Consider the following 72,089-nt stretch of genomic DNA (forward strand, 5'->3'; position numbering starts at 1 on the left):
CCAAGAAGCAGAAAAGAAAAAGACGAAGCAGAAGGTGATAACCATCTAAATCATTATCACTTCTACCAGATCATGTACGTGGGCCCTACGAAGGGAGCCAAATCAGTTGGCAAGTAGAAAAAAATTACCAAGGCAGTCCAGCTGTTTGTAAAAGTCAGCACTGCTGGTTCAGCAGGACGGAAGTTCAAGCTGTTAAGTCAAGGGAAAGACTATTGGATGAGTCACGCTAGCAATGTGAACCGGCTACACCACAGAGATGTTGTTCGGACCGAGTCAAGACCAGAGACTGAATCTGTGAACTGTTCCCGCAGAGACTGAATCTGTAAACTGTTTCCCGCATAGATTATACCTGTGAATTGTTTTACATGAAGTTGAATATATGTTATGTTTAATGGGGGACTAAGTATGTTGTAAGCTAAAAAGGGAGGATTGTAGTGTATGTATCCGTCTACCTTTAAGAAAACCATTGTATTTAACCGTTCACCTTTAAGAGAACTATTTTAGGTGTGGCACTACTTTGTTGGCTTCTGTATACTGTAATACCGACGGTGACCACACCGGTATATAAGTGCTGTGTCAGGATTTATTTGGCAGATTCGCCCTGACCTTCGAATAGTAAAGTCCTGTTTTAAGTTACTCTGGTAGTCTGTGTATTAATTAACTAAACAACTCACAGACTTTACACATACCATTTGCCTTCTGTAGGATTCGCAAAATTTCTACATTCTCCCAAGGTTATTAATAAAAGGGACCCTATGGACAATTTAAAAAGGGTACCCAAAAGATGGTATCCGCACCTCGTGACCAAAAGCCTGTAAGATTTTAAAAGCCTGAACTCTGCAGCTCAGAACAAGCAGCTTTGGGAAATCGAAACTTAAAATGCATTTCTGCGAAAAGGACTTTTGTGTTTGGAGGGCCAGACAGCTAAGCAAACAATTGAATATGCATTTTCATTAAATTGGAACAGATCAACCCAGTTAGGCCTAAACAGGAGGCCATTAGTTTGTCTGCATAAATAATCGGAAACAGCTTAAGGAAGCCATCGAGGCTGGACAGGCCGATTAAAATGCATTAATGACAATACAGCCCAGACATCAGGCCATTAGGTGCGATAAATGGCCATCTAAAAACAGTTATTTTAGATTGGTACAATCATATAAAACAGCCCGCCAAAATTGAAACAATGGACTAACCTGATTTGGCGCGCAGATAAGGGGCCATTGAAAAGAGTATAACTGTAGGCCCTTAGTAGCAATCTCGCTCTGCTGGCTCTCTCCTCCTGACTCTGACCTCTTGTCTGGTCTTGGGCTACCGCCGCTCGCACTCGAGCCCCAGCCTCGTGGCGGGTTCTCTTCTCACTCCCCGCATTAAGTTACAACCAAGGACACACATACCAATAGCAGGGGAGGGGAACGAAACCCGAGTCCAAAGTCACCCAGGACACCCGGGCCACGAGAGAGGGCAGAGGAACAGAGGTGAGGCGAACTAAGACGAAGAGTAAGGTAGACCCGACAAGAGCAGAGAAGGGCAGCAGAAGACGTATTAATTAAAAAACCCGAGCGCCGAGTTATAAGCTGACGCTCGGGGAAGAAAATATCTGAGGACAGTGGGACTAAGTTGGTTGGGCAAACCCTGCAATTAAGCTGGCAAGCCCCTTGTTGAACACTGTAACGCAGGTATCCATGCCACAATGAATATACTGGCGTTTGACGCTTGGGTAGTAAAATCTAAACAATAAAGACTGTTAATCATCTCATTGACGCAACGTTACCACCGACGACCGCCCAAGGGAGAAGAAGAAGAGAACCCATCGTGACGAGATGACGACGGCAGCTGAGGAGAAGAAAGGTGTGTCACAGCAGCAACTCCAGCACCGCGCCCTGAGACCACGTGGCAACGGATTACCCCAAAGGACAGCAGCCCAAAATCGCGATTGCTAAAACAACAAGTTTTGCTTTGGATTGGTGAGCATGAATCCCTGGCCCCTCATAGCTTAATCTAGTTAGGTATAGGGGTGGGATAAGGATAAGGGGATTGTTAAAGTAATTGTTTTTCCCTCGATGTGCCGTGTGTTCCCCATTCCCTGTACAGTCAGGGGCATGTAGGGGGTGGCGTGTGGTGGTTGTTGGCGCGTACACCCAGTCAGTTATGCCTCTGACTGTTTTGTGAGCAGTTCAAATCGCTCCCACACCCCTGGGTTCTAGACACCAGACTTGGGTACAGGCGGCGATACAGAAAAGACTTGAGTAGACAGGTAGTTTGGATGTAAGCAAAACCAAGATTTTATTAAACAGAAAAATAACACAGTCTTACGAGAAGTTACTAGTATAAAATTACAGGCAAATACAAATAACTATACTTATACAGGGAATGGGGAACACACGGCACATCGAGGCAAAACAACTATCTTAACAGTCCCCTTATCCTTATCCCACCCCTATACCTAACTAGATTAAGCTATGAGGGGCCAGAATTTATGCTCACCAATCAAAGATCTGCTGAATTTAAAACAGCGGTGGGGCTTGGGGTTCGCTCTTTGTGCTCTCTGGAGCCTGCCATCATCACGTGGTCTCCGGGTGCTGCAAGGGTGTTGTCCAGATACGAGTACCCCAAAGTTAAAGTATCTGCTTGGGTACTTCACCTCGCAGGGATGATGGTTCCTCTTCCTCGGTCGGCAGTTGGAGTTTGCATGAAGATAGTCACAGGTCAGCTGGATTGAAGGCCCGATTATTCGAAGCTTGTCTTCAATTGTCTTCCCAATTCGGCTTCCCACTTTGTCTTGCCTCCTCGCCTCGTCGCGTCCCGCCTCACCTGGCCTGGTTTGTCCGTGTCCGCCCGGTGCAATGCCAGGCATTACTGATGGAATGGGGAAAGGCACGGGCAGAGGCCAGGGGGTAAGTGCGGGACGGGGGAAGAGCAGCAGCCACGAGGGCAAGGAGCAAGAAGAAGAAGAGAGGCCAGAGAGAGAAATTGCTACCCAGGGCCTTCAGTTATACTCCTTCGGATGGCCCTTATCTGCGCGCCAAATCAGGTTAGTTCTTTGTCCCAATCTTGGCGGGCTATTTTAAATAATGGTAGCAATCTACACTAACTGTTTTTAGATGGCGGTAATCGCGCCTACTGGCCTGATAATTGACTTGTTTTGTTATTAATACATCTTAATGGGCCTGTCCAGCCTCGATGGCTTCCTTAAGCAGTTCCCGATTATTTATGTATACTGCTTGATGGCCTTAACTATAGGCCTAACTGGGTTTAAGATCTGTCTCCGATTTGGCCTAATACATAATTCAAAGTCCTGTCGGGTTTTCAAAATGCAAAGTCTCTCTTCACAGAAACTGCAGCTTTGGTTTCGATCTCTCCACAAGCTGCCTGTGCCGCAGAGTCCAAGTTTTAAAATCTCACAGGCTTTCTGCCACGAGGCGCGGATGCCATCTTGGGTACCCTTTTTGTTAAAATGTCCACGCAGGGCCCCTTTTATTAATAATAACCTTTGGGGAAATGTAGAAATTTTGCAAATCTTACACTCCCCCCTGTGATACTAAAACTTGCTTAAAGTATCATTCTTACCAGATGAGCAAAACTTTTCTGACCCTCCATAGTCAACCTTCCCCTGTAATTACCCATCTAATACACCCACGACACATGCACTTCCCATTCCGCGAAAATGAAGTGTACATAAGCATACCTAGGATAAAATTACAGACTTTACACACACCCAAGCATGGAGGGGATCCAACACCCCTGCACCACTTGGTACACACACATCATTATTAAACGCGTCGCAAAAAAACAACAGAAAAACCTTTATTAAAAATAACAAACACGAAAAAAACAACAATCCTTTAATCAAAATACAGGGAAAAAGACTTAAACAGGCATATCTCCCTCCACCTTTACATAATGTTCCTTCCAGATCCTCTGGTTTCGGAATTCTGACCACTGACCTTTTCCCTTACATTGAATGCAAACTAAATACAACACTATCCCTAACTGACAAACCACGAGAATTTGGGAAGCCAGTCTGATCCACAAAGGGACCTACCTCTATGTTATTGAAAATGTCCCACCAGGGTGGAATCACAATATCCAATATCTTAGTCCCTATCTCTACTGTTTTCTGCTCTAGAGTGTAAAAATGTTTCTGCCACGTGGGCGAAATCGAACTCGTATAACTTCTTGAACATGTCCTTTAATAGGGCCTGGTACAGCTGCTCTGTTTCTTTGGGGCACCACTCCAGTAAATGTACCTCGGTGAGATTTAAAATCAGGGAGGCTACCGCGTAGTGTACCCCCTGGTACAACATCTGATCAGTGGGGACTAGTACCAACCCATTCCCTGGTCCCTTGGTGGTGGTGGGGCAACCTTCCCTGGATAACCTCACCGCCTGCGCCGTGGGCAGGGGCTTACGGGGGCGGGTTACCAGCTCAGTGGCGTTGACTGGGATCGGGGAGAATGGGACTGCGCACACCTTCCGGCTGGCATCCCACCTCACCCCCTTCCCGGTGCCATGCCACTGCTGGTGGAAAACGATGGATATGCCTGCGGGGCAGACCTTCTCTGACCCCCACATACAGATATAAATCCCTTGGTCCGGTTCTCACCACATGTCCCAACACACACTCAATCCTCCATGAGTCCCTGTAATCGTCCGGTGGGTGTTGTTCCCCAACCGTTCCCACTCGACTTCAGGGTTCCTCATGTCCTTGCTCAGCTTTCTGATCCACCACCACCTATCCAGTGGAATGTGTCCTTTACACGTTAAACATATTCGCTTTCCAACGGTGACGCTGACCCTCGTGGTAACGACCCGTACCCTGGGGCACAGGAGGGAGGCCTCCCCGTACGTGAATCCGGTTTGGCTGGAGTACTTAGACGAATTGCACCCCAGCCATCCTGGCCACCTTCCCTCGTGGACGTAGACAGCGGTCTCCCGAGCACCCGTAGATGTGGGAGTCCTGGACGTCGCCCCGTCTTCCGACACTCATCCCAATCAGGGCAAATAGGATCACGATCCCCTCCATCCTGAAAGTCTTTCTGCAAAAAGATGTAAAAACATGCAGCCAGGTCCCCAAGAGATTCTCTGGCTTGGTGAAGCATGGTCGGGTCCCGCGACCTCAACCCAAATATACACACTCTTAACAGACTACTTACTTAAAACTACCCATCACCTTATTTAACTTAAACTAAAACACCCAAACTTAAGCTAAATACTTAAACTTTCCTTAAACTAAAACTTAAACTAAAACTATATACATCCGCCGCCCACCTCCGGGCAGCCAGGCTAATCCCTGGTCAGACTGCGGCTCGCCGCTACCCCTGGCATGACCGCACCATCCTTCACTGTTGGTTCCTCGCAGCCCATGGCTGCTGGCTGAGGACCTTTGTCCTTGGACCTCTCCCTGACTCGAGGGGCAGCCCTTGGTAACTGGAGGGCTGGTGACCATGGCGTACTCGGCTGGGGCGTCCGTGGGGACCCTCTGGGGACATTGGTGGGTGGGGCTTTCTTGGCAGATGGGCCTTTAACCCAAACCACTGCTCCCCCAGGCTTGACCTCTCCCGAACCCGGGCTAGGGGCAGGTAACTCTTTGCAGCCTGCTGCTGCGAGCTGAGAGTCTCCGCCCCCAGGTCCCATGGCTGGGTCTGGGACGGGGTTTTTGACCTCAGGTCCCTCCCTCTCTACACCTGGGTTAGGGGCGGTGTTTTCGCCCTCAGGTCCCTCCCCCTCGCCTGGATCCCAGAAGAGTGGGGGAGTGTCCCAATCGATGGGCGGGATGGCCCCTCCCTTCAAGCAAGCCACAGCAACACAATTACACTTAGCGGGGGAGGAGAAACGGACACATCGAGGGAAAATGACTAAAATGACAATTTTAGCAATCCCCTTAACTCCTACCTTTTACACCTATCTAAGTTGTCTTGCGATGGGCCAGAAAGTTTATGCTCACCAGTCTCGGATGTTAGAATGCCTGCTCCGTGCCCCGTTGCCTGCCGATGTCTTTAGGGTTTTCGCCACCCAGAGCAGAGATACCCCAGTGATTCAAAGGTAACTGTCAGTATCTTGCTTCCCTGGACGGGCTCTTCGTCATCGATCTTCTTGATGGTAAGGCAGGGCACCGGAGTCCAGGCGAGAGAGAGAGAGAGATGGCTTCCCGAGGGACTACTTATACCCCTTTCTGGAAGCCCTTATCACTCGCCAGATCAGCTTGTTTCTTTGTCTGACCTGGACGTGTTGAAGTCTATACAAAGGAAACCGTTCTGGGCCCATCCACCTGGATGGCCGGTTAATCGGTTTTTAAACGTCCCATAAGTGTTTTCCTTTGTGTAACTGGTCTTGTGATGGGGCCATTCCAGTTTTAATGCCCCGTTGATCATTTCCAAACAGTGTTGAAGTCAGCTAACGAAGGTCTGAATGCAGCTATTACACGTTGATTGTCTGTGCAAACGGCCTTGATGGGTTTTAATCAGAGGCCCGAATGCCACTGTTTGCTTCTCATACATAAATGCAGAAGGCCTGTCTGCCTTCTAATTTCTGGAACATTCCTTCTTTGTCAGTTCAAACCTGAACTTTGCAGGCCTTGGCCATGAGGTTGACCGTAGCCATCTTGTTGGGCCCTGGAGCCCTGGATTTTAAACTCAGTCCAGCCAGCGTTTCTCCAATAAGCCAGAAATAAATCTTCAGTGGAGACATGAAATTTGCGAATCCTTTCAGTCCCCCCTAGGATACTGAAACTTGCTTGAAGCATTCAATCAAGGTGAGCAAATTTCTGACCCCCCACAAACAACCTTCCCCTATATTTATCTATCCACGATCCCTCGACACATACATTGCCCTTACTTAGAGAAAACTACAATGCACGACAGGCATCTATCGATAGAAACAAATTACTATCTGTTAGAATAATCCAAGCACGGAGGGGGTCCAACACCCCTGCACTACTTGGGACATCATAGAACTTCATTTCAACACACAACCTTTAATAAAAATAAACATCAGGCCAAAAACATATTTATTAAAAATAACGAGCGGAAGGAACGAGCTTTATTAAAAATAACAAACGGATCTGTCATCACTCGGCAGTGATATGACACAAAGCTCACACAGGTGTTTCTTCTTCCACCCGGGCATACTGGTCCTTCCACAACCCTTTTACTTTAAATTCTACCCCGGGACCCTTTCTCCTACACTGGACACAGACCAGGTAGAGGACGATCCCTAGCTGACAGACTACTAAGATGTGGGATGCCATACGAATCCAGGAGGGAACCTCTATACTCTCAAAAACGTCCCACCAGGGCGGGGTCGTAATATCTAAAATGTCGGCCCCTATCTGTACAGTCTTCTGTTCCAAAGTGTAGAAGTGCTTTTGCGATACTAGAACAGCTTTTAATAATTTGGTAAGGTGCTCTGGGAGAGGAGGAATCGGGTAACCGAAGTGGGCGACATATTTGTGGAGGTAGGTAAAACTCTCCTCCACAGTGAGGTGAACAGTGGATGGTTCAGGAATGGGGACAATTCGTGTCTGTGCCACTTGAACTTCTGCCTCGGGTTTGAAACAGAAGCTGCTGTCACTCACCGCGCACCAGCTGTGCTGTCCATGCTGGTAGTGAGATGCTCCTGTGGTGACGCAATATGTCCCACCTCCTATATATGCTACCTGTGGGGGAATATGGCCTTGTGCCATGGCTTCCATTGTACAATTTATACGTTTTGCGTCAGCAGCTCTGAACCCGCATTGTGGTTTCGAATAGGCATTCAAGTGCTGGGGACACAGGATGATATGTGCTCCCCGGCTACAGCACCCCGAGAGATCAGTACCCGTCATAGCGTGCTCCCACTTTATGACATAGGGCGGGACCGCTGCAAAACGAATGTGTGCACCCCCTTGAATGATTCCAATGTTCTCCACCCTGTATACCAGTGCGGGTCGAGCCGTCCCGCCCATGACCGGCATTCTTACAACTATCCCCATAATTGGTCAAATTCTCCTCTGCATCCCGTTCGCCGCTCCCATTGATCGCTATCGGTGCTGTGTCTCCAGAGCACCCATAGAGGTGGGAATCCTCCACGTCACCTCTCCTTCCGAAGCTCAGTCCTATCAGGGCGAGTCGAATTACGCCCCCCTTCATTCCGTAAATTTTCCTGTAACAGATATAGAAGCACACAGCCAGGTTCCCTAGAGATTCGCTGGCTTGGGTGAAACATGGTCGGGTCTTGCGACCTCGACTCAAATGTACACACTCTGAGCAGGTTACTTAAAACTAACCATCACCTTAATTAGAATTAAATTAAACACCCTAAACTTAACACTATATAAACTTAAAAATTAAACTACCTAAACTATATACAACCGCCGCCCGTCTCCGGGCGGCCAACCTAATCCCTGTTTGGGCTGCTGCAGGCTGCTCCCTGCGGCGTGGCTGCACTGACCTGCACTTCTACTCCCTCGCAGCTTATAGCTGCTGGCTGGGGACCTCTGTCTCTCGGCTTCTCCCTGACACGGGAGACCGCTCTTTTTAACTGAAGAGCCGGTGACCATACTTTTCTGGGCTGGGGTGGCCGAGGAGACCTCCTAGGGAGTGCTACCGGTGGGGCTACCCTGGCGAGCGGACCCTTGGCTCGGGTCACAGTCCTTGCTGGCTGGGGTCCTTCTCCCTCTGGTCCCTCCCCTCCCAAACCTGGGCTGAGGGCAGGTAACCTTTCGCCGCCTGTTGCAGCAGGCTGTGAGTCTCCACCCCCAGGTTCCAAACCTGACTCGGGGGCGGGATTCTCGCGCTCGGACTCCTCCCCATCTGAATCCCAGAGGATTAGGGGAGTGTCCTGAACGGTGGGTGGAATGGCTCCTCCCCTGACACAAGCCACAGCGCCTGCCTGTGCAGCCTGTAAGCTTGTACCCGCTGCGGGCTGAGGATCTCTAACCTCAGACCTTGTCCCAACTGGCTGCTTCCCTGCCTCCAGCTTAAACAACTTACACTGGTCATGAACCATTTTAAAAACCATTAGCTGACCCTCTAAACTGCCAGCCCTCGCTGTTAACCTAGCGTTCTCCTCCCTTAAAGCCTGCTCAACTAACTTAGCCTCCGCAACCTGTCACCGCAGATATTCCTCCATTTTACAGGAGGTTTCTTCCTGTGCGTGTCTTTCTGGGGTACACAGGTCGACAGGCTGCACTGGCTCTAGTCATTGCTGTGGTTGTATGGGGCTGATGGGATTACAACACCGGTGGTGGCTGCTATTCTCCCCTGGCTGGTCAGGAAGAAAGATCGTATCAACTCCAAGAGTGGCTCGATCGCAGCGGGAGGGATACCTGGCTCTGCCTTTTGGGCTGGGGCTGATTAATTCTTTCCCTTATTCTCCTTCCAGGGATTCTTACAATCCTTGCACCAGTGGCCGTCCTTCCCGCACCCATAACAGTTTAACTTAGTCTGGGAGGGACGGTTCCCCTCCTGGTGCCATTCTTTCTTACTCTGGCTCCCAGGTTTAACCTCATGGAATTTTCCCTTGGGTTGGGGCGCCTCGATACCCCTCATATTTTTAAATGCTATGTTGAGCTGGCGGATCACCATTTCCTCGGTGGTCTGGGGGCTACTAGGGTCAAACCAGGCCGCAGCCTGGGCTCGGATTTGGGGCAGGCAGTTTGTCATTAGACAACGGAGCCAGTGGGTCAATTGAACTTGGTTCAGTGATGCCCGTGCTGGCATTCCCGGGCATGCGCTCCGGTAGACTGGCCACAGCCTGTCTGCGAACGCCTGCGGGGACTCCCCTGGGAGCTGTACCGTTTTTTCCACCCGGGCGAACGGACTACCGTTATTGAGTCCCATGGCCTCCAATATCTCATTCCTCAAATCCTCATAATCCTTCTGCCCCTTTTTACATTCATCAGATAGGGTCTGGAGGAGATTACTCCCCAGAGAAAACAGCAGCATCTTAGCTTGCTCTGCGTCATCGCAGTCATTGACGCACGCTGCCTGTTCTATCTCCCTGAAGTGCAGAGAGGGGTCTCCCTTTTCGGTGAGCTTGGGGATGTGGCTAACCATGGCCCTGAGCTGTTGGGTGCCATGCGGCACCACAAACTGATTTTGGATGGCCCCTGGGTCCTCGTCATCAACGGGCGGGCCGTACCTCCATTGTCGGAGGGGGTACACCGGTCCTGGTCCTGGCCTATCTAGCGGGGCCTGCTGTGCTTCCCCTACCACTTCATCCTCCACCGCCTCTTGCTGCCAGAACTCCTGAAAACTCGGAGCTATGGGTGGCGGCCGTGGGGCCTCTGATTCCCTAGCCAACTTTGTCCTGGGTGCTGCCTGTGGGACGGTTCGGTTTGGGTTGCCGGTAAAGTCCGACTGGCCCGCCTTCGGGCTGATGAGGCATATCACCCCCTTCGCCCTCGACAAGGCCATGCCCAAGCTTTCTATCTCCTCCCTACAGGGCCCGTGATTTGCCTCCTCGAACCCCCAGTCGCAGGCTAGCTTATATGATGCCTTTACCTCCTGTAGTGTCCGAGGATCAATAATACTCAGACTGCAGGAGAACAATAAAACAGGTATTTACTGAACAGAGAGTAATTCAAGACTGAAATACAGAAGCCTGCTATGGCTTTATATACAGGGGTGGTCACTGCCGGTACTGCAGTATAGAATCAGTTCTTCTCTTAAAGGTACATACACAACAATTCCTCCCCTTTTAGATAAACAGTACATAACATTCATTTAACAACTAAATAATAACTAATTACAATTACAATTTTCTCTGTACTATATACATCAACTGAAATAATCATTTATAAGTTCAGTCTTTGAGGAGGCTTCCTGATCCTGACTGGATAGCGCCTTTCTCGAGTATCCTGTTCTTGCGGTGGAGTTGATTCTGGCTCATTGTCATTGGTTGGTTCATCAGCTTCCAATACCACTGCTTCTGAGGTAGACGCAATCTGTACTTCGGGTTGATTACCAGGTGCACCTGCTCGTGGTATGGGTTTGGCTTGTTCCTGTGACTCCAGAATCTGGTCAGCATGGCGTCTCACGATGCTCTCTCCAACGTCCACTGTGTACATTAGTGGTCCTTGCTGTGTGCATATCGTTCCTGGCTGCCATTTTTCTGTTCGGTAGTCGCGGGCCAAGACTGGTTGCCCTATCTTGAAGCTCCTGGTTGGCTTCTCATTTATGTGCTGGAATTGCTTATCCTCAACATCTCGTCTTATGTTTGGTTTGAGCAAATCCAGGCGACATCTTAGCCTTCGGTTGAAGAACATTATGGCTGGAGCTTGGTTGGTGACTGCATGTGTCGCATTCCGATAAGCAAATAAGAAATTATCCACCTTGTGTTGTAGTGGTATGTCGTCATTATCCATTGCCTTTATTGCCTTTTTAAAGGTCTGAACAAACCTCTCAGCCAATCCATTTGTGGCTGGATGATATGGGGCAGATGTGTAATGTTTCACCCCATTATTCCTCAGAAACCTCCGGAAATCCTCTGACACAAACTGTGGCCCATTGTCGGAGCAAATCTGTTCTGGCAAGCCATTCCTGGTGAAGATGGTCCGTAGGACTGCAATAGTTTTCTCCGTGGTGGTGGAGGACATTTTGATGACCTCTGGCCATTTCGAATGGGCGTCCACAGCGATTAGGAACATTGAGTCCATAAATGGACCAGCAAAATCAATGTGTACCCATTGCCATGGAGATGAGCGCCACTCCCATGGATGTAGCAGGGCCTGTGGTGGAGCGTTTTGGACCTTCTGGCATCCTGTATATCTCTTGGTCATATCTTCGATTTCTTTATCGATTCCCGGCCACCACACAAACGCCCTGGCTAGGCTCTTCATTTACACCCCTCCCAGATGACCCTCATGAAGCTCATTGAGCACTCTATCCCTTAACTTGGGTGGAATTACCACTCGGGATCCACACATCAAGGTCCCCCGGCACACTGACAGCTGTTCTCTCCTTGGCGAGAATGCTGGCAACAGTGAGTCGCCATGTGCTGGCCATCCCTTCACCGTCAAATCATAGACCCGAGAGAGTGTCGGGTCATTTCGGGTTTCCTTCTCTATACTTGAGTTTGTAACAGGTAGACATTTGACTATGGTCGCATGGAATATCTCAACAGGGTCCACTGCAGGTGCTTCCTCTACTGTAGGCAACGGTAGGCGCGACAGCCCATCAGCGTTTCCATGCTGTTTCGTACCCTTGTACTCTATGTCGTACTGATGTGCCCCTAGAAAAAGTGACCATCTTTGCAGCCGTTGCGCCATCATCACCGGAACGCCCTTCTTTGGGTTGAAAATGGAGGCCAGGGGCTGATGATCAGTCAGTAGTGTGAATTTCTGCCCGTGCAGATAGTGATTGAACTTCTTCACCCCCCACACCAGGCTGAGGGCCTCCCTGTCAATCTGGGCGTAGTTACGCTTGGCTGAGGTTAACGAGCGTGACGCAAAGGCTATTGGCCTCTCTGAACCGTCAGGGAATTTGTGTGACAGCACCGCTCCGATGCCGTAGGGAGACGCATCACATGCTAACCGAATCGGTAGTGTTGGATTGTAGTGGGCCAATACTTCTTTTGAAGTGATTAGGCATTTACATTTCTGAAAGGCACGCTTACACTCATCACTCCATCTCCATGTTACTCCAGTTTGCAGTAGGGCGTTCAGTGGGTGCAGAATTGTAGATAGATTCGTCAAGAACTTATGGTAGTAGTTCACCAACCCGAGGAACGACCTCAGTTGCGACACGTTTTCTGGTGCTGGAGCCTTAACTACAGCCTCAATCTTGTCCGGCGACTTATGCAACCCTTCCTCATCAATCATGTGGCCACAATACGAGATTTGTCTACTGAAGAACTCGCATTTGGGGCGGTTGGCTCGTAGCCCATATTCCTGTAAACTCGTGAGCACCTGCTCCAGGTTGGCAAGGTGTTCACTGTCATTTTCGCCCGTAACCAGGATGTCGTCCAAATAACACTGGGTCCCCGGGATCCCTTGCAGGACTTGTTCCATCGCCCTCTGCCAAATAGCCGGGGCTGATGCTACCCCGAATACCAGTCGATTGTACTGGTAAAGGCCTTTGTGAATGTTTATCGTGAGGTATTTCCTAGATGCTTCATCCACCTCCATTTGTAGATACGCTTGGGCCAGATCAATCTTTGTAAAGCGTTTCCCTCCAGATAGTGAGGCAAAAATATCTTCTATCCGTGGAAGTGGATATTGTACTGTGTGCAGGACTGGGTTCACAGTTACCTTGAAGTCCCCACAGATGCGAACCTTTTTCGGTTCCCCAGGCGTGCTGCTCAATGATTTCTTCATTACAGGAACAATGGGTGTGGCCCACTCGCTCCAGTCCATCTTGGACAGCACACCCGAACGCTCCAGACTCTCCAGCTCTGCTTCAACGGCTGGGCGGATCGTGTAAGGTACCGGTCTGGCCTTAAAAAAAATTTGGGTTTGCGTTATCTTCGATTTTTATCATTGCCTTTACTCCTTTTAGAGTCCCAAGTCCTTGTTGGAACACCTCTTTCGCGTCAGTTAGAATTTTTTGACAGTCGTCCAGGTGTGACGTCATCATCCTTTTTATCAGTCACAGTTAGCGCCTGAATGGAATGCCAATCCAATTGTATTTTTCGGATCCATTCACGTCCCAATAATGGTTGTCCTCCATCTGGTAGTATATATAGATACAGTTTCTGTGTTTCCTTGCCGTTGTATTCAACTGGCACCCTTATTTTTCCTCTGGGGTAGATTTTTGCCCCGTGTATGTCTTAAATACAATGGACTTGTCCTTCAAGGGTATGTGTGAGAATAGCCGCTCATATTCTCATCGATTCATGACAGTTAGGGCTGATCCTGTGTCCAATTCCATCTTTACTGGGGACCCTGCTATCATGAGGATGACCCAAATGGTTCGGTGATCCTCCTTTGCGATCACGTTGTGTAACTTTAGACAACTTAGTCTCCTGCTCCCGGAGTCCTTATCACTCTTCTCATCTTCCGAACTACTGTCTGTCAATTTCTTTACTTTCTTGTACTTTTCCTTAGTAGTTCTTGTAGTGTTGGTTTTCTTTCCCGACCTGCAGACTCTTGCTATGTGTCCCATTTTCCCACATTGCCTGCATACTTTGTCCTTAACCCAGCAGTCCTTCTGATCATGGGTTGTTCTGCCGCAGCGATAGCACTTTTCTGCTCCATACGCCATTTTGTTAGCGCTGTATTCCTGTGGTTTCTGTTGTATTTCCGCAGCTCCCCGTGCTGCTGCTTTGTAGGATACTGCCACGCTGAAAGCCTGTTCTAGCATCAGGTCCTTTTCTGAAAGTAGTCGTTTCTGGGTTCCTTCACTCTGGAGCCCGCAGACAAACTTATCCCGCAAGGTGTCTGCCAATCCTGCTCCGAACTGGCAGTGCTTCGATAACTTGCGTGGTTCCGTAAGATAGTCAGCATTGTTCTCATCTTTGTGCTGGTTTCTTTTATGGAACTTGAATCTTTCTGCTATCAGCAGTGGTGTAGGGTTTAGGTGTTCCTGTAAGATATTAACAATCTCTTCAAAACTTTTCTCCATTGGTTTAGCTGGGGTAATTAAATTCCTCAATAGGCTGTACGTTCTCGCACCCATCAAATTTAATAATACCGACGCCTTCTTTCCATTGGCCACCTCATTGTCATTGCAGTACACTTCAATTCTTTCCAAATACGTGGTCCAGTCTTCTACCTCGTTGTCGAAAGCAGTGATACTGCCACTCTTCGGCATCTTGAGTGATTTAAAATGGCGCCTCCCGCGCTTTTTCTTCTTCCCCAATGTAATAAAATGGCGCCTCCCGCGCATTTCTTTCTTCCCCAATGGAATAAAATGGCGCCTCCCGTGCTTTTCCTTCTTCCCCTTGCTGCCACGCTGCTCCCAGCGTTCTACAGGGTAATGGCGGCGACCCGCGGCTTCGGCGCGTCTCACTTTTCCTTCCCCACGTTCTATCCTCTCCACGCTGCCCTTTTCTTGAGCACCGACCGCGCCTTGTGCGCTCCACCCTCTCTCTCTCTCTTCCTCCCGACGACGCTGCACGGCCCCTTTGCAGAGCCGCTCGATCGAGCCCGAGCCCGCCGCAGTCCGGAAGGGTCAGCGCACTACCTGCTACCAGCACGACTTGCTGGAACACCTCAACTGGGGAGCCAGGCCCAGCTCTCCACAGCCTCCCCTGCAACTCTCCGATGGATCCCTGGGCGGTTGCCCGCGGTCGACGCCCGCCGTTCTGACTTCGACCTCCAAGAAGCTTCTCTTCAGGGAAAAGATCCCCGTGAGGTGATGCAGTACTGCAGGTGAGTTCAAACCTGCCCGTCGCCAGTGTAGTGTCCAGATATCAATAATACTCGGACTGCAGGAGAACAATAAAACAGGTATTTACTGAACAGAGGGGAACTCAAGACTGAAATACAGAAGCCTGCTATGGCTTTATATACAGGGGTGGTCACTGCCGGTACTGCGGTATAGAATCAGTTCTTCTCTTAAAGGTACATACACAACACCTCCCTTACTTTCTCCGCCTGCTCTTTTAATTTTTGGGTAAGGTCGCAAATTGTGTCCTGCAGCCTTATCTCACTGCCCCTCACCTCTCTAACCTGGTATTCTAAGTGCTCCATCTTGCGCCTAGCGCTGGCTTTACTTTCAGCGGTCTGGTACTCCAGGCGCTCTACCCTTGCCTGATGTTCCCGTTGCACCTCGACGGCCCAGGCCTCCAGACACTTTACTTTTGCCTGGTGTTCCTTGGCCATCTTCACTCTTTCTTGGCTTAAAGCCTGAAGCGCCACTAGCACCTTCTCTTCCGCTGCAACCTTATCCTGCATTTCTAGGGCCAATTTCTTGAGCTTGGCAGCCTGTGCTGCTACAACCCTGTCCAGCACTAGGATCTGTTTCTTATAGCACATTAACCAGACTGCCTTTTCAATTGCCCTCTTATGCTGCTTACTCGGCGTCCACTGGGCGGCAGCGTCTATGGGATGCTCAGCCTTTAACATAGCGCCCACCCATCTCTTGGCGATATTGACCGTTCTACACACATAAGTGGACAACCACTCTTCCATTGCGGTTTCTCCCTCCGCACCACTGTCTGTTATATCACATACTGTCGCCGATGTCCTGCTGCGGTCGCCATTTCTGTAGGGGGTTTTGGTTTGGCGTTTGTGTCTGGTCAGTCAGGCATATCTGAGCTGCTCCAGCCCCGTGTGGTTTGAATCACTTCCCCTCTGGTTCTGACCACCGGACTTATTACGAGCAGCGATATAAACAAAACGAGACCAGCGATTTGGTGCAAAGAAAACCAATGTTTATTAAAAATAGAGAAAAATAAACACTATGCAGAGAAAATCACTATGTATGTAACACAATTACACTTAGTGGGGGAGGAGAAACGGACACGTCGAGGGAAAATGACTAAAATGACAATTTTAGCAATCCCCTTAACTCCCACCCTTTACACCTATCTAAGTTGTCTTGCGATGGGTCAGAAAGTTTATGCTCACCAGTCTCGGGTGTTAGAATGCCTGCTCCGTGCCCCGTTGCCTGCCGATGTCTTTAGGGTTTTCGCCACCCAGAGCAGAGATACCCCAGTGATTCAAAGGTAACTGTCGGTATCTTGCTTCCCTGGACGGGCTCTTCGTCGTCAATCTTCTTGATGGTAAGGCAGGGCACCGGAGTCCAGGCGAGAGAGAGAGAGAGATGGCTTCCCGAGGGACTACTTATACCCCTTTCTGGAAGCCCTTATCACTCGCCAGATCAGCTTGTTTCTTTGTCTGACCTGGACGTGTTGAAGTCTATACAAAGGAAACCGTTCTGGGCCCATCCACCTGGATGGCCGGTTAATCGGTTTTTAAACGTCCCATAAGTGTTTTCCTTTGTGTAACTGGTCTTGTGATGGGGCCATTCCAGTTTTAATGCCCCGTTGATCATTTCCAAACAGTGTTGAAGTCAGCTAACGAAGGTCTGAATGCAGCTATTACACGTTGATTGTCTGTGCAAACGGCCTTGATGGGTTTTAATCAGAGGCCCGAATGCCACTGTTTGCTTCTCATACATAAATGCAGAAGGCCTGTCTGCCTTCTAATTTCTGGAACATTCCTTCTTTGTCAGTTCAAACCTGAACTTTGCAGGCCTTGGCCATGAGGTTGACCGTAGCCATCTTGTTGGGCCCTGGAGCCTTGGATTTTAAACTCAGTCCAGCCAGGGTTTCTCCAATAAGCCAGAAATAAATCTTCAGGGGAGACATGAAATTTACGAATCCTTTCGGTTGTGGGACATGTGCCATTTCCCTTCAATGCCTAGCAGCATCAGGGTGTTCTGCATCACCTGTCTGGTGAAGTGACTCCCTTGGGGTCGGATTCCACACACTATGGTAGTCCCCACCTCAAGAACACTTCCCGGACCAGGATCCTGGCAGTACCCAGAGCTGTGGCAGTTCTGCAGGGAAAGGCCTCTACCCACTTGGTAAACACGTCCACCAGGACTAGGCAGTACTTATAGCCTCCCTGGGCGGTGGGCAGGGGCCCGATGTAGTCGACTTGTATCGACTGCCATGGTCCCTCTACCCTCCTGATGTGTCCCATAGGTACCTTCCTTTTGTGGGGGTCGGGGTTATTTGCAGCACACACAAGAGAGCCTGCACAGAACTCGCGGACATCGTCCCTGAGTCCCGGCCACCATCCCGCCTGTTCCACCCATTGCCAGGTGGCCCCAGGCCCGGGGTGTCCCGCTCCTGGACCCTCATGGGCCAGTTGAAGGAATTCCCTCCGGTGCTGCTGCAGCACAACCCACTGTTTCCCCCGGAACAGCATACCCTCTTTAACGTAGAGGGTCGCTGTGCCGTGCGGACCTTCTACTCCCTTTCCCTCAGCGATTGCACTGAGGACTGCTTTGAGGACGGGGTCTTGGGCTTGGACCGTCTTAAGGTCCGGGGCTAACGCTACCCCTATACTCACTTGGGTCCCGTCCCTAACTCTGACCGCCGCCATGGGTCTGGACCCAAATGGGTCCCAGAAAGTGCCTGTGCGGGCATCCTCTTTGGTGAGCAAGTCAGCCTGCTGGTGGCCTTGGCCGCGGGGTTCTGTGGAGGAGTGGGCCTTCACCTTGTGGATGAAAACCTCCCCTTCCTCCCCCACTGCTGCCAGGATCTTTTCCAGCAGGGGCTTTCCCGTGAGGGGTCTCCCGTCGGCGGAGGTGTATCCGCGGCGGGACCAGATGGCCTAGTACTCTGTACACGAATTGCACGTGAACATACTGTCCGAGCAAATCGTGTATGGGGTGGGGAAGATTTCAGGGTGTGTAACAACGTACACCACCGCGGACAGTTCAGCCTGCTGGGCGCTCATGGTGCTGGGGAGCTTAATCGCCAGGGCAATGTTTGCCGCTGGGTCATAAACTCCACACCCCGTGAGACGCTCACCAGCGGATACCGTGCTGGAGCGTCTACATAGATTTCGCGGCCTGTGGGATGTATCCTGGCCCGTAAACCTATGTTTACTTCCCAAACCCCTTCAATGGAACACCGGTGGGCTGTTCCAGGATATACCATGTTGGCTGCGAGCTTTGGCTCACAGAGACCCTTCACCTTCAGATCCATCTGTGAGAGGAGCAAGGTCCAGCGGGCAATGCGGGCACTGCTCACCGTTCCATCCTTGATCCTCCCATCCAAAAGCATCTGGGTGGGTGGGTGATGGGTGAGGAGGGTGATGGGAGAGGTGCCTGTGAAGATCAGTGATCTTTTCACAGCCCAATGTGTGGCCAAAAGATGCCGCTCACAATTGGAATAGCTCCTTTCCACATCGATGAGTATCCTGGAGGAGTAGACCACCGGCAGCAGCCGGCCGTGCCGCTCTTGGAGCAGCACAGCACTCAGGCTGTCCCCGCTGGCTGCTACCTCCAGGAAAAACTCTTTCCCACCATCTATGGCCCCTAAAGCTGGCGCGGTCTGCAAGTCTCTCTTGAGCCTGACAAATGCTGCCTGGCAACCCTCAACCCAAAGCCACTCCACTCCCTTGTGTAGGAGTCGGAGCAGAGGGGCTGCGGTTGCTGCATAGTCCTCAATAAAGTCTCTACTGTACCCAGTTAGCCCTAGAAATGAACTCACACCCGTTACTGTGTTAGGGACCAGTAGTTCTTGTGCCGCCTCCCTCCTAGCCTTATCTATGGCCCATTCTCCAGCGCGCATGGTCAGACCGAGGAATTTCACCTCCTGCTGACCGATCTGCACCTTCTTGGGATTTACCTTGAAACCCTTCTGCCCTAACAGCTCCAGCGGTTCAGCCAATAGCGGGCCATGCTCCTCTTTCGAATCAGTGAACAGGAGCAGGTCATCCACATATTGAACCAACTGTCTGGGCTGGCTGAAATCCTTCAAACTGTTGGCCATGCACTGATGAAAAATGCTGGGGCTGTTGTGGAAGCCTTGCGGCAAACAGTTCCACGTGTACTGTTGCCCGTTAAACGTAAAGGCAAACTTGTACTGATCCTCCCTCCTTACAGGGATGGACCAAAACCCATTGGAAATAGCCAGCACCGTGAAAGTGGTCGCGGATGCTGGAATACTCCCTATGAGGTCGGCAACTGCTGCTACTGTGGGAGCACAGGCCGGGATGTTACTATTGAGCACCCGATAGTCCACCGTGGCCCTCCAGGAATTGTCCGGCTTTCTGACCGGCCATAACGGAGAATTCACGTGGGTAGCTATCGGTCTCAGCACTCCCTGCTGCACTAACAAGGACATGGCTGCTTCCATGTCCGGTTCTGCTTCCCTGGGGAAGTTATACTGTTTCTGTGGTCGGGCCATGGGGTCCCCGTCTACGCTGACCTCAAACCCTGTGACCCTCCCGCAGTCGTGTTTGTGGGTGGCAAATGTGGCCAGGTGGGCCTGCACAAATGCCTGGAACTCCTGTGGGGTGTTGCTAACCATGACCCCGAGGTTATAATCCTCTTTGGGCTTCATGGTGCAGAGGGTCCCCTTCCCTTCCTTTCCTGGGATTATTACAACCTCTCCGTTCTTTACTCTACCTGCCCCCCAAAGGCAGTGATTCCTCAAATCCACTAGGATCCCGTGGCCTATGATAAAGTCGACTCCCAGGACCCCTCTTCCACCTTCCACATCCCATTTCATCAGGACACAGGTCCACTTGGAGCGGAGCGGTCCTAACCGAATGGCGAGCGGGATGGCAAACAAGCCAGCCTGTTCCCTACCCGTGAACTCCGATAGACTGTATGGGACCCCGCTGGAGAGAGATGAGGTGGTGGGGTTAGCTGAGTAGACCATGGTGCATGATGCCCCCGTGTCTAAAAGATAGGTCCTCGTCACCTTCTCCACCTCCATCTCCAAAAGGGGTCTTTTCCACTCATCATACCGGAGAGAACACAGGTAAACAGGCTGCGCTGGCTCTAGTCACGGCTGTGGGTTGGATGGGGCTGACGGGGTGAGAGCACCGGTGGCGGCTGCTACTCTCCCCTGGCCAGTCAGTAAGGACCTCATTGCGTCCAAAATGACTCGACCTCTGCGGAAGGGGTCCCTGCCCCCGTCTTATGGGCTGGGGCTGTGGGATGCTTTCCCTTGTTATCTTTCCAAGGGTTTTTGCACTCCTTCCGCCAGTGACCATCCTTCCCACACCCATAACAATTGGTCTTTGTGTTGGGAGGGTTACTCCCTTCCTGGTGCCACTCTTTCCTACCTGGTCCGGGTTTTACCTCATGCACCTTTCCCTTGGGTGGGTGTGCATCGGCTCCCCTACCGTTTTTGTAGGTCAGAGTGAGCTGCCTAATTACCATAAGTTCGGTGGTCTGGGGATCTTTGGGGTCGAACCAGGCTTCTGCCTTGGCCCGGACCTGTGGCAAGCTGTTCGCCACCAGGCAACGGAGCCAATGGGCCAGGGAATCCCTGTTCAGGAACGCTCGGTCCGGTGTCCCCAGGCAGGCCTTGCGGTATACCGGCCACAGCCGGTCCGCAAAAGCCTGCGGTGTTTCCCCTGGGAGCTGGTTTGTCTTCTCCACGTGGGAGAAAGGACTTCCCTCATCCATCCCCATGGCCTCCAGAACCACATCTCTAAGCTCTTCGTACCCGCTCTGCCCCCTTTTACACTCGTCAGAGAGGGATTGGAGGAGACTACTCTCCAGGGAGAATAGCAGCATCTTGGCCTTCTCAGCGTCATCACAGACGTTGACGCTGGCTGTCTGCTCTATTTCCCTGAAGTGGATCGAGGGGTCTCCCTTTTTGGAGAGCCTCGGGATATGGTTGACCATAACCCTAAGCTGTTGGGTGTTAAAGGGTAATACGAACTGGTTTTGGAGGGGTCCCTCATTGTCGCCATTGGCGGGTGGGCCGAACCTCCGATGCCGTGCTGGGCACATCGGTCCATGCTCCGACCACTCGGGCGGGGTTTGCTCTACCTCCGCCTCCACCTCTGGCTCCCCTCTTGGTTCCACCCCCCCCCTTGCTGCCAAACCTTGCTGAAACTTGGCGCTACGGGTGGTGGTCATGAGGTCTCCTCTCTCTCAACCGTGTCGTCCCTAAGCATTACCGAAGATGATGGAACTGTCCTCCCGTCGTTCCCCATAAAATCTACCTGACCTGCCTTTGGGCTTATGAGGCATACCATGCCTTTTGCCTCCCGGAGGGCCCGGCTCAGATTTTCTATCCTCTCTTTACAGGGGCTGTGGTCTGCCTCCTCAAACCCCTGTTCGCTCGCTAGCTTGTAAGCGGCCTTTACCTCCTGTACCTTTTCTTCCTGTTCCCTAATCTGCCTTGCCAAGCGAGCATTTTTCTCCCGCAACCTTAACTCATTTCCCTTGGCCTCGGTGACTTGGCACCGTAGGTATTCCAACTGGGCCTTGTGTTCTCCCACTAAATGCACTCTCTCCTGATTCAAAGCCTACAAAGCTACTAATAACTTCTCCCCTGCGAGAGCCTTATCCTGGATCTCCAGGGCTGACACCCTTAACTCGACTGCCTGTGCTGCAACGAGCCTGTCCAAAAGCTGGACCTGCTTTTTAAAACTCATCAGCCAAACTGTCTTCGCTAAGGAATTCTTGTGTTCCTTTCCCTCTGTCCACTAAGTTGCTGCATCTACCGGACGCCCAGCCTTTAACAGAGTGGTGATCCACTTCTTAGTGATATTCACCTTGCTAAACACATAATCAGAAATCCTTTCCTCCATCATGGTTTGCTCATCCGAACCATTGTCTACTGTATCGCAACCCTGTTGCCGGTGTCCTGCTGTGGTCGCCATTTCTGTAAGGGGTGGCGTGTGGTGGTTGTTGGTGCGTACGCCCAGTCAGTTATGCCTCTGACTGTTTGTGAGCAGTTCGAATCGCTCCCACACCCCTGGGTTCTAGACACCGGACTTGGGTACAGGTGGCGATACAGAAAAGACTAGAGTAGACAGGTGGTTTGGATGTAAGCAAAACCAAGATTTTATTAAACAGAAAAATAACACAGTCTTACGAGAAGTTACTAGTATAAAATTACAGGCAAATACAAATAACTATATACTTATACAGGGAATGGGGAACACACGGCACATCGAGGGAAAACAACTATCTTAACAGTCCCCTTATCCTTAGCCCACCCCCTATACCTAACTAGATTAAGCTATGAGCAGAATTTATGCTCACCAATCAAAGATCTGCTGAATTCAAAACAGCGGTGGGGTTTGGGGTTCACTCTGTGCTCTCTGGAGCCTGCCGCCGTCACGTGGTCTCTGGGTGCTGCAAGGGCATTATCCAGGTATGAGTACCCCAAAGTTAAAGTCTCTGCTTGGGTACTTCTCCTCGCAGAGATGATGGTTCCTCTTCCTCGGTCGGCAGTTGGAGTTTGAATGAAGATAGTCACAGGTCAGCTGGATTGAAGGCCCAATTATTCGAAGCTTGTCTTCAATCGTCTTCCCAATTCATCTTCCCACTTCGTCTCACCACCTCGCCTCATCGTGTCCCGCCTCGCTTGGCCTGGTTTGTCCGTGTCCACCCGGTGCAATGCCGGGCATTCCTGATGGAATTGGGAAAGGCACAGGCAGAGGTCAGGGGGTAAGTGCGGGACGGGGGAAGAGCAGCAGCCACGAGGGCAAGGAGCAAGAAGAAGAAGAGAGGCCAGAGAGAGAAATTGCTACCCAGGGCCTTCAGTTATACTCCTTCGGATGGCCCTTATCTGTTCGCCAAATCAGGTTAGTTCTTTGTCCCAATCTTGGCGGGCTATTTTAAATAATGGTAGCAATCTACACTAACTGTTTTTAGATGGCCGGTAATCGCATCTACTGGCCTGATAATTGACTTGTTTTGTTATTAATACATCTTAATGGGCCTGTCCAGCCTCGATGGCTTCCTTAAGCTGTTCCCGATTATTTATGTAAACTGCTTGATGGCCTTAACTATAGGCCTAACTGGGTTTTGATCTGTCTCCGATTTGGCCTAATACATAATTCAAAGTCCTGTCGGGTTTTCAAAATGCAAAGTCTCTCTTCACAGAAACTACAGCTTTGGTTTCGATTTCTCCACAAGCTGCCTGAGCCACAGAGTCCAAGTTTTAAAATCTCACAGGCTTTCTGCCACGAGGCACGGACACCATCTTGGGTACCCTTTTTGTTAAAACGTCCACACAGGGTCCCTTTTATTAATAATAACCTTTGGGGAAATGTAGAAATTTTGCAAATCTTACATGCATAACTGACTGGGCGCACGCACCACCCGCCACCCCCTACACTTCTTAACCACCTGCTGCACCTGCATGCTTACCTTCAGTGATTGGTGCACAAGTACACCCAGGTCTCGTTGCATAAGAAGATAAGAACATAAGAACATAAGAAATAGGAGCAGGAGTAGGCCAATCGGCCCCTCGAGCCTGCTCCGCCATTCAATAAGATCATGGCTGATCTGATCCTAACCGCCAATCCACTATCACAGAACCATCTCCTGAATCTAACAGAATTAGACACACGAAATAGGAGCAGGATCAGGCTACACGGCCCCTGGGCCCGCTCCGCTACCCACAGGGCCATGACCGATCCGAACCTAGACTCATGTCCAAATTCCTGCCCGCTCCCCGTAACCTTTAATTCCCTTTACTTCTAGGAAACTGTCTATTTCTGTTTTAAATTTATGTAATGATGTAGCTTCTACAGCTTTTTGGGGCAGCATATTCCATGGACCTACCACCCTCTGGGTGAAGTAGTTCCTCCTCATCTCAGTTTTGAAAGAGCAGCCCCTTATTCTAAGACTATGCCCCCTAGTTCTAGTTTCACCCATCATCGGGAACATCTTCCCCGCATCCACCCGATCCAACCCCTTCACAATCTTATATGTTTCAATAAGATCGCCTCTCATTCTTCTGAACTCCAATGAGTAGAGTCCCAATCTACTCAACCTCTCCTCATATGTCCATCCCCTCATCCCCGGGATTAACCGAGTGAACCTTCTTTGTACTGACTCGAGAGCAAGTATGTCCTTTCTTAAGTATGGACACCAAAACTGTACGCAGTATTCCAGGTGCGGTCTCACCAATACCTTGTACAACTGAAGGAATACCTCCCTATTTTTATATTCTATCCCCCTAGCAATGAAAGCCAACATTCCATTGGCCTTCTTAATCACTTGCTGCACCTGCATACTAACCTTTTGAGTTTCGTGCACCAGGACCCCCAGATCCCTTTGTACTTCAGTACTTTCCAGTTTCTTGCCATTAAGATAATAACTTGCTCTATGATTTTTCCTGCCAAAGTGCATAACCTAACACTTTCCAGTATTGTATTCCATCTGCCAAATCTCTGCCCACTTACTTAGCCTGTCTATGTCCCCTTGCAGGTTTTTTATGTCCTCCTCACTCACTACTTTCCCTCCCATCTTAGTATCATCTGCAAACTTTGATATGTTACACTCGGTCCCCTCCTCCAAATCGTTAATATAGATTGTAAAGAGTTGGGGACCCAGCACTGACCCCTGCGGAACACCACTAGTTACTGATTGCCAGTCTGAGAATGAACCATTTATCCCAACTCTCTGCCTTCTGTTAGATAGCCAATCCTCTATCCATGCCAGAATATTACCCCAATCCCGTAATTTTTTATCTTGAGCAATAATCTTTTGTGTGGCATCTTGTCAAATGCCTTTTGGAAGTCTAAATACACTACGTCCACTGGTTCCCCTTTATCCACCCTATACGTTACTTCTGTTGAGTCTGTGCTTTTCCAAATGTAGTTATGCTGAATAACTGTACACAGACAACAGAATACTTAAACAGGTCTTTAGTAATTGAGGGTCAGGGCTGAACTGAAATACAAACTGCTCCACAGGGTTTATATACCGGTGTGGTCACCACCGGTACTACAATATACAGGAGCCATCAGAAAGTAGTTCATCACCTTAAGGTAGTCTCTTAAGGTGGTACAGGTTACATACACTACAATTCCTCCCCTTTTAGCTTAACAGTGTACACCCCAATTTAAACATAACATGGATAACATATATACAACTTTCATACAAAACTGTTCAAAGATTCAGTCTCTGAGGAGGCCTCCTGATCCGGGCCGGATAACGCCTTTCAGGGGTCTCTGGTTCTCGTTGCTGGGGTGACTCATCCATTTGATCTCTTATGGATTGAACATCATCATGTACGTTCGAATCTGAGGTAGATGCTACAGGCTCAATAACTTCTTCGACTGGTGTCTCTGCCGTAGACATGGGGTCGACCCTTGTTCTCGATTCCACAAGTTGGTCAGCATGACGTTGTATTACGTTCTCACCAACGTCTACCGTGTACATCAAGGGTCCTTGTCGGGCACGAATTGTTCCGGATTGCCATTTATCATGCCTATAGTCCCTGGCCAACACTGGTTGTCCTATTTCGAAACTCCGAGTGCCCTTGTTATTTACGTGCTGGAATTGTTTGTTTTTGACTTCCCTACGCACATTGGGTTTTAACATATCCAACCGGGACCGCAACCTCCTGTTATAGAACATTATGGCAGGGCTTTGATTTGTCACTGCATGCGTGGCGTTTCGATATGCCATCAGGAAATTGTCCACCTTGTGTTGTAGTGGAATATGGTCTTCGCTCATTGCCTTTATCGCCTTTTTGAACGTTTGGTCAAATCTCTCGGCCAACCCATTTGTAGCCGGATGATATGGGGCAGATGTATAGTGTTTCACCCCATTCTTCTTCATGAATTTCTGGAATTCTTCTGACACGAACTGTGGTCCGTTGTCTGAACATATTTGTTCCGGTAACCCATTCCTTGCAAATATGGTTCTTAGAACTGCGATTGTCTTTTCAGAGGTAGTGGTTGACATCTTAATCACTTCTGGCCATTTAGAATGTGCGTCTACCGCTATCAAAAACATGGAATCCATGAATGGACCTGCAAAGTCGATATGCACACGTTGCCATGGGGTTGAAGGCCATTCCCACGGATGCAGCGGTGCAATTGGAGGTGCATTTTGAACTTTTTGGCACCCTGAGCAGCTTTTAGTCAGATCCTCTATTTGTTTGTCGATACCTGGCCACCACACATAAGCCCTAGCAAGGCCTTTCATCTTGACTCCTCCCAGGTGACCTTCATGCAGTTCTTTCAGAACTCTCTCCCTTAATTTAGGAGGAATAATCACCCTTGTTCCATACATCAATGCTCCTTGACAGACGGACAGCTGCTCTCGTCTGGCTGAGAATGCCGGTAACAGTGGTTCGCCATGTGTTGGCCATCCCTTCACTGTCAAATCGTAGACCCGAGACAGTGTCGGGTCATTTCTGGTCTCTCTCTCAATACTCGCATTGGTGACTGGTAAGCATTCGATGATGGTCGAGTGAAATATCTCGACAGGGTCAACTGCCGGTGCCTCTTCCGCTGTAGGTAGTGGCAGGCGCGACAGCCCATCAGCATTACCACGTTGCTTTGTACCTTTGAATTCGATATCATATTGATGTGCCCCTAGGGAAAGGGACCATCTCTGAAGCCTCTGCGCCGTCATAACCGGAACACCCTTCTTAGGGTTAAAAATGGAAACCAACGGCTGATGATCTGTCAGCAGCGTAAACCTTTGGCCTTGCAGGTAATGGTTAAATTTCTTAACTCCCCACACGAGGCTGAGAGCCTCCCTATCTATCTGAGCATAGTTGCGCTCAGCGGAGGTCAATGACCTGGATGCGAACGCGACTGGCCTTTCCAAGCCATTTGGCAACTTATGTGAGAGCACTGCCCCGATACCATATGGAGAAGCATCACAAGCTAAACGAATAGGCAGCGTTGGGTTAAAGTGAGCCAACACTTCCTTAAAGATGATCAGTGCCTTGCTTTTTTGAAAAGCCCGCTTACAGTCCTCGCTCCACTTCCATGGTACTCCTATTTGCAAAAGAGTGTTCAGCGGGTGTAACACCGTGGATAAATTTGGGAGAAACCTGTGGTAATAGTTAATCAACCCAAGGAACGACCTCAACTGGGATACATTTTCCGGAGCGGGAGCTTTCACAACAGCTTCGATCTTGTCAGGTGACTTATGAAGCCCCTCCTGGTCAATGACGTGACCGCAGTACGAGATTCGCTTCTGAAAGAACTCACATTTCTGGCGATTAACTCTGAGTCCATATTCTTTCAATCTGGTGAGCACGTGCTCCAAATTCGCGAGGTGTTCCTTATCATCATCTCCTGTAATCAGAATGTCGTCCAGGTAGCATTGCGTGCCTGGAATTCCCTGTAATACCTGCTCCATGGCCCTTTGCCAAATCGCTGGAGCTGATGCCACTCCAAAAACCAGTCTATTATACCGATATGAGCCCTTATGTGTGTTGATCGTGAGATACTGGCGTGACGCTTCATCCACTTCCATCTGTAAGTACGCCTGCGCCAGGTCTATCTTGGTGAAGTGTTTCCCGCCAGACAGCGAAGCGAAGATATCCTCAATCCGCGGAAGCGGATATTGCACTGTGTGAAGAACCGGATTAACAGTGATCTTGAAATCGCCACAGATGCGAACCTTCCCAGGTTCCCCCGGCTTTTTGCTCAACGAGCGCTTCATGACGGGAACAATGGGCATGGCCCATTCGCTCCAGTCCACCTTTGACAGTACTCCTGAACGTTCTAGCCCTTCCAGCTCTGCTTCCACAGCAGGTCGTATCGCATAAGGTACCGGTCTGGCTTTGAAAAATTTTGGGTTTGCATGTTCTTCAACCTTGATGTTTGCCGTAATTCCTGTCAGTGTTCCCAGTCCCTGTTGGAACACCTCCTTAGCATCGTCCAATATTTTGGACAGTCGTTTAGGTTTGATGTCGTCCTCTTTACAGGAATCTACAGTTAGTGCTTGTAAGGAATGCCAGTCCATATTTATTCTCCGGATCCATTCCCGTCCCAGTAGTGGTGGACCTCCCTCAGGTAACACATACAAGTCCATTCCCTGACTTTCTTTACCATTGTAGACCACCTTTACCTTTACCTTTCCGATGGGGTATACTCTTTGTCCCGTGTATGTTTTCAATACAATCTCCGTATCCCTCAGGGGAATGTGTGAGAATAACCTTTTGTACTCTTGCTTATTCATGACCGTCAGTGCCGATCCAGTGTCCAATTCCATCTTCACTTGGACTCCTGCTATCCGAAGCATGACCCAGATAGTTTGGTGGTCTGCTGTGTTGCCCACATTATGTATTTTTAGACAACCCAGTTCCTTACTGCTGGAGTCTGAATCTGTCTTTTGTTCATCCGAACTGTTCTCTGTCACCTTGTGTACTTTCTTGTACTTCTCCTGCGGCGACTTTTTGTTGCTGGTCTTCTTTCCTGACCGGCATACTTTCGCTATGTGACCAAGTCTGCCACATTTCCTGCATTCTTTATCTTTGAACCAGCACTGGTTCTGATCATGCGTTGTCCTTCCGCAACGATAACACTTTACTGCACCCAATGCCATTTCATTGGTGCTGAATTCCGATGGCCTTTGCTGCATTTCCGCAGTGCCTCGTGCTGCTGCCTCGTGCGATGCTGCAATGCTGAAAGCTTTGTCCAGCGTAAGATCCTTTTCCTCTAGCAGTCGCTTCTGGGTTCCTTCCTTTAGTAGCCCACACACGAACTTATCTCTCAGAGCGTCTGCTAGTCCTGTACCGAACTGACAGTACTTTGATAACTTGCGCAGTTCGATTAAGAATTCAGCGTTGCTTTCCTCTTTAAGCTGAATTCTTTTGTAAAATTTAAATCGTTCCGCTATCAGCAGCGGCGTGGGGTTTAAATGCTCCTGCAGGATAGTAACAATCTCCGCGAAACTCTTTCCTACCAGTTTATCTGGTGTTACAAGGTGCCTTAATAACCCGTATGTCTTCGCACCCATCGAGTTTAATATGGTTAGTGCTTTCTTATCCGTCGGTACCTCATTCGCTGTACAGTAAACTTCAACGCGTTCCACATAAGTGGCCCAATCTTCTACATTGCTATCAAAAGCAGTGATGTTACCCGTTTTTGGCATCTTGTTGAGTTTCCTTTAATTTATTTATTTTCCAAAATGGCGGCTTCCCGCGCTTGGCGGCTTTTCCCGCGCTTGTCTTCTTCCCCCGCCGACTAAAATGGCGATTACCGCGCTGTTGCCGATCTCGCCTCCCAGCGGTCCTTTATTTCCCCCGACGCTGCTGCTCTTGTTCCCCGCCGCTCCCGCGGTCCTCGTGGACATTAACACTTCTCTGGCTGCTGCGCGTCTCTGCCCGATTGCAGTCCGGCCCCTTTCACCGGCTGCGGTCGTGTTCTCCGCCCTTTTCTTCGGTTTCCCTCCCCTTCTCCCACTGACAACTTGGCCGACTTTCTCTCCGTGTCACTAGATCGGGCTTACCCGCCACTGTCGTAGAAGGGATGATCACTGCCTGTTGCTGATGGTGGACTTCGTGGCCAGCAAATCCAAACCGGGTTCTCGATGCCTCCCGTGCGATGCGGTGCTCAGCAGGATGATGAGGGCGGATGCCCCTTTTCGACGCCCGTTCTGAGGATGAAGCTTCCTTGGATGCACAACTGCCATTAGGTACGATCAGACTCGTCGCCACTGTTGAGCCTGTGCTTTTCCAAATGTAGTTATGCTGAATAACTGTACACAGACAACAGAATACTTAAACAGGTCTTTAGTAATTGAGGGTCAGGGCTGAACTGAAATACAAACTGCTCCACAGGGTTTATATACCGGTGTGGTCACCACCGGTACTACAATATACAGGAGCCATCAGAAAGTAGTTCATCACCTTAAGGTAGTCTCTTAAGGTGGTACAGGTTACATACACTACAACTTCCTCAAAGAACTCCAGCAAATTTGTCAAACATGACTTCCCCTTCATAAAACCATGCTGACTTTGTCCTATTAAATTATGATTATCCAAATGTCCTGTTACTGTCTCCTTAATAATGGACTCCAAAATTTTACCTACCACAGATGTTAGACTAACCGGTCTATAGTTTCCAGCCTTCTGTCTACTGCCCTTTTTAAATAAGGGTGTTACATTAGCAGTTTTCCAGTCTGCCGGGACCTTTGCCGAGTCCAGGGAGTTTTGGAAAATTATTACCAATGCATCCACAATCCCTACCGCCACTTCCCTCAAGACCCTAGGATGTAAGCCATCAGGTCCAGGTGATTTGTCCGCCTTGAGTCCCATTATTTTACCGAGTACCACTTCCTTAGTGATTTTGATCGTGTTTAGCTCCTCCCCCCCTTTAGCCCCCTGTTTGTCCAGTGTTGGGATATTCTTAGTGTCTTCTACTGTAAAGACTGATGTAAAATATTCATTCAGTGTTTTTGCCATCTCCATATTTCCCACCATTAATTTCCCGGTCTCATCCTCTAAGGGACCAACATTTACTTTAGCCACCCTTTTTCTTCTTATATAACTGTAAAAACTCTTACTATCTGTTTTTATATTTTTTGCTAATTTACTTTCATAATCTATCTTCCCTTTCTTAATCAATCTTTTTGTTATTTTTTGCTGTCTTTTAAAGTTTTCCCAATCCTCTATCCTCCCACGAGATTTGGCTACCTTATATGCCCTTGTTTTTAGTCGAATACTATCCTTAATTTCTTTACTTAGCCACGGATGGCTGTCTTTTCTTTTACACCCTTTTCTTCTCAGTGGAATATATATTTTTTGGAAGTTGTAAAATAACTCCTTACATGTACACCACTAATCATGTATCGTCTTACCCTTTAATCTATTTTCCCAATCCACTCTACTCAATTCCGCACTCATACCTTCATAGTCTCCTTTATTCAAGCTTGACACGCTTGTTTGAGATCCAACCTTCTCACCCTCTAATTGAATATGGAATTCAACCATGTTATGGTCACTCATTCCAAGGGGATCCTTTACTAGGACATTTTTAATTAATCCCATCTCGTTACACAGGACCAGATCTAAGGTTGCTTGCCTCCTGGTCAGTTCAGTTACATACTGCTCAAGAAACCCATCCCTAATACACTCAATGAACTCATCCTCAAGGCAGCCCTGCCCAATTTGATTTGTCCAATTAATATGATAGTTAAAATCCCCCATAATTATAGATGTTCCCTTATTACAAGCCTCAACTATTTCCTGATTGATACTCCGTCCAACAGAGTTGCCACTGTTCGGAGGCCTATAAACTACGCCCACTAGTGTTTTTTTCCCCTTATTATTCCTTCCCTCCACCCAAACTGTTTCATTATCCTGATCTTTTGACCCAATATCATTTCTCTGTATTACAGTGATTCCTTACTTTATTAACATAGCCACCCCACCTCCCCTTCCTTCCTGCCTGTCCTTCCTGATCGTTAAATAACCTGGTATGTTTAATTCCCAGGCATTGTCACCCTGCAGCCATGTTTCTGTAATGGCCACAAGATCATACCCATATGTACTGATTTGTGCCATTAACTCGTCTATTTTGTTACGAAAGCTACGTGCATTCAGATAGAGAACTTTCAAAGATGTTTTGTGACACTTAGTTCCTGCTTTTGCCCTTTTTATTACTTTACCTTTTACTCCATACCTTCTGCCCCTTCCTGACATGCTCTGGTTTTTAATTTCCCCACTGCTACCTAAGTCTATGGCCTTCTCTGTTGTCATTTTTATTATTTGCTCTCTAGGAACCTCCCCCCCCACTAGTTAGTTTAAAGCCCTCTCTACAGCCCTAGTTATATGATCCGCCCGGACTCTAGTCCCAGCACTGGCCAAGTGAAGCCCATCCCAACGGAACAGCTCCCTCCTGCCCCAGTACTGGTGCCAGTGTCCCAGGAAGCAAAACCCATTTCTCCCACACCAGTCTTTGAGCCACGCATTTAACTCTCTAATTTTATTTGTCCTAGCCAAATTCGCTCGTGGCTCAGGTAATAATCCAGAGATTATTACCCTTGTGGTCCTGCTTTTTAATTTGGCCCCTAGCTGCTCAAACTCCCTCAGCAGAACCTCCTTCCTTGTCCTATCTATGTCGTTGGTACCAACATGGACCACGACAACTGGATCCTCCCCCTCCCACTCCAAGTTTCTCTCCAGTCCAGAGGAGATGTCCTTAACCCTGGCACCGGGCAGGCAACACAGCCTTCGGGACTCTCGCTCTCGGCTGCAAAGAACTCTATCTATCCCCCTAACGATACTATCCCCTACCACTACAACATTTCTTTTAACTCCCCCCACTTGAATGGCCCCCTTCTCCCAATCTATTGCCATTCAGATAATAATCTGCCTTCCTGTTTTTGCCACCAAAGTGGATAACCTCGCATTTATCCACATTATACTGCATCTGCCATGCTTCTGCCCAATCACACTGGAGTTTCTCAGCATCCTCCTCACAGCACACACGCCCACCCAGCTTTGTGTCATCTGCAAACTTGGAGATACTACATCGAGTTCCCTCGTCTAGATCATTTATATATATTGTGAATAGCTGGGGTCCTAGGACCGATACCTGCGGTACCCCACTAGTCACTGCCTGCCACTCGGAAAAAGAGCCGTTTATTCCAACTCTTTGCTTCCTGTCTGTCGTGGCGCTTCGTAATTTCCAAACATGCAACCACTGAGCTTTGAGGCTTTTAACAACGAGTAGACGCGTGTCGAAATAAAACGTTCCAAAACGTAACTTTGTCTTTAAACTGTTTACTGTAACACCTTACAAACAGAATTACAAAGCAAAACACGTTTAAATGAACATGGTCAAAAACTGTATTGCTCCAGCCAGCAAAGCCTTTACCTTCTCTCTAGCCTCGTGGAGCTTGAACTGTAAAATGGCTGGATACCATGTGACAAGCTTAAGGACTGTACCATTGTAGCAAGAATAAAGGGGGTATCTCAGACTATACTACTGGAACAAGAAAATAGGGGGTTTCTCAATACAATAAGTCAGTCAGGTAAATTAACTGTATTATACTATTTAACCAATATTTTTAAGTATTTTCTTTCTTAAACTTTCATGACTCTTACACTGTCTGCCAACCAGTTCTTTATGCAAGTCAATACCTTGCCTCCAATCCCATGTGCCTTAACTTTACACACTAATCTCTTATGCAGGACCTTATCGAAAGCCTTCTGAAAGTCCAAATACACCACATTCACTGGTTCTCCCGTATCTATTTTAACAGTTACATCCTCAATAAATTCCAGTAGATTAGTCAAGCACGATTTACCTTTTGTAAATCCATGTTGACTTTGTCCGATCCTGTCACTGTTATCCAAGTGCTCTGCTATTACATCTTTTATAATGAACTCTAGCATTTTCCCCACTACCAATGTCAGGCTTACCGGTCCATAATTCCCCGTTTTCTCTGTACCACCTTTTTGAATAGTTGGGTAACATTAGCTACCCGCCAATCCATGGAAATTGTTCCAGAGTCTATCGAATTTTGGAAGATGACCAGCAATGCATCTACTATTTCTAGGGCCACTTCCTTAAGTACCCTAGGATGTAGATTATCAGGCCCTGGGGATTTATCGGCCTTCAATCCCATCAACTTCCCTAACACCATTTCCCTACAAATACTGATTTCTTTCAGTTCCTCCCTCTCATTAGACCCTATGTCCCCCGACATCTCTGGGAGGTTATTTGTGTCCTCCTTTGTGAAGACAGAACCAAAGTATGTATTTAATTGGTCTGCCATTTCTTTGTTCCCCATTATAAATTCCCCTGATTCTGACTGCAAGGGACCTATGCTTGACTTCACCAATCTTTTTCTCTTCACATATCTCTAAAAGCTTTTACAGTCAGTTTTTATGTTCTCTGCAAGCTTACTCTCATACTTTATTTTCCCCCTCTTAATTAATCCCTTTGTCCTCCTTTGCTGAATCCTAAACTGCTCACAATCCTCAGGTTTACTGCTTTTTCTGGCCAATTTATATGTCCTCTCCTTGGATCTTATGCGATGCCTTCCCAGATGCTTCTCCTCCACTTTGTGCGGTCTTGGGCCAGGGATCCCCAGGTGTCGGTGGGGATGTTGCACTTTTTCAATGAGGCTTTGAGGGTGTCCTTGAAGCGTTTCCTCTGCCCACCTGGGGCTCTCTTGCCATGTCGGAGGTCCGAGTAGAGCGCTTGTTTTGGGAGTCTCGTATCGGGCATGTGGACGATGTGACTCGTCCATCGGAGCTGATCGAGCGTGGTCAAAGCTTCGATGCTGGGGATGTTGGCCTGAGCGAGAACACCGATGTTGGTGTGCCTATCCTGCCAATGGATTTGCAGGATCTTGCGCAGGCAGCATTGGTGGTACCTCTCCAGTGCTTTGAGGTGCCTGCTGTATGTGGTCCATGTCTCTGAGGCATACAGGAGGGTGGGTATTACTACTGCTCTATAGACCAAGAGCTTGGTGCCGGGTTTGAGGTCCTGGTCTTCAAACACTCTCTTCCTCAGGTGACCGAAGGCTGCACTGGCACACTGAAGGTGGTGTTGGACTTCGTCATCGACGTCTGCCCTTGTTGACAGTAGGCTCCCGAGGTATGGAAAGTGGTCCATGTTGTCCAAGGCCTTGTCATGGATTTTGATAATCGTGGGGGGCAGTACTGTGTGGCAGGAGCAGGTTGGTAGAGGACCTTTGTCTTACGGATGTTTAGTGTAAGGCCTATGCTCTCGTACGCTTCAGTGAAGGTGTTAACGATGGTTTGGAGTTCGACCTCCGAGTGTGCGCAGACGCAAGCGTTGTCTGCATTCTGTAATTCGACGACAGAGGAAGGGACGACCTTGGATCTGGACTGGAGGCGACAGAGGTTGAACAGTTTCCCGTTTGTTCTGTAAATTAGCTCCACTCCAGCGAGGAGCTTACTGAGGGTGAGATGGAGCATTGCCGCAAGGAAGATCGAGAAGAGCGTTGGTGCGATGACACAGCCTTGCTTGACACCGGTCCGTACATGAATTGGGTCTGTGGTGGAACCATTGGTCAGGATCACGGCTTGCATGTCGTCGTGAAGCAGGCGGAGGATGGTGGCAAACTTTTGAGGGCAGCCGAATTTGAGGAGGACACTCCATAATCTCTCACAGTTGACAGTGTCAAAGGCCTTTGTGAGGTCAAAGAAGGCCATGTACAGCGGTTGGCGCTGTTCCCTGCATTTCTCTTGTAATTGGTGCGCGGTGAAGATCATGTCCATTGTGCCCCTTAGTGGGCGGAATCCGCATTGCGACTCTGGGAGGAGCTCTTCAGCCACTGGGAGAAGGCGATTGAGGAGGATTCTTGCGATTACTTTCCCTGTGGCAGACAGCAGGGAAACTCCTCTGTAATTACCACAATGGGACGTGTCATCTTTCTTGATGATGGTCACAATTATGGCGTCTGAGATCCCCTGGCATCCTCTTCTCCTTCCAGAATTAGAATTATGGTTGCAACAGGAAATAATGTATCTGTACATACGTCACCAAAGTTTCGAATGAGAACAAAATATGATTATGTTCTGACTTTCAAATGTATTAATAGTTCACATTCACAGTCTGCCGCATCAGTAGCTTTTCACAGCTAGACTAAAACATAAATTGACCATGACATTATGAGGCCTTTAGGCTCACAAGTGATAATAACAAAGGCTGATGTTGCCGTAACAACAAATATGCTAGTTACTACAAGATGGTCAGAGGGAGTCACACTGCAGTGACAGTTAAAATTATGTCATGAGCTGTGCTTTATGTAAGTGGCTTGAATGCAGAAATTGTGTTCCTGCTTTTAACTTCTTCCCAGCTATAATATTATTTTATCATGAAAGCCTGTAAGTTACGAGTAGAGCTACTCATAGTTGGGCCGAGTGCATTTGTAAGACGTTGCTTTGTCCTTTATTTTAACACATTAACCCATTTATTTTATTTTACATGGGTTAACACCTCTAATGAAATAGTGGACAAAGGAATGTCATAAAAACACTCATCACCAATGTTCCCTTTAAGCTGCGTGGCCGCGCAGCACTCGAGCTCTCGCGCAGCAAGCTCACAGGCTTTTAAATGGGAAAAGTCGTGCGCTTGCACGGTATTTTGAATGGGCCACGCAGCTCCTTAAAGGGGCCACGCACCCAAAAATAAATTAAAGGGAACTTTGCTTCTCACTGTTACAAGTTTTAAATATTCTGTTGGGTACAGTGTTGCAGGTGACGCCTGAGCATCTTATGTTCAGGAATGTGCCCGTACTACCCGATATCAAACTACGCGATAACATAACCCAGCGCTGTAACAACAGGACTCCCTTGTAATCTCACGTTTTTTGAACATGCATTTCTCCAAACATTTTGACGGTCGACTGAAACTGAAACTTGATTAGACGAGGCCAGATAGGAATCACCAAGCTGCTTTATTTCACCCACAGCAAGTGAGCATGCAGAACACCAGTCAAAGAAAAATTTCACTTATTTAACTCGATGGGTCGGATTTTGTTGTGAACGTCGAACAAACGTCCCCAGCCGTACATTAGACTTGCACTTGCCCATAGACTTTGTGTGGGCTTTCGCATGGCAAGTCGCTGTCAGCCAAACATCCAAATAGCACAGGGCCCTCAACAGGGCATATGGGACCAGGACGTGGAAGTTAGAATAGTGAATTAAATGGCAAATCAGATTCAGAAAGAGAAAATAAAGAGCGAGGGAAAGAAAGATTGGATTAACAGAGAGAGACAGAAAGAAAAATATTAAAAAGTTATTTACATACTTTTTTAAATCTCCAACAATAATTGAAAACTAAAGGAATGAAACTCCACACTTCTTAAAGTTGATTTTCAGCGCCAGAGAGGTTGTTTGGCAGTAAGACTTACCACGTCATTAAAAGGGTATTTAGACTGGAATGGCTTGACTTAACATTTTGTGGCGAGTTTAGTCCGTATCTTCGACGTCAGTAAAGGAACTTCACGCCATTCAACATTTGAATGGGGAACCAGACGGAGAGATGACATTTTCACGCAGCTTATGGAGGAGCGGCGCATCTCGGACAGAAACTTCTGGATTTGTGTGTTTAACTGCACATCTGCGCTTGCCGGAAGCTGCTGTCCAATTTGCGCATAAATAACGGTGAGCGCTGATAGCCTTACTATTATTTTCACAGCAAAATCCAGCCCACTCGCAATTCTCTCTTCAAAAAAATGAGGGGGAAAAAATAAAACATGCACACTGCCCCTTTCGTGGGCTGACTTATTTATTTTTGGCACCAGCTTCCTTTCTAGATCACTTCTAACTGCACAAATTGACCTACTGCATTTTAGCTTCCAGCTCCGGTCCCAGAGTCTCATGTTTAAAACCCCATTGTCTAAGTATGCCCTTCTTCTGTGCTCCCAACCAGACTTCCTCCCTGCTCAATAGTTCACCAGTAGGACCGTCAAAAAACTTCTACCTCTCCTGCTTCCTTGGGGAGTGGGGTTAAAGAGATGAATAGGTGCCACCCTGGTTAATGGGCCGAAGATGAGACAAATGAGCCTCAACAGTTTGGAATAGACTTCCAGTTGTGACATTCACAAACTAGCCCCATCTGACTTTAAATACACTTTTCCAATGCCTGCAGTCTGTGGCTTTTAATAAAAAATAAACTTGTGCTAATTCACTTTGTTTTAAACACAACCCAATCTTTTCCATGAAGAAAAAAGTCATTAAAATTCTGAAACATGACAATCACCAACACTGATTTCTAGGCTTCACTTTTTTTATGTTGTAAGTTTAACATTCCCAATGATTTAGTCATCTTTAGAGCTTCCGTAGAAGACACTTGAAAGTGACATCTGTGAATGAATGAGACAAATTGTTTGTGAAATAAGCAACATATCCAATAACAGATGACAAAGCTGATAGATATCATAATGTTACTTTATTTGTGGAGTAGATTTTCAGCCCATTGGACCATTCCCAGCTTTCAGACATGCAGAACTAGGAAATGGAGTGGAAACACATTTCATTGGCTGCTCACTCCAATAATGCATCGTGTAGATTCCTGGGTAGCCTTTAATATGAAGCAAATGAACTTTGTGATGCTAACGCCCAATTCATACACTGCCCATATCCTGCCCATATAACACGGCATTAAAGGCCAGTCACATTATGCCCTTTCAGTAAGTACTTTCCTAAAGGTTAACTCTTTGAATTTTGATTGGTGCAACCAAAATTCTCACAATAGTTATAGCATCCACTGCTCCTGTCTACCTGATATTTTTTGGAAGCTGAAGACAAGGATAAGCAAAGGGATGCTAGAGAGGTTCACCTGCACAGGAGGTACCCTGGGAATATCACGAGAAAAGTGCCTTCACAGGTTAAAGTTCACAAAGGAATCGTGCCATCTGCTACAAATGATCTGCAGCCAACCTCAACCATAAGATCTGTACCGGCAGGGACAATCAAGGGTGCAATTACCTTCAACTTTTACACTTGCAGGTCCTTCCAGGCTGCCAAGGGGAATTCGACAACACCAATCAGCAGTGCACAGATGCATCATGCAGATTATTGAACAGGTCAATGTCCGCTTCCAAAACGGCAGTCATAATTTTGTTTTGGTGCTCATCAAGGGCATCCATCAACAAATTGCATTTATGTAGCATTTTTAACATAGAAAAATATCCCAAAGTGTTTCACAGAGGCATAATCAAGAAAGTGTATGCTGAGCTAAAGGGGGAGATATTGGGGCGGCGGGGTAAGCAAGAGTTTGGTTAAAGAAATGGTTTGTAAGGAGGAACTTGAGGGAGGAGAGGGAGGTGGAGAGACAAAGGGATTTAAAGAGACAATGCCAGAGCATGGAGCCTCAGTGGCTGAAAGCACAGCCATCAATGGTGGGAGGAATACAAGGGATACAACTGTGGTGTATGTAACTTGTTCCACCTTAAGAGAACTTAAACCTGTTCCACCTTAAGAGATGTACTACTTTCTCTGGCTGCTGTATACGGTAATACCGGTGGTGACCACACCGGTATATAAGTGCTGTGTAGTAATTTGCTGGGTAGTTCAGCCCTGACCTTCAACTAGTAAAGACCTGTTAAAGTTATTCTTGTGGTCTGTGTGCAGTGATTCATATTAACCATAACTGGAACACACAGACTTAACAGTGGCGACGAGTACGATCTTACCCTGCAGCAGAGATACAGCCAAGGCAGTTTAACGGGCGTCGAGAAGAGGCATCCGCCCTCATCATCCTGCTGAGAAAAGACTCAGGTCTGAAGAGCAAAGGAAGAATCCTGACACGAAGCCTTCCATCAGCGACATGCAGTGATCATCCCTTCTACCACGGTGGTGGGTAAGCCGATCAGCGATGAGCAGCAAGTTGGCCACGTTGGCTGTGGAGTAGGGGAGGGAAAACGGAGGATATAAGGGCAGAGAACTCGACCACGGCCGGGGAAAAGAGCCGGACAGAAGTCGGGGCCAGAGGCGCTGAGACTGGGGCAGCGTAAGGCGCGGGAGAAAATAAAAAAACCCCGGAGAACTCAGCCGCAGCCGGTGGAAAGGACCGGACTGCAAGAGGGGCTGGGAGGCACGAATTGAGAACCGCTGGGGAGGCGCGAGTGGCAGCAATACGGCAATCGCCATTACAGCCAGCGGGGGAGAAAGGCAAACGCGGGAAGCCGCCATTTTCATAGGCGGGGGAAGAAGACAAGCGTGGGAAAACGCCATTTTAAAATTTAAAAAAATAAAAAAATTAAAGAAAATTTTTTTTTTGTTCCTCAAGAAGATTGCAAGGATGCCTAAGTGTGGTAACATCAACGATTTCGATGCCGATGTTGAAGATTGGGCCACGTATGTAGAACGCATAGAAGATAATTGTAAAGCAAATAAGATATCAGATGAGGATAAAGCACTAACCTTATTAAACTTAATGGGTGCGAAGACATACGGGCAATTGAAACACCTTCTATCACCAGAGAAACCGGCGGATAAGACTTTCGCGGATATTGTTACCGTCCTGAAAAATCATTTAAGCCCCACGCCGCTGATGCTAGCGGAACGATTTAAATTTTACAGCAGAAAGCAGCTGAAAGATGAAAGCAATGCTGAATTTTTAATTGAATTGCGCAAGCTAGCAAAGTACTGTCAGTTTGGAACAGGACTAACAGATGCGCTAAGAGATAAATTTGTGTGTGGATTGTTAAAAGAGACACAAAAGCGACTGCTTGAGGAGAATGAGCTGACGCTTGATAAAGCTATCGCTATGGCAGCATCGCACGAAGCCGCAGCGAGAGGCACGGCGGTAATGCAGCTACGGTCACCGGAACTCAGCACAAATCAAATGGTCTTGGGTACAGTAAAATGTTATCGTTGTGGAAAGACAACGCACGATCAGAACCAGTGCTGGTTCAAAAATAAGGAATGCAGAAAATGTGGCAGGCTTGGTCACATAGCTAAAGTATGCCGGTCAGGAGAGAAGACCAGCAACAAAAAGTCACCGCAGGGAAAGTACAGAAAGGTACACAAGGTGACAGAGAACAGTTCGAACGAACAGAAGTCAGATTCAGACGCCAGCAGTAGTGAACTGGGTAGCTTAAGAGTACACAACGTTGGTAAGGAAGCAGACCTCCAGACAGTTTGGGTCACACTTCAGATAGCAGGAGTCTAAGTGAAGATGGAATTGGACACTGGATCGGCATTGACGGTCATGAATAAGAAAGATTACAAAAGGTTATTCCAACATATTCCCCTACGGGATACGGAGATTGTATTGAAAACATACACGGGGCAAAGAGTATACCCCATTGGAAAGATAGAGGTAAAGGTGGTCCACAAGGGCAAAGAAAGCTGAGGAATGGACTTATATGTGCTACCTGAAGGAGGTCCACCACTACTGGGGCGGGAGTGGATTAGAAAAATGAATATGGACTGGCATTCCTTAAAAGCACTAACGGTAGATGCCAGGGAAACAGATGTCAAACCTAAACGATTGTCCAGAATATTGGACGATGCTAAAGAGGTGTTCCAGCAGGGACTGGGAACACAGAGGAATTACGGCAAACATCAAGATTGAAGAACATGCACAACCAAAATTTTTCAAAGCCAGACCGGTACCCTATGCGATACGACCTGCTGTGGAAGCGGAGCTGGAAGCGCTAGAACGTTCAGGAGTACTGTCTAAGGTAGACTGGAGTGAGTGGGCTATGCCCATTGTTCCCGTGATGAAACGTCCTTCGAGCAACAAGCCAGGAGAACCAGGGAAGGTTCGCATCTGTGGAGATTTCAAGATCACTGTTAATCCGGTGCTTCACACGGTGCAGTATCCGCTTCCGCGGATTGAGGATATCTTCGCTTCATTGTCGGGCGGGAAACACTTCACCAAGATAGACCTGGCTCAGGCATACTTACAGATGGAAGTTGAGGAAGAGTCACGCCAGTACCTCACGATCAACACGCATAGAGGCTTGTACCGGTATAATAGACTGGTTTTTGGAGTGGCATCGGCTCCAGCAATTTGGCAGAGGGCCGTGGAGCAGGTATTACAGGGAATTCCAGGCACACAATGTTACCTGGACGATATTCTGATTACAGGAGAGGGTGACGAGGAACACCTTGCAAATTTGGAACTGGTGCTCATCAGATTGAAAGAATATGGACTTCGAGTTAATCGGCAGAAATGTGAGTTCTTTCAGAAGTGGATCTCGTACTGTGGCCATGTCATTGACCAGGAGGGACTTCATAAGTCTCCTGACAAGATCGAAGCGGTTGTGAAGGCTCCCGCTCCGGTTAATGTATCTCAGTTGAGGTCGTTCCTAGGATTGATTAACTATTACCATACGTTTCTGCCAAATTTATCCACGGTACTGCACCCGCTGAACGCTTTTTTGCAGAAGGGAGTACCATGGGAGTGGAGCGAGGACTGTAAGAAGGCCTTTCACAAAAGCAAGGAATTGATAACCTCAGAGGAAGTGTTGGCTCACTTCAACCCAACACTGCCTATTCGTTTGGCTTGTGATGCTTCTCCATATGGTATTGGGGCAGTACTCTCACACAAGTTGCCAAATGGCACGGAGAGGCCAGTCGCGTTCGCATCCAGATCATTGATCTCTGCTGAGCGCAACTATGCTCAGATAGATAGGGAGGCTCTCAGCCTTGTATGGGGAGTAAAGAAGTTTAATCATTACCTGCAGGGCCAAAAGTTTACGCTTCTGACAGACCATCAGCCGTTGGTATCCATTTTTAACCCTAAGAAGGGTGTGTCGGTGATGACAGCACAGAGACTCCAGAGATGGTCCCTTTTCCTAGAGGCACATCAATATCAAATAGAATTCAAAGGTACAAAGCAGCATGGTAATGCTGATGGGCTGTCGCGCCTGCCACTACCTGAAGAAGAGGAGACAACGAAGGTTGACCCTGTTGAGTTATTTCACTCGACCATCATCGAGTGTTTACCAGTCACCAATGCAAGTATTGAAAGAGAAACCAGGAACGACCCGACACTGTCCCAAGTCTACGAGGTGACAGTGAAGGGATGGCCAGCACATCGTGATTCTCTGTTACCGGCATTCTCGGCAAGACGAGACCAGCTGTCCGTCTGTCAAGGAACATTGATGTATGGAACGAGAGTGATTATTCCTCCTAAGTTAAGGGAAAGAGTTCTAAAGGAACTGCATGAAGGTCATCTGGGGTGAGTCAAGATGAAAAGCCTTGCTAGGGCTTATGTGTGGTGGCCGGGTATCGACCAACAGATAGAGGAGCTGACGAAAAGCTGCTCAGGGTGCCAAAAAGTGCAAAATGCACCTCCGATTGCACCGCTGCATCCATGGGAATGGCCTTCAGCCCCATGGCAACGCGTACATATTGACTTTGCTGGTCCATTCATGGACTCCATGTTTCTAATTGCAGTGGACGCACATTCTAAATGGCCAGAAGTGATCAAGATGACTACCACTACTTCAGAAAAGACAATTGCGGTGTTAAGAACGATATTCGCAAGGAACGGATTGCCAGAACAAATATGTTCCGACAACGGACCACAGTTCGTGTCAGAAGAATTCCAAAAATTCTTAAAGAAGAATGGGGTGAAACATTATACCTCTGCCCCATATCATCCGGCTACAAATGGGTTGGCCGAGAGATTTGTACAAACATTCAAAAAGGCAATAAAGGCCATGAGCGAAGATCAGATTCCACTACAACATAAGGTGGACAAGTTCCTACTGGCATATCGAAACGCCGCTCATGCAGTGACAAACCAAAGTCCTGCCATGATGTTTTATAACAGGGGGTTGCGGTCCAGGTTGGACTTGTTAAAACCAAATGTGCGGAGGGAAGTTGAAAACAAACAGTTCCAGCATATAAATAACAAGACCACTCGGAGTTTCGAGGTAGGACAACCAGTGTTGGCCAGGGACTATGGAAACGAGAAATGGCAATCCGGAACAATTCGGGCCAGACAAGGACCCCTGATGTACACGGTAGATGTCGGTAAAAATGTAATACGGCGTCATGCTGACCAACTGGTAGAATCGAGAACAAGGGTCGAACCCATGGTTACGACAGAGACAACCGTGGAAGAAGTTAGTGAACCTGAAGCATCTACCTCGGCAGTGAATGTACCTGATGATGATGTCCAAGACATAAGAGAGCAACTAGAGGAGTTACCTCAGCAACAAGAATCAGAGACCCCTGAAAGGCATTATCCAACTCGAATCAGGAGGCCTCCTGAGAGACTGAACCTTTGAACTGTTTCTACATGAAGTTGTATATGTATATATGTTATTATGTTATGTTAAATGGGGATATAACTGTTAAGCTAAAAAGGGAGGATTGTGGTGTATGTAACTTGTTCCACTTAAGAGAACTTAAACCTGTTCCACCTTAAGAGATGTACTACTTTCTCTGGCTGCTGTATACGGTAATACCGGTGGTGACCACACCGGTATATAAGTGCTGTGTAGTAATTTGCTGGGTAGTTCAGCCCTGACCTTCGACTAGTAAAGACCTGTTAAAGTTATTCTTGTGGTCTGTGTGCAGTGATTCATATTAACCATAACTGGAACACACAGACTTAACAACAACCTTTTCCATAATATTCACTATCTTAAATACCTCTATAAGCACATCGCTCATACATCTCCTTTCCAGGCTGAAAAGCCCAAGTCACCCCAGTCTTTCCTCTGAGCTCAGACTCCTAACACTAGGGATCCTCCTCATGGCTCTCTTCTGCACTGCCTCCAGCGCTTGACTGTCTCCCATGTTTCTCTGTGACTAGAAATGGGAACAGTACAGGAAACTTTGTGATATCCGGCACCGACAGGACCGAGCTGTTGCCGTTAGATCAAAACTGCCGGACATGTTGAAACATACGGAGATTTTCAGCTCCGTGTGAATCAACAAACCCTGCTTCTTAGCAACAGCTTCAAAACAGTCGGCTGCAGCTTAAAAGCGTCTCCAGCTGAAGCTGTTGCTTAGCTACAGACCTTGCAGAGCCTGACTGGGAAAAAAAAAGCAACGAAAAGTAAAAAAACTGATAGGAAACGGCTCCTGAATTTTGCCGGTAGATAGAGCTTTCCGGAATTTTAACCTCCGGATAAACCAAAGCTTCCTGTACTCAAGTTACAGTCTGACCAGAGCACAATACCTTTGACCGCACCTTCTTCTGAGATGTATTCTATTGGCTTTGTTGATTTCTGCTCTATATTGAGTCTAGTAAAACTCCTGGATCTCTTGCAGCTTCACCCTTAGTTATTTCAATACCACTCATGATGTACGTAGTGGGGGGGAGGTTCCTAGAGTGCAAATAATAAAAATGACAACAGAGAAGGTCATAGACTTAGGTAGCAGTGGGGAAATTAAAAACCAGAGCGTGTCAGGAAGGGGCAGAAGGTATGGAGTAAAAGGTAAAGTAATAAAAAGGGCAAAAGCAGGAACTAAGTGTCACAAAACATATTTGAAAGTTCTCTATCTGAATGCACGTAGCATTCGTAACAAAATAGACGAGTTAATGGCACAAATAACTACATATGGGTATGATCTTGTGGCCATTACAGAAACATGGCTGCAGGGTGACAATGCCTGGGAATTAAACATACCAGGTTATTTAACGATCAGGAAGGACAGGCAGGAAGGAAGGGGAGGTGGGGTGGCTATGTTAATAAAGGAAGGAATCACTGTAATACAGAGAAATGATATTGGGTCAAAAGATCAGGATAATGAAACAGTTTGGGTGGAGATAAGGAACAATAAGGGGGAAAAAACATTAGTGGGCGTAGTCTATAGGCCTCCGAACAGTTGCAACACTGTTGGACGGAGTATCAATCAGGAAATAGTTGAGGCTTGTAATAAGGGAACATCTATAATTATGGGGGATTTTAACTATCATATTAATTGGACAAATCAAATTGGGCAGGGCTGCCTTGAGGATGAGTTCATTGAGTGTATTAGGGATGGGTTTCTTGAGCAGTATGTAACTGAACCGACCAGGGGGCAAGCAACCTTAGATCTGGTCCTGTGTAACGAGACGGGATTAATTAAAAATGTCCTAGTAAAGGATCCCCTTGGAATGAGTGACCATAACATGGTTGAATTCCATATTCAATTAGAGGGTGAGAAGGTTGGATCTCAAACAAGCATGCTAAGCTTGAATAAAGGAGACTATGAAGGTATGAGAGCGGAATTGAGTAGAGTGGATTGGGAAAATAGATTAAAGGGTAAGACGATACATGATCAGTGGTGTACATTTAAGGAGTTATTTTACAACTTCCAAAAAATATATATTCCACTGAGAAGAAAAGGGTGTAAAAGAAAAGACAGCCATCCGTGGCTAAGTAAAGAAATTAAGGATAGTATTCGACTAAAAACAAGGGCATATAAGGTAGCCAAATCTAGTGGGGGGATAGAGGATTGGGAAAACTTTAAAAGACAGCAAAAAATAACAAAAAGATTGATTAAGAAAGGGAAGATAGATTATGAAAGTAAATTAGCAAAAAATATAAAAACAGATAGTAAGAGTTTTTATAGTTATATAAAAAGAAGAAGGGTGGCTAAAGTAAATGTTGGTCCCTTAGAGGATGAGACCGGGAAATTAATGGTGGGAAATATGGAGATGGCAAGAACACTGAATGAATATTTTGTATCAGTCTTTACAGTAGAGGACACTAAGAATATCCCAACACTGGGCAAACAGGGGGCTATAGGGGGGTAGGAGCTTAGCACGATCAAAATCACTAAGGAAGTGGTACTCGGTAAAATAATGGGACTCAAGGCGAATAAATCACCTGGACCTGATGGCTTACATCCTAGGGTCTTGAGGGAAGTGACGGTAGGGATTGTGGATGCATTGGTAATAATTTTCCAAAACTCCCTGGACTCGGCAAAGGTCCCGGCAGATTGGAAAACTGCTAATGTAACACCCTTATTAAAAAAGGGCAGTAGACAGAAGGCTGGAAACTATAGACCGGTTAGCCTAACATCTGTGGTAGGTAAAATTTTGGAGTCCATTATTAAGGAGACAGTAACAGGACATTTGGATAATCATAATTTAATAGGACAATGTCAGCATGGTTTTATGAAGGGGAAGTCATGTTTGACAAATTTGCTGGAGTTCTTTGAGGAAGTAACATATACGGTGGATAAAGGGGAACCAGTGGACGTAGTGTATTTAGACTTCCAAAAGGCATTTGACAAGGTGCCACACAAAAGATTATTGCTTAAGATAAAAAATCACGGGATTGGGGGTAATATTCTGGCATGGATAGAGGATTGGCTATCTAACAGAAGGCAGAGAGTTGGAATAAATGGTTCATTCTCAGACTGGCAATCACTAACTAGTGGTGTTCCGCAGGGGTCAGTACTGGGTCCCCAACTCTTTACAATCTATATTAACGATTTGGAGGAGGGGACCGAGTGTAACATATCAAAGTTTGCAGATGATACTAAGATGGGAGGGAAAGTAGTGAGTGAGGAGGACATAAAAAACCTGCAAGGGGACATAGACAGGCTAAGTAAGTGGGCAGGGATTTGGCAGATGGAATACAATACTGGAAAGTGTGAGGTTATGCACTTTGGCAGGAAAAATCGTAGAGCAAGTTATTATCTTAATGGCAAGAAACTGGAAAGTACTGACGTACAAAGGGATCTGGGGGTCCTGGTGCACGAAACTCAAAAGGTTAGTATGCAGGTGCAGCAAGTGATTAAGAAGGCCAATGGAATGTTGGCTTTCATTGCTAGGGGGATAGAATATAAAAATAGGGAGGTATTGCTTCAGTTGTACAAGGTATTGGTGAGACCACACCTGGAACATTGCATACAGTTTTGGTGTCCATACTTAAGAAAAGACATACTTGCTCTCAAGGCGATCTTATTGAAACATATAAGATTGTGAAGGGGTTGGATCGGGTGGATGCGGGGAAGATGTTCCCGATGATGGGTGAAACTAGAACTAGGAGGCATAGTCTTAGAATAAGGGGCTGCTCTTTCAAAACTGAGATGAGGAGGAACTACTTCACTCAGAGGGTGGTAGGTCCATGGAATATGCTGCCCCAAAAAGCTGTAGAAGCTACATCATTACATAAATTTAAAACAGAAATAGACAGTTTCCTAGAAGTAAAGGGAATTAAAGGTTACGGGGAGCGGGCAGGAATTTGGACATGAGTCTCGGTTCGGATCGGTCATGGCCCTGTGGGTAGCGGAGCGGGCCCAGGGGCCGTGTAGCCTGATCCTGCTCCTATTTCATGTGTCTAATTCTGTTAGATTCAGGAGATGGTTCTGTGATAGTGGAATGGCGGTTAGGATCAGTTCAGCCATGATCTTATTGAATGGCGGAGCAGGCTCGAGGGGCCGATTGGCCTACTCCTGCTCCTATTTCTTATGTTCTTATGTTCTTATTTTTCCTTCCTTTGTGGAATACTTTGCACTTATCTGCCTTTGTTTTGCCCACTCATATTTTGTATGTGGTCCAATTAGCTCATTCTGCAGTTTCTGGGCTACTTCTTTAGACTCCACTGCCCCTCCTAGTTTGGTCTGCAAATTTAACTCAAGGAGTTTCTGAATCCAAGTTACTGATGTAGCTTAGAAACAGTGCCAGTCTCAACACAGCCCTTAGGCATCTCACTCAGTACTCCAAGTGCCTTTTGAAGCCTAAGTACACAATGTCATAGGGTTTACCACAGTCGACCTAAGTTTTCACTTCTGATGATTTCCCAAGATGCACCCATAGTGGTGTGGCACCCCCGGGCAATATAATAATGGAATGACCTCCCTTGACTGCAAACACTTCGCCAGGGTCAGGAGTGGAGGTCACTACTGGATGATCCTCAGGACTTATGTTGGTGGAATGATTCCACACATTTTCAGAGGTTTACAGGCCAGTATACTGTGTAGCACAGAAGTTTGCTTGGGTGCATGCCTGAGTGATAGCTAAAGTGAGTGAGTAGGTGTAGATAAGAAAATGTGAAGGATGGTTCTAGCCCTCAGCCTGGGGAGGCCCCTGCCTTCACCCTGTCCCACTCCCTAGGATATCCAATGTGACACCCTTGAAGGCACTCAAGGGTGTATGGTTTCAAGGCCCTGCAAGTGTTCAGGTCCTGCTCCTTTCTGTTACATGCCATCTTGTCCTGCAAGTAGAGAAGTGCTGAAAGCACCGTGAGCACATTCAATGACATCCAAGAGGCTATGCTGCAGCCCATTATGTGCGTGATTACAACAACATGCATTATACAGCTAGGTTTTGTCAGAAGGATATCTTGTGTGAAGGCCTTTTAAGAAGTCACTGTTTCAACAGTTTGTGACCAATTGAAGCTGGAATTTGTGCTCTGTTCAATAAGGATATGCCTGGTAAGCATTCGAGGCTCTTTGGCAGCCTGACTGCTTTGCATGGGACAGCTGTTAATGTGTAACGGGGTGTGAGGAAACACTTTGTGACATTCAGATTTTGCCCATATACTTGGGATGAGGCAGTGGGGGGTTGCCTCACTGTGGTTATTTTCTTCAGGACTGAAAACTTTTTGTAGATTTGCTGCCAATGTCTACGATTGGTTTAAATTTAATAGGCATATCGCACCACTTCCTGCCAGGCACTGTTGGCGGCTTTCCTGGAGAGTGCGCACTGCAAGCCAAATAAGATAATAACCTTTTTCCTCACTTCTTGAAGCAGCACCTCCGTTGCTACAGCCATAAATCTGGGGCTCTGCTGTATAAGAGATATACTACAGCTCTTCCTCATTCTTGTCTGGGCAAAACACCTTTCCTTAAACATCTGCTGCAGCCATTTAAACAGATGCTGCACCGCCAGTTATCCCGCCCCTAAATCAGCAAACTCCCCATGTTTGGAAGAGTCCTAGAACAGAAGCTCACCGTGAATGATTAATAAGGTAGGAAAGCGAAAGTTCGCGAATGAATGGCCGTGTGCATTGTTCACGCTACCAGAGGGTGGTCAACAGAAATGTGTTTTAGATGAAACACCAGGGGGGTCATTTTAACTTCTGGCAAAGAATAAAACAGGGGACATCGGATTGGCTGCCCATTATACACCCCGCCCGATTTTCCTTTTCATTGCGGGTGGGGTGTATAATGGGCGGCCAACACACTGTCGCCCATTTTACACCATTGCCAAAAGTAAAAATTACTACTTTGGTTTCCATGAACTCATTGCCATATTATTCACATTGAACTACATAGCGCAATAATAAGGCAAGTAGTTATTTATAAATGTTGCTGGCACTTGTGTTGCCAGTGATGCTGCCATCCAAGATAAAGGGGGAAATTTTAACCCCCAAGAACTGATGGGGTGGGAGCGGGTGGAGGGTAAAAGAGCGGAACCACAACCCAGGTCCAACGCGCCCACTTCCAGGTTTAACGGAGACGTGTTTGGATGCCTGCGAGAAACCGACTCGCCGAAGTCGGAGATTTAATAATTGAATGCAGGCAGGTACTTATTGATGCAATTAACGTCCTGAGGAAACATTAATGAGGTATTTTTGAATTGTTTTTAAAATTTGGCTCCAAATTTTACTTGAGCAGGACGGGTTTCCCGGGGCTCAGGAAATTGACAAGGGAACTGGAGGCGACTTTAAGCCACAGTTCAGGTGGGTATTTAAACTTGTCATTGTCCTATCTGAATAAAAGCTCACTTATTGCAGCTGCTGTCTCAGTTCCCTCTGGCAAATGTCTGGCAGTGAGTGCCTGTGTAGATACAGCTTATTTCAATCTTGAAGGATTTCAAATTGACAAGATCAGGATGGGAGGCGCCTTGGATATGTCTGACAAAACATCAGAAGGGGAAGATCATCCATCATCCATCGCAGCGATGACATACTTTGATGGGTCCAGCACGTGCACAGGAGAGAGGTCCACAGGAGAGAGGTCCACAGGAGGGAGGTTTGCAGGTGGAGGAGGACAAAGGGGCTCATCACTCATCTTCAGATAAGAAGAACATAGAGGAGGAGGATGAAGATGGGCACCCATCACCAGAGCAGCCACTTACAGTGCTGCCAGGAATGCACTAATATGAAACGTAACAAATGAAATCCCACAGTCTACTCCCACCACCAACACCCCTCTCTGTCCCTCCCTTTGCACGCAACAGTCCTTCAACCACTCATCCACCTATTGCACATCCGCCCAATGGGTCTTGTTATGTATTGACATTCATCATGAAACAAGTGAAAGGGCGAGTTGGCCCTCAGGATGCAATAATGGGCAAGATGCGGAAGTGGTGCAATTCATTAAATTGTATGTGGCGTTGTAAAAAACAAAGTAACTTAACAACATAACATTTTGTCAAACACCCACGTGCATACCCTTGGTGAATTACAATTTCTTCAACTTGCGCTTCCTACCGCTTCTACGTGGTGCATCCCATGTGGCTTCATTAGAGGTAGAGGCAGACTGCTGAGATCCCTGCCCTGACTGCCAAGATGCTTTTGGCCTATGAACTCTGGATTTTGGAGACCTTGAGGGCCTCACCAAAGACTGTTCCACCTGGACCTGTGCAGGGGCAGACGAGGCCATCGGGAGACAAGGCAGCATGTCGGGTACTGGCTGAGGCTGGGGTGGCAACAGGGGAGAAGTGAGAGCTCCGAGTGGAATTCCCACTTCCATGTCCCCTTTCACCATCAACCCTCTCCTGGGCCAGCGCCACATCACTCCTACCACTCTGCTGCAGACCAGCTTGGTGCAGATCAGTGAGGCATTGCAAGTCCACAGATGAGGTATCCGTCATCCTGTTTAAGACAGCAGAGAATAGGCATCCAAAGTCTGCACGGCCGTGGTCGTGGCCTGCATGGACTCATTTGAGAGCCTTGCTTGAAGCTCCATGGAGGTGGCAGATATTCTCACAAATCCCTGCGCCACCAATCCACTAGAGATCGAGTTGGACTGCTCCATCCTCTCCGCTATTGTGGAGAGTGTACGTGACACGCCTGTCAGTACCAAGCTAAGTTGCTGATGCACCTCTAGCATTCTCCTTCTCAACAATAGCCCCTGGGGGTCAGAATCTGTGTCCAGTTGAGCGGAGCTTGGAGAGGATTGCGCCCCCTGACGTGGTTTCTCCACAGCTGTCCCTGCCACCAATGTCTGTTCATACTCACTTGTGAGTTGTGAATCACCAGGTGAAAACCCAACTAACTGTCTAAGTGAACCCACCGAAGTGCGAGTATCTGCGCTGGTGCATGGCTGTATGTCCTGTGACAGTGCACCCTCAGAAGGAATGAGGTCCTCTGAGGAATTGTCCTCATGGATGCCCTGCAACACTTGCTGTACGTGTGAAGGCCCTGGAAAACAAGAGACATTACTTAGTCATGGCAAAGTCACAATCTTGTCAATCACCACACTCAATCTTCTCATAGTTCAGTTATTGATAAAGTTAAGTCAGCATATGTGTGTCAGACATTTGTAATTCTGTCACCTGCTATCTGTGAGCTCCCTGTCTCTCCACCTCCGAATGAGAGAGATGCAGATGTGCCACTTATTTCCAAGGCCTCCTCCTCCGTGAGCTGTACTATTTGTGGCGGGCTACCTCCAGTCCTGACCCGTTCCTTTGCATCTTGCGCTCTCTTCTCCTACAAGGGGTGAAAAAACAGACCTGTGAGCGAAGGTCAGGTATTCACACAATGGATGCAATGCATTCGGTGAGAGCGACGATGAGACACATGCATAACACTGTATAAGGATTGGGGTGAGTGGCAACGGTGGATGGATAAATGGGGAGGTGATGGAGTGCATAGAAAGTGAAGGCTGGATGCTGCTGAAAGTTGAGTGGGTGTGTGGAGTGGTGATGGAGAACACTTAGCATTAAGGTCTATGAAACGGGCCAATTTTTCTCGGGTTTGTGTCTGGTGTAAAGTGAAGGGAAAAGGGACGGAAGCCTATGATGCTCCTTCGTTCTTGTTGATTTTCTCAGATAGTGGATGGAGTGCTTGACTCTGGAGCGGACACGAGCATTCATAAGCTATGCCCAAGAGTCACCCCTGCTGCCACCCCACCACACCAACTTTTTCCTGAGTCTCCACTTGAAGGCCCAAACATAGGGGCTCTCAGAATTAAGTGGGCCTTACTGTTTGCTTCTAGCCTCTTCCGATCAGAGGATCTAAGAGGGACAAGCAGCAAAGTCCTGGCTAAAGTATTAGCACATCCTTCCCTATAAAAAGATGCAAAAGCAATATACTGCGGATGCTGGAAATCTGAGATAAAAACAGAAAATGCTGGAAACACTCAGCAGGTCAGGCAGCATCTGTGGAGAGAGAAACAGAGTTAACGTTTCAGGTCGATGACCTGTTCTGATGAAACATCATCGACCTGAAACATTAACTTTGTTTCTCTCTCCAGAGGTGCTGCCTGAGCTGCTGAGTATTTCCAGCAATTTCTGTTTATATTCTATAAAAAGATGAGTCTGTGTTTTTGGACAGCAGCCAGTGGGCCCCAAAGCTGGCACCATCACTGCCGCTGCAGGTCTCTTGTACATTAATTTCTCAAAAGCTATTTTAAGCTATATGAATAAAGAGGTAAATAAAGCACATAAGATTACAGTTAAATACCATCATAAATTACATAGTCTAAATATGGATTGCTGAGATTTCTTAGGTTGCTGTAATGTAATAGGTGAAAGGTCCAGATACCAATAAATAGCTGGTCATCACGTCACCTTTTATTCAATGACCACATTATTCCTTATAGGTTAAGCATGAGACATATCTTTGCCAGTTAGTCCATTAATCAGAGACCAGCGGGCATGTTTTCCATCATTAGTGCCCAAGAGATGGGTGTTAAGAAGGATAGAAAACTTAGTGGGAAAGTGGTAACATCTGCAGCCAGCATTTCAGCTATTCCCAGCTTTCTGTGCTATCAAACAGTGCTAATTTACACTATATTCTGGGCACTCAATCTGCATCCACTGTTTATTAAGGCCAATTAAAGGGTTGTTAACAAATCCTTAAGGTGACAGGTTCTATTTTCCATTGTGGAGGGGGAAATTACTATTGTGTGCTGTGCTCAACAACTGACCGGGACTTATTGTTTTGCCAGAGAAGTGACTGAAGCAGTGAATGTCAAATTTCAGGATCACTGCTGAGATTACAAGCTCCACACAGCTCTGGCAGAATCTGAAGAGCATCATGTACGGTGTGCTATTTTCTCTTACACCCACCTCCATGGACAGAATAGCAAGGTGTAACTTTTTTTTAATTATTCATTCATGGGATGTGGGCATCGCTGGCAAGGCCAGCATTTGTTGCCCATCCCTAGTTGCCCTTGAGAAGGTGGTGGTGAGCCGCCTTCTTGAACCGCTGCAGTCCATGTGGTGATGATACTCCCACAGTGCTGTTAGGGAGGGAGTTCCAGGGTTTTGACCCAGTGACGATGAAGGAACAGCAATATACTTCCAAGTCAGGATGGTGTGCAACTTGGAGGGGAACTTGGAGGTGGTGGTGTTCCCATGCGCCTGCTGCCCTTGTCCTTCTAGGTGGTAGAGGTTGCAGGTTTGGGAGGTGCTGCCGAAGAAGCCTTGGCAAGTTGCTGCAGTGCATCTTGTAGATGGTACACACTGCAGCCACGGTATGCCGGTGGTGGAGGGAGTGAATGTTTAAGGTGGTGGATGAGGTGCCAATCAAGCGGGCTGCTTTGTCCTGGATGGTGTCGAGCTTCTTGAGTGATGTTGGAGCTGCACTCATTCAGGCAAGTGGAGAGTATTCCATCACACTCCTTACTTGTGCCTTGTAGATTTAAAAATTACTGCTGTGAACACACACAGCAACTGAACATGGGTAATGGCTGACCGAAAGTAGTAAGTGTCAAATTATCTAAGTTATGGATGAATTGACAACTATTACTTCAGGCCAGCCATTCTTAATGTGGAGCAGGTACACAGATTTGGCAGATAAAACTGTTAAGTTTCAATTTCCTGCTGAATGAGTGAAAAGGCCACAGCTGAGATAGGCATTGTTATTACAACCTGAGATTGTTATATTGTAAATTTCATATTCCTGTAATATAGGCATAATTCATAAGCAGCCAAGAGGACAGTATTTATCAGAACACTTTGTAGGTGTGCATTCACAGCAGTGCTTTGAAAATGCTACACCTCGTTAATCTGAAGATTGACAGGTTGGATTCACTGATAATAGAGTACATGATGATCTTCAGATTTTGCTGCAGTTTGATGTACTCATCAATGTCAGCAACTGACTGGTCAGCACTGCCAGCAATGACATGTGTCACATCCCAAAATCTACCAGTCAGTCATTCATTTATTTTATGGGCCATCCGACATCCAAGAATATCCAAATATCATTCACCTAGATTTGAAATTCATTTAACCCAACCACAGTGCTAATATTCAGGATCCGACCCTCAGCAGCTACTTTCACGGGCTTAATTTTTCCCAGTTAATTGACTATTAAGGCACTCGAGAAGTGCGAAACAAGACAATGTAGGGGTTTCACAAAATTCCCCTATTTTTCCCTGAAGATTGAAAAGATTGGTCCACATCGTGGATGAAGAATTGGGTGATGTGACTTGTCTACAATGTTTTAAAATGTGCCTAGAACCGCAAAAAGACTGCTCTGAGATGGACAGAACGTGGACAACACTGGAGTCATAGAGCTCTGTGGAAAATATTCACACACCTTAAGACAGTGCTTTTAGTAATAAAATTGTTCCCTGGAGTTTGGGCAATCACAAAAGGTTTTAAAATGGCCAGGGAAAGCTTGGCCAAAAGGACAAAGCAGCAAAACAGCTCGCAGCGAGTTGTCTGTGTGAAAAAGTGGGAGGATACAGGGGCTGTGAGTCAGATCTGCCAATCAAAGGGAGGTTCCCTTCGAAGCACTTGAAGTTGTTTATTTACTTAAGAGATTAGCCCACTTGAGAATTGGCCGCAGGACAATCGATTTGAAACTGCTTCTGTTTACACAGCCATTCAGAGCTCTCTCACAGACAATGAGAGACTGAAACCCTGAAATGGACTTTTGAAAGGCAACAGTTTAAGCATTGAATGTGTTTGAATCACCCATCATTCTGGACAATAGGGCTGTTGCATTCTCTTTTGTTTTAGCCCAGATGAGCTCTGGATGTGGGCGGGAACATTTCGGCCCCACAGTGCAGACACACTAACCCAGTCCAACCACTTTGAGTTAGCCAATCACAGCTTTTCTCTTGTGAATTGGAACTTTTTGGGTGCGAATCTTCCAGACAGGCAAACAGCAGGGCGGGGGGGCTTACCAGGTATATATGATAGCTCCTGAGAAGCTATCACTCTCTTTACTTCCTGGGACCACAGGTGAGCCTCTCTCTCTCTCTCACTCACTTCGCTGGACCACAGGTGAGCAGAGTTTCTGACTCCTCAGCAGAGCAACCTAGTAAGGAGTTGGGGGATGGTAATTAAGGGGATATTGCTAAGATTGTTTAATCAACATTGTCGTCACTTACCCCTCGTTTTTGCCGTCTGCCTTCCTCCATTTAAGCAATTTTACTGTAATTTACTGCGTTCGTGTGGTATAGTTTTATATTTGATTATAGTTTCTTTTAGTTAATAAAGCTTGATTTTTCTCTCATCCAGACTATTTGTCCATTTTAATATCATTAATTATAAGTCCTTCAGTCAGAACTGGAAGGTGGGCTAGCGATTCGAAACCGCTGTTTTAAAATTGGTTTGTTGGAAATTGGTTTACAGTGTAGCAGCAGGCTGCCTGACCAGGTGAATTAGCGTAAACCAGGTAAAAGATTGGAATTGGTCAGAGTGCAGGCAAAGGCTGCAGACCAGGTGAATTACCTTAAACCAGTTAAAAGAAGCACCCCTACAAAATGGCAAACACGGCAGGACTGCAGGCTGTTTTTGATTTGATAAGTGGTCTGGATCTAGAGAAAGCATCAGTTATTGTCTTTCTTGCTTGCAGTCCTGCGGAAGGTAGTGGCAGTGTGTAAGCTGACCTATTATAGTATAGGTGGCCAGGTTAAAGAGGCCAAGAATCAGGAGTCCCAGTTTGAGAAATGCCAGGCGGGGGTAGAACGCCTCATGAGAGAGGTGAATGAGGCCAGAGCTAGTGGGATGAGGGTGCAGGAAGAGAATGCATGCCTCACACTAGAGGTCACGAAATGCCAGGAATTTGTAGAGCGCCTTGTGCAGGGAATCACTGAGGCCAGGGAAAGTGAGATGAGACTGCGGGAAGAGAATGCCCGCCTCACCTCAGAAGTAACAGAGCAGGAGGAGAAGGTCAAGGAAGTAAAAGCAGCTTATAAGCTGGCCTGCGACCAAAGGTTTAGTGAAGCAGATCATGGCCCCTGTAGGGCAGAGATAGAAAGCCTTAACGTGGCTTTAAAGGTAGCAAGGGGAATGATTTGCCTGATCAGCCCGAAGGCAGGTCAGCCGGATTTTGCTGGCAGCCCAAGTAGAACCATCCCACAGGCAGCACCCAGAACGGTGCTGGATAGGGAATTGGATAAACCTGGGGCTCCATATCAGAAAGAGTGGCGCCAGGAGGGGAGCCATCCCTCCCAGAACAAGGTCACTTGTTCCAAGTGTGGGGAGGAGGGCCACTGGTGCAGGGATTGTAAAAGGCCTCAGAGAGATGATACAGCCAGGAACCCCGCAGCCCCAACTCAGAAGGCAGAGACAGACACAATCGAGTCTGTCCTGGAGACGTTAAAATCTCTCATGAGGGCCAATCAGGGAAAGGGAGCAGCCATCAGTGGTGCTGCAGCCCCCTCACCCACCTCTGCCTCCCCACAAGGACTGGAAAGAAAGGGGTGTGGTAAACCACTGTTATAGTTATCACTGTATATTGTTCTCACTGTTCTCACTGTCACATCACTACACGAGGTCGCCTCTTGTCGCACTGTTATACCTGGGCTGACCACCTCCGACTCCGCCCATTACCTGCCCAGGTATAAAGGTAGCTGACTGGCTAGTATTCCTCCCTGTTGGATCGGATCACCCACGAGGGTGGGCTCTGTTATTTAGCCAATAAAAACCTTCAGTTACGTTCTTAACTCGTCGCCTTTTATTGGACTAATTGATAGGCATATCAATTTTATTGACTAAATTTTAAAGATGTCTGATAATGAACAGCAACAGCAAGGAGCTCACCCAGCAGCACAGCAACAGCAGCCTCCAGACAACGGGCCACACCAGCCGGCTTGGCTGCAAGCCTTGAAACCACCATACCTGGATCTAAACCCACAGGCACCAAACTCAGCCAACGACTTCAAACACTGGCTGGACTGCTTCAAATCGTACCTGGAGGAAGCCGTCGTCCCTCAGAGATCCAAACTAAGAGTCCTGAAAGCCCAAGCGAGCCCGAGAGTATATACACTCATCCAGGACATGACTACGTACGACGACGCCATCAACCTACTGAAACAGCAGTACCGGAGCCCGGTAAACTACATGTACACTAGGCATCTCTTAAGATCTCGCCAGCAACAGCCAGGAGAATCGATAGCTGAATTTTCACGAGCGCTGAGACAACTCGGCAGGAACTGTGACTTTAAAGCGGTGACGGCTACTGCGAACATGGAAGACAATGTCCGCGACGCCTTGGTGAGAGGCCTACGTTCCGACTACACACGGCAAAGACTGCTTGAAGCTAAGGACATAGACCTGGACAAGGCCGAAGCCCTCGCCCTCACCCTAGAGGCCACCCAGCAAGACCAGGAAGCGTTTGCCAGGTACTATTCGCGACCCTGGGACTCGGGCCCGACCCCCACCCCACCACCCTTCACAGCGCTGCCCCCGGGACCTACCTCAGCGTCTGCATCACGGATCCGACCGGGCCCGCTAGCCCCGGTACCGGCCCCGACATCAGGCAACCCCGATCGGGCCGCTGGCTGCTTCTTTTGCGGCCAGGAGAAGCATCCGAGGTCGCGCTGCCCAGCCAAAAACTCGACCTGCAAAACCTGCCTCAAGAAAGGCCACTTCTCCAAGGCCTGCAGAAGCAAATCCTCAGAAGCCAGCAGTGCCTCATGCGAACCCTGGGGGCGGCCATCTTTGTGCGGGGCAGCCGAAGCCTGCAGAGCCTCATGGGAAAACCAGGGGCGGCCATCTTTGTGCGGGGCAGCCGAAGCCTGCAGAGCCTCATGGGAAAACCAGGGGCGGCCATCTTTGTGCGGGGCAGCCGAAGCCTGCAGAGCCTCATGGGAACAGCAGGGGCGGCCATCTTTGTGCGGGGCAAACGATTTAAACAGAGCCTCATGTGAACTACGGGGGCCGCCATCTTCGCTGCCATCTTGTCATGACAACGACGCGCTCATCTACACCCTAGCTTCCGTGACCCTGGATCAAGCCCGCCCGCACCACCTGGCCAGCTCAATGATGGACATCAAAGTCAACGGCCACGCCACGACCTGCCTGTTCGACAGCGGAAGCACGGAGAGCTTCATCCACCCAGACACGGTGAGCCACTACTCCCTCCCCGTCCTGCCAACGCGCAGCCGCATCTCGATGGCATCGAGGTCGCACGCCACAGACATCAGCGGCTACTGTGTCGTGACATTGTCGGTTAAAGGGACAGAGTATAAAAATTTTAAACTCCTCGTACTCCCCCAGCTGTGCGCTGCCGTCATACTAGGGCTGGACTTCCAATCCCACCTCCAAAGTGTAACCCTAGCATACGGTGGACCCCTCCCCCCACTCACAGTCGACAACCAGCGAAAGTTAAACCGCCCACCGCGTAACACCTGCAGCCTATCCACCCTCAAGGTACCGCCACCTTCCCTGTTCGCTAACCTCACCCCCGACTGCAAACCTGTCGCTACTAAGAGCAGGCGGTACAGCGCTGGGGACAGAGCCTTCATTAGCTCTGAGGTGCAGCGACTCCTGAAAGAGGGCATTATTGAGGGGAGCAGCAGCCCCTGGCGTGCCCAGGTGGTGGTAGTCAAGACCGGCGACAAAAATCGCCTGGTTATCGACTACAGCCAGACCATAAACAGATACACCCAGCTGGACGCATACCCCCTCCCCCGCATATCGGACATGGTCAATGAGATTGCACAATACCGCGTATTCTCGACCATCGACCTCAAGTCGGCCTACCACCAACTCCCCATCAGCCCGGAGGACAGCCAGTACACCGCCTTCGAGGCGAATGGCCGCCTCTACCAATTCCTTAGGGTCCCCTTTGGTGTCACCAACGGGGTCTCGGTTTTCCAACGGGAGATGGACCGGATGGTTGACCAGAACGGACTACAGGCCACTTTCCCCTATCTCGATAACGTCACCATCTGCGGCCGCAACCGGCAGGACCATGACGTGAATCTGGAGAAATTCCTCCGTACGGCCCAACGGCTGAACCTCACCTACAATAAGGAGAAATGCGTGTTTAACACAGCGCGCCTTGCCATCCTTGGCTGTGTAGTAGAGAACGGAGTCATCGGCCCCGACCCCGAAAGAATGCGCCCCCTCATGGAGCTACCCCTCCCCCACTGTCCAAAAGCACTTAGGAGAACCCTGGGGCTTTTCGCCTACTATGCCCAATGGGTACCCAATTATGCGGACAAAGCCAGACCCCTCCTGAAAACCACATCCTTCCCCCTCACGGAAGAGGCGTGCGCGGCCTTCTCCCTCATTAAGGGAGACATAGCCAAGGCCACAATGCACGCAGTGGATGAGTCAATCCCCTTCCAAGTGGAGAGCGATGCATCCGACTTCGCCCTAGCCGCTACCCTTAACCAGGAGGGTAGGCCGGTAGCCTTCTTCTCAAGGACCCTACAGGGCCCCGAGACCCGACACTCGTCGGTCGAGAAGGAAGCCCAGGCAATTGTGGAGGCAGTACGGCGCTGGAGGCACTACTTGGCAGGCAAACGATTTACCCTCCTCACCGACCAACGCTCGGTTGCCTTCATGTTTAATAACAAGCTGAGGGGCAAGATCAAGAACGACAAAATCTTGAGGTGGAGAATCGAGCTTTCCACCTATGATTATGAGATCTTGTACCGGCCCGGTAAACTGAACGACCCCCCTGATGCTCTTTCACGCATTACATGCGCCAGCGCGCAAAGTGATAGACTTCAGACCCTCCACAATGACCTCTGCCACCCCGGAGTCACCAGACTCTACCATTTCATTAAGGCCCGCAACCTGCCATACTCCATCGAGGAGGTCAGGACCATGACCAGGAACTGCCAGATCTGTGCTGAGTGCAAACCGCACTTCTATAAGCCGGACAGAGCAAGCCTGATCAAGGCCACCCGCCCCTTCGAGCGTCTGAGCATCGACTTCAAGGGGCCCCTACCGTCATCCGACCGTAATGTGTACTTCCTCAACATCGTTGATGAGTACTCCCGTTTCCCCTTTGCCTTCCCCTGCCCAGACATGACCAGTAACACGGTCATTAAATGCCTGAACAAACTCTTCGCCTTGTTCGGGTTCCCGAACTATATACATAGTGACCGGGGCGCCTCCTTCATGAGCGAGGAACTCCGTCAGTTCCTATTGGAGAGGGGTATTGCAGCAAGCAGGACCACCAGCTACAACCCCCGAGGGAACGGCCAGGTGGAAAGAGAGAACGCGACGGTATGGAAGGCCACCCTCTTAGCCTTAAAGTCTAAGGGCCTCCCAACCTCCCGCTGGCAAGAGGTCCTCCCGATTGCGCTGCACTCCATCCGGTCACTACTTTGCACTGCCATTAACACCACCCCCCATGCTCGAATGTTTGTCTTCCCCAGGAAGTCGACTACGGGAACCACCCTACCAACCTGGCTGACCTCTCCGGGACCCGTCTTGCTGCGAAAGCACGTGAGGGCCCATAAAACGGACCCCCTGGTCGAGAAGGTGAACCTCCTGCACGCCAACCCCCAGTACGCCTATGTGGCTTACCCAGACGGACGGGAGGACACTGTCTCCTTACGAGACCTCGCACCCTCACCCCCCCCTCCCAACCCCCCGAGTCCAGCCGAGGTAGACGGCATGCCGGAACCCCACGAGCCTTTGCCGACTACGCAGACACCAGCTTTAGCACCGGATAATGTAACACCGCCGCTGCGACGATCGGAGAGGCTAACGAAGCCTCCGGACAGACTGACATACCAGAGCTGGTAATACACTTCACCCCGCCGGACTCTAATCTAAACAAGGGGTGAATGTGGTAAACCACTGTTATAGTTATCACTGTATATTGTTCTCACTGTTCTCACTGTCACATCACTACACGAGGTCGCCTCTTGTCGCACTGTTATACCTGGGCTGACCACCTCCGACTCCGCCCATTACCTGCCCAGGTATAAAGGTAGCTGACTGGCTAGTATTCCTCCCTGTTGGATCGGATCACCCACGAGGGTGGGCTCTGTTATTTAGCCAATAAAAACCTTCAGTTACGTTCTTAACTCGTCGCCTTTTATTGGACTAATTGATAGGCATATCAAGGGGTTTAAAGTCAACCCCAACCAGGCAGCTGGGAGTGAGCCTGAGAATAGGAATCCTCAGCCCACAGTAGGTACAAGTTCACAGGCAAGTGCAGTGGCTTGTGTGGGGGGAGGAGCCATTCCTGGGCAGAGTAAGCTGTTTAAGCCAGGGAACAGGGAAGGAGAGTTCTGGGACCCCTGTAGAGCAGCTCCAGTAGCAGAAATCTGGGACAAGGGAGGCACAAAGGGGATAGTTTTGGCCCCAGACCAAAGGCAGGTCCAATATTCCCCATTTAAAGCCACCCGGGTAAGAAAACATGGCCTAGAAATTCACTATGGCCCCGCCAGCTGGCTAGCGCCCAAAAGTTAGCGCTGGGCGCGGAGCCATTTGCGACCGTCAGATATTCACTTTTTGCGCCCCAAGTCGGAACCAGGCGCTATTCCAGGGTGTGCCTGCCCCCACTTGGGGCGCTGAAACTGAATTTCAGCGCTCTAGGTGCCGCTGCGCCACCCGATGCGGTGCGGCAGGCTGCGGTACTGCAGGCCTTCTCCTTCTCTTAAGGTGGAGGTGCCTGCAACGGGGAGATCGCCGTTGGATTGTGCCGGCAAATGAGCCCGGCACCACGGAGAAGTGCCAGGCTCGCGGAAAGCAGCCGGCAATGCCGCGGGGGGGGGTGGTGGTGGAGGCCGGGGAAGGAGGTGCGGGCAGGCGGCCGCCGAAAAAGCGGCCGGCCGCACCTCCACCTTTATGCGCCCCACTAAGGCTGCAGTAAGGCCCTGGTCTCCGGATGTTAGTAGCGGCCGCCACGGAGGAGGCAGCGGCAACTGAATATGGGGGTCGGGCCGGCATCGGGGCGGAAACGGGGCACTGCGCACACCGATGACGTCATCGGTGCCGGCGCAGGGCTACCGGCTACCGCCGCCATTACCGCCAAGCTCAATATCAGCGCAACCTCCTCTACTGGCGCAGAAGCCCTCTTTAGGCGGTAACTGGGCGCAAAGCTTGCAGCGCCTTACTGAATTTCTAGGCCCATGAGTTTGCTAGCAAGTCAAGTTCAAGTTCACAGAATGTAAAAACAGGCACTGTGGCTTGTTCCCAGGGAAAAGTTGTCCAACCCACAAATTGGGACACTTCCCTACCCCAGTGAGACCTAAATGTTGGCCAAGGTGTAAATTCGAACCAAAGTTCAAATTTGAGTAAGCTATGTGGCTTAGAAATGGAGAAACAGCAGCCTGGGATTAGAAATCAGCAGGCTGCTGCCCATCCATTCACAGAGCGCTTGGAGACTGCCCGCGCATGCGCAGTCGCTGGTCTGGAGACAGGAATCCCCCAGTCTTCTGAACAGCAGGTTCACGCAGGCGCAGTCGCGCACCTGAGGGGAGAAGTTTCCCAAGACCAGGTTTGCGCAGGCGCGGTTCCCCAGCCCGTACCCCCAGCGGATCATCTTAACTTTTCCTGCACAGGCGCAGTCGAGCGCCTGAGGGAAAAGGTTCCCCAACACCGGATTTGCGCAGGCGCAGTCGCGGACCCGGAACTCCGAGAGGCCCTTACTCAGTTTTCCTGCGCAGGCGCGGTCGCGCGCCTGAGGGGAGATTTTTGCCAACAGGAGTTTCGCGCAGGCGCAGTCGCAAACCCGGAACCCCCAGCGACTCCTTTCCTCTGCGAGGCCGAGTGCGCAGGCGCAGTCGGCCGTTTAAAGATTCCCGCTTCCCAGAATAGACGCGCAGGCGCAGAAGCCTGCTTTGAAGACCCAGCGGTTCTTCCAACCTTTTTTAAAGAGACCGAATGCGCAGGCGTGGTTGCCTGCACTGGTGTAGCAGTTCCCCAGCCCTGTAAAGTGCTTGTTTGCGCAGGCACAGTTGCCGGGGGGACCACAGCGGCTCTTCCTCAATTTTTTCAAGCAGGCGCACCTGCTTGTTTGAAGACACAGGCTTCACAGCCTCTGCCGCGGGACTCCGAAGAGGAAGTTCACGCAGGCGCAGTGGCCTGTTTAAAGGGACCAGCTTCCCAGCCCGCTTCCAGAGTGGGCCCTCCCATGATGTGGGACCCTGGGGGGGCAGGGATAGCAATTCCTCTTGCAGGGGGGCTGGTAACAGGTTTCGGACATGGGGGAGAAGGTTCCCAGCCAGCTAGGGTTGCAACCCTGGCTCAGGGTCTGCCAGCCAAAGTTTCCCCCACAGAGACGCCCCTCAGAAGGTCTCAGCGGGTCCACAAGCCCGAGACAATATGGTCACCCACTTTACAGTGGAGTAAGGTGGACTCCCGAACCAGGGAGAAGCCAAAGGGCAGGGGTCCCCACTCAACAGCCATAAGCTGTGGGGGGACCAGAGACAGGAGGCAGTCCAGCTTCGCTGCAGCCAGCAGCAATCTGTGACAGTGCCAGAGATTAGCCTGGCCGTCCGGAGATGGGTGGCATTTGTATTATAGCTTTGGTGTGAATATAGATCTTTTAAGGTGTATTTTAAGTTATGTTGATATAACAAGTTGTAAGTTTAAGTTTAAAGAGTTTAAGTTTACATGTGTGCCAAATGTTTGTATTTTGGTCCGAGGTCAATGGACCCGACCATGTCTCCACCTAAGGCAGCAGGTCAGTGAGACCTGGCTGCATGTCCTTTTAAGTTTTTGCAGGAGATTGGAAAATGAAGCAGCCCTGTTCGCCTAGCCCGAGCTGGGCACCGAATGAAGATATGGATACGGAATGTTGGGGATCACCTCGCCACCGGACGAATCCAGAGGGAAAACCCGCAGCGGCCTTCGGGAGAAACCGGACAGGGTCCGGAGGAACTTGCCTCCTCCTCCTACGCGGAAGAGATGGCCCCAGCTGGGTGGGGCATGGCTCCCAACCCAGCACTATCCTGACCGAAGTTCACTTGCGGGAGAACTCGCTGTTGAGGAGTCATGATGGGGAAGCACGGGCGTCTTGTCAGATAGGGACGCGTTCCCCGGGAGTGGGTGGTGATGGTCCGGGAATGATTGTATAGAGGAGGGGGAGACCCAAGAGTCACGTGGGTGCGGTCGGGGGAGGGAGGAACTCACCCGGGGGCCCATGAGCAAAGCGGGTAAGTGTGGCTGGGAAGGATGAGTGGGTGGCCGGATCTGGGATCCAAGTTTCAGTGTGGGGCCAGGGAGAGCCGCCATACGGGCACCCATCATTTTCTGCAGCCAGTCGAGGGAAGACGGGAGGGGGAGGGACTGGGAGTCACAGTCCCATACTCCCCGGTCTCGGTCTGTGCCAAGGTAATTTTAAACATGAGGGGTACCCTGCCTCCACAAAGGGACAAGGGAACAGCTCGGGGCTGGCGGAGCAGGCTGGTTTGTAAATCCATTCTGTCTGTTTTAAAGTTTAAGACAATCAAAGGGGGGTGGAAGGTACATTTACTGCCCTGGTGGGAGGAGCAATACCCACTCGAATTTTGCAACCCATCATTGGCACATGATGATTGTGGTTTGTTTAAGCATGTTGTTCAAGTTTTTTTGTATTTTGTGTTACAGCCCCAAGTTGAGCAGAGGCGTAGGACCCTCTCCGTGCTTGGGATCATTTTGATTACATTGTGTAACGATGATTGCAACATTTTGTAATAAGTTATAATGTAAAAAGTGATTGTAAATTTTGATTGGATTGTATAATTTTACAAGCGTGTAGGGGTATGAGACCCCTTATTGTAAACTGATGTATCTGTAAGATGCTTACCATACCAAAGTTTTTCTCGAATTTTAGGGGAAAAGACGGTTCGGGAGATCAGTGGCAGGTAGCTATTTGGTAAATACAGGGGATGGTTGTTTGTGAGGGGGTCTGGAAATTATGCTCACTCCTTCGAGTTGATACTTCAATCAAGTTGGGAGTTTCAAAAGGGGGGAATGTAGGGGTTTCACAAAATTCCCCTATTTTTCCCTGAAGATTGAAAAGATTGGTCCACATCGTGGACGAAGAATTGGGTGATGTGACTTGCCTACAATGTTTTAAAATGTGCCTAGAACCGCTAAAAGACTGCTCTGAGATGGACAGAACGTGGACAACACCGGAGTCGTAGAGCTCTGTGGAAAATATTCACACACCTTAAGACAGTGCTTTTAGTAATAAAATTGTTCCCTGGAGTTTGGGCAATCACAAAAGGTTTTAAAATGGCCAGAGAAAGCTTGGCCAAAAGGACAAAGCAGCAAAACAGCTCGCAGCGAGTTGTCTGTGTGAAAAAGTGGGAGGATACAGGGGCTGTGTCAGACCTGCCAATCAAAGGGAGGTTCCCTTCGAAGCACTTGAAGTTGTTTATTTACTTAAGAGATTAGCCCACTTGAGAATTGACCGCAGGACAATCGATTTGAAACTGCTTCTGTTTACACAGCCATTCAGAGCGCTCTCACAGACAATGAGAGACTGAAACCCTGAAATGGACTTTTGAAAGGCAACAGTTTAAGCATTGAATGTGTTTGAATCACCCATCATTCTGGACAATAGGGCTGTTGCATTCTCTTTTGTTTTAGCCCAGGTGAGCTCTGGATGTGGGCGGGAACATTTCGGCCCCACAGTGCAGACACACTAACCCAGTCCAACCACTTTGAGTTAGCCAATCACACCTTTTCTCTTGTGAATTGGAACTTTTTGGGTGCGAATCTTCCAGACAGGCAAACAGCAGGTGGGGGGGCTTACCAGGTATATATGATAGCTCCTGAGAAGCTATCACTCTCTTTACTTCCTGGGATCACAGGTGAGCCCCTCTCTCTCTCTCTCACTCACTTCGCTGGACCACAGGTGAGCAGAGTTTCTGACTCCTCAGCAGAGCAACCTAGTAAGGAGTTGGGGGATGGTAATTAAGGGGATATTGCTAAGATTGTTTAATCAACATTGTCGTCACTTACCCCTCGTTTTTGCCATCTGCCTTCCTCCATTTAAGCAATTTTACTGTAATTTACTGCGTTCGTGTGGTATAGTTTTATGTTTGATTATAGTTTCTTTTAGTTAATAAAGCTTGATTTTTCTCTCATCCAGACTATTTGTCCATTTTAATATCATTAATTATAAGTCCTTCAGTCAGAACTGGAAGGTGGGGTAGCAATTCGAAACCGCTGTTTTAAAATTGGTTTGTTGGAAATTGGTTTACAGTGTAGCAGCAGGCTGCCTGACCAGGTGAATTAGCCTAAACCAGGTAAAAGATTGGAATTGGTCAGAGTGCAGGCAAAGGCTGCAGACCAGGTGAATTACCTTAAACCAGTTAAAAGAAGACCCCCTACAACAAGATGTCAACATTTAAACAGGGCACTGACTAGAAGTTGTGGTGGATTTAGGGGGAATTCGCCCCCATGTCCCTTACTAACGCGAGTCAGGTTTGGCCTGCCAGTGAAAATTGTGTTGGGTCAGGATTGCCACCAGGAGTACTGTTAATAAGGGGAATACAACCACATTCTCCCTAAAATTCTACTGTTTGCTGCTGTGTTGTGGATGTTCAGCATTAATTTTAATGTCTGGAAAACTGAGAGGAGTGGAGTACCCGACACTGACCTCCACACCTGATTCTCCAATCAGCACATCCATCCCAGCAGGGCGCCATGCTGGGAGTGTGGCATCAGTGAATTAACCATAGTTCTGATCTTCAAAGCTCCATGGTATACACTTAAGTGGCCTCCAAAAACAAAAAGCTTGGACAGTCCCACGCTTACAAATTGGGATTAAATGGAAACTTCAAAAGCAAAATGATGCACACCACCATTTTGACCAGCATTTGATTTTCTACAATACAAGGGCAATTAGATCTTTATTGGTGAAATAAGCAAAATATACCCCTGGGAGTTTGAGAAATCTTACATGCTCATGCTCATGTTTTCATGTCCAGAACGCAAAAAGCATTTAATAAGAAAAGGTTATTTGACCCTTAAACCCCACTCCTTCTAACCTATCATGGACTCAGCCCTTTGAATTAAGAATGCATCATATGGTCTTTCTTATCTCTGAATCCGAAATTTGAGAAATCAGAATCTGCTCTTACTTACTCTTCTGAATCCAAAAATCCTAATGGGGTTATCTGGGCCACTAAAGTCCTTGTGACTTCTATGTATATATAATAATAAAGACAGACTGAACCAGAGTATGTGCAGCTGAGATGTCCAGTACTGATGATAAAGGCTGCATTAAGACAAAGGTCATTGTCACTACCAATACCCATTCCAAAGTGAACCCAAAGCCATGTGATGTCTTAAATTGGATCAAACCAAGTAGGTGGGATATCAATCACTTAATAATTTCCCAATAAATACTTCCATGATGAAGAATTTAAAGAAGACACTGACCTCATCTTTTGAATTTCGCACAACTATCATTTGAATGTGTTGACTCCAACCAGTGCCTAAGCCATGACATTTCATGGAAATGAAGGATTCAAGAACATGTTGATAATCTCTAACAACATTCCCAATTTATGTAGCAGAGTAGTGGGTAGCAACTTAAGTATCTGTCTGGAACTATGTATGTTAGTTGTAGCAATCAAAGTTAAAGACTATTGTGTCAGCAGATAGCCTCCAAACCAAGATGCCAGTGGAAGAAATTTGGAAAAAGTCCAAGACACCACCTGTACCCTTGCACCAGAATACTTGGGAGGCAGATGGTCATCATGTAAGAGAATTTCCCAAGTTCTTGGCAATACTAAGGAGCAGAGCACACACTTGGGAAAAACTGCTAAGATATAAATAAGCCTATCCCTGAGTGCACCAGATCATAGAATCGTAGAATGGTTACAGCACAGAAGGAGACCATTCAGCCCATCGAGCCCATGCCAGCTCGCTGCAAGAGCACTTCAGCTAGTCCCACTCCCCCGCCCTTTCTCCGTAGCCCTGCAAATTTTTCTCCTTCGGGTATTTATCTAATTCCCCTTTTGAAAGCCACAATTGAATCTGCCTCCACCAGTCTTTCGGGCAGTGCATTCCAGATCCTAACCACTAACTGCATAAAAATGTTTTTCCTCATGTCGCCTTAAATGTCTGCCAATCACCTTAAATCTGTGTCCTTTGGTTCATGACCTTTCTGCCAATTGGAACTGATGATATGGAATCTGACTGAATATGGAACATTTAGAGACAACACTTTTAATTTGAATAAAGGCAATGAAATGCTGTATTGGAGTTAAATATTCTGGAAGTATTTTTTTTTAATGGATCTTTTATTTTACAAACATCAGGTAACATGGAGGGGGGAGGGGGAAGAAAAATGAACCAGGTATCAATCAGAGGCTGAGGTCTTATGCATTATATGATTAAAGGGAAATCATATGATTCTTATATAAACTTCTCAGTTTATACAAGCATCCTTGGCCCTGAAAATCCACGTAGCACTGGCAAAGCAGGACTTCTGCCAACTGACCCCACCAGAATTTGATGTGCTTCCTGACATCTGCCCTAATTTCCCTTTCGCTTGTTTTAACCTTGATCTCGTATCCTGACATACCTGTTCCAGATTAGCCTGATCCATGTCATTTAAGACCTTGCCTACCTCTATAAAGTCCTCTCACATTCATTTCTTTTCTAAATTAAAGGACTGTAGCTTCTCCAGTCTTTCCTCATATCTTAATCCCTTGATGCTGGGGATTGGCCTTGTCTCTATTTACTGCAATGTCTCCATGGCTTGAATGTTTCCTTAATGTCTTGAGTGACCAAAACTAAACACAGTGCTCAAGGGGGCCAACAATGTAATGTCAGCATTGTGGTGCTAGGAGAGCCTGTAGAGTTATCAGCTGCCCTTGCACTATAATGTGGGGGCAGCTCCTTTGCATAACATTGCAGTGTTTCCACCGCATGAAGCAAATGGGGACATTATCTGGCACCAGGAGTGCTGCTGGTCATCTTAAATCTATATTGCTAGTAAGGAGTAGAAATAAATGCAGCAGGACCAGGATAATGAATGGTGCAGGCTTGGTGGTGATGCTGAAGGAGGTCCTGGGGAGAAGGGGAGGCCTCTTTGGAATGAAGCAGCAGCCCCTCTGAATATTAGCATGAGAGCGACCTGGATGGAAGTAGCAAACCGGCCAATTTTGCTTCAGCTGTGACCAGACCCGAGCAGCAGGTGAGGAAAACATTCGCTGGTCTCTGAAAGATTACTAAAGAAAATGTTCTAAAACTTTCCGAATCCTTCAAAGTTGTCTTACTATATATCTTAACAATGCTACTCTGTAACATTGTTAAAGCATCACAGAGGAGGAATACAAAGCACTTTGGCAGCTGTTCATCCCCTTGCCAAATGCACAGGCATATCCACGTTTCCACATTGCACCCTGCATTGCTGCCATCTCACTGCATCGGTCATGTGGTTCACAAGATGTGGCACGGACCAAATGCCAAGCACATAGCCAACACAAGGTGCTATATGTTCACAGACTTGCATCAGGCGGCTGATGGTGGGGTGCGTCTTCTTTAGCTACTGGTTGAGACAGGTTCTCTTCTTCTCCACCTGTTCCATGGCAATGGCCCTCTGCAGGACACGTTTGTGTAAGACACATTGGGTTGCAATCATTTTGGTAAGTTAGGTTGGCCTGGACTACATGCTTCCTCTGATCCTGCCCTCCAGAACCAGCAGAGAGAGAGAGAGAGATGGACAGTGAGATTCCCCTAGGTCCTACTTAGGGGAACACCCACAGATGACACACAGGGTGCAATTTTAAGAAGGTATGAATAACTGAAACCCAAGGACGCCATGAAATAAACAATGAAATTGCTGACTCAACATACAGCTACCAGATTTCCCTTTAAGTAGGAACCAATATGGATGGATAGGATAACCAGCCAACACCCATTTTATATGGGCACTGAGCTCCAGCAGCACTGTACAAGCACTGATATTACATTATGGGGAAAGGACCTCATTAAAATATTTTTTCAGCCGTAATGAGCCGAGTGCTTGCCTGGTACACAGTCCCTCTCTGTCACAAGCACTTTCCCACCATATTAATCTGCACTTTGTACAATGGGGAGATAGCAGGCCCTAGGCCTCAGTGTGCAATAACGTGGGTCACCTGCACCCGATATGCATCACCATCACATTATCAGTTCCAGGATGGTTTCTGACCAGTTTTAGCATGCTGCCTTCTGACTTATATTCAACTGACCCAACAATATCAAACATTCCATTTGTTTTATTTATTGCTGCTTCACAGTAATTTGACATGTTGGCCCCGATAGATACGGGGAGACAAGCTCTCACCTCCCTTCAGCTGGCGGGTTTCCCAAGCCCTGGGAAACCGGGCCTTCAGCCATGATATCCACATGGCTGCTAGAATCCAAGGCACGCAGCCTCATTTAAATATCAAATTCCTGACCCGCCTCTCGAGAGCAGGTTACCCGCCTGACCCCCAACCCACCCCAGTTAAACCGGAAGTAGACACGTTCCTGGCGGGTTGATGTCGGGTTTCCCATTTTTAAAAAATTAATCCCCTCTCCCGCCTGTCCTGGAAGATCAAAGTTCCCCCAAGTCCTAAATTTCCCATCAACTTCAGATCCCTTTGTACTTCACGGGGTCGATTTTCAGTGTGCCGTGAGGCGGGCTTTTAGGCGTGCGGGGGGCAAAAATTCCAAACTCAGGGGTCCCAACACCATCCCGCCCAAAACCCGCCTCCACGTAAGTTTCAAAGGAGGCGGTTACCCGCCCCACACTGGGACCCGCCGACCCGAGGTGGGAAGGGATTAGTGCCAATTAACTGCCTGTTAACAGGTAGTTAACAGGCAGTTTTTAGCCTAATCCCTATTTTGAAGGGTATCGTGTGGGATTCCTGACGGCTCCAAACCACGCCAGGTTAGAGGAGGCAGGCCGTCGGGTTGAAGGACTTGGAGGGGTCGAGATGTCGGTGTTCAGGTGAGCGATGGGTGCATGAGTGCAAAGGTAAATGTGTTTGGTGTGTCTAAAGTGTGTAAAGAAGTTTAAATTACCTGTACTTACCTTTTACAGCCTTTCTTCCTCTAGGCTTTGCGAGTCCATCATTCAGCCGGCACAGAAAGCAGAATGGCCGCGAGCTGTCAAA

This window comes from Somniosus microcephalus, chromosome 12, assembly GCF_052327205.1.
Source record: "Somniosus microcephalus isolate GS21.2 chromosome 12, FLI_Smic_1.0, whole genome shotgun sequence".
NCBI classification, from domain to species: domain Eukaryota; kingdom Metazoa; phylum Chordata; class Chondrichthyes; order Squaliformes; family Somniosidae; genus Somniosus; species Somniosus microcephalus.